The 72,089-nt window shown below is 41.3% G+C and overlaps 1 protein-coding gene across 1 annotated transcript; it reads right to left on the bottom strand.

The window, feature by feature from the left end:
- Positions 1 to 27,028: 27,028 nt before the first annotated feature.
- Positions 27,029 to 70,385, bottom strand: LOC136886572 (hemolymph lipopolysaccharide-binding protein-like). The gene is made up of 6 exons (XM_068230453.1): positions 70,333 to 70,385; positions 62,002 to 62,127; positions 52,026 to 52,161; positions 43,251 to 43,346; positions 38,135 to 38,374; positions 27,029 to 27,219 (listed from the first exon to the last, which is right to left on the bottom strand). The coding sequence occupies exons 1-6, from the start codon at positions 70,372 to 70,374 to the stop codon at positions 27,071 to 27,073; spliced, it is 789 nt and encodes a 262-aa protein (XP_068086554.1). The 5' UTR covers positions 70,375 to 70,385; the 3' UTR covers positions 27,029 to 27,070.
- Positions 70,386 to 72,089: the final 1,704 nt, after the last annotated feature.

The following is a 72,089-nucleotide window of genomic DNA, read 5'->3' as shown; positions in this document are numbered from 1 at the left end:
TGGAGTCTTCAGCTACAGGTCAATGCTTGTTCGCGGTGACGTCACTACAGCTTTTGCTACTATGATGACGTCACTCCACCCAGATCCCCGTTTTTTATGAGGTGAGATGGAGGGGTAGAATTGCATCAATGGTATATTGCCAGTCGCAAGGGTGACTAAAAGGGAGGGCTAACTCAGGAGGGCGCTCTGCTGGGACACAGGGGTAAATAGGCATACACAGAGCCTTATAGAGGCAATTCCCTAAACCCTTCTTCTTCTTCTTCTTTATCTGTTTACCCTCCAGGGTCGGTTTTTCCATTGGACTTACCGAGGGATTATACCTCTACCGCCTCAAGGGCAGTGTCCTGGAGCTACAGACTCTGGGGGTCGTGGAATACAACTGAGGAGGATGACCAGTACATCACCCCGCCTCACCCACGCGTTAACATCTCGAGACCTAATTGCTGACGTGATTATGGTCAAATGTGCTAGGTTAACCCATGCGTTTGACGCCAGGCTTAACTTTACAAGGGCGTTACAGTCTCAAGTTTGAGATTCGACTTTGATCCTGAGATTTGTGGGAGCTGATGGCTACACATAGGACTAGGGATATGGTGTAATACAAATGTTTTACTCATAGGGGACGTAATATTGGGAAGCATGTTGGAAATTCTAGAAACGGTGAACCTAGGATGCACATATCAGCAAAAAAATAATTGCTCGTGCAAGTTGACTAGTTTGAATGTGTTTGCTGACCCATGGAATACAAAGTTCATTTTTTCTACATGTTCACAACTTAGATACAATCACGCAGGAAGACCTAACCTATTTTTACATTGAATACCCAATATAATAGGTAAAAATAATGTAGTGCCGGAATTTAGCTCTGCAGGATTTCGCGTATTATCAGAATTCCCGAATACAGAATAAAATCCCTACCTACACTTCACGTTCGATGCTCCTGCAGGCCTAACGTCGCGTTGGCCACGCATTTAACTCCTAGGACTTGACATGGTACTAGGGAGATGGTGTAGGTCTTAATACACAATGTGCTTTATTCATTGAGGCTTAACGCTGAAAAGCGACCTTAGGTCTTGGGGAGTGGAGCGACCGCGCAAGGTATCAGACAAAGAAGGACAAGAGCTACGAAAGGCGGGGAAATTAAAGACTCCTTAGCCCTCGTAAACGTAATAGCGTGGGGGTTGGAAAAGAACAAGGGTTAACCGAGGAAGGTCGGATAGGATAGATGAAAGTAAGTGGCCTGACACAAGTAAGTAGAAGCACGCGTATACAAGGGCTCTTATGGCACTAACTCGGTGGAGGCTGTGCTAGGGCTTTTTTTCATGTATTACCCCAATTCGAGGTTCTATCCTCCTAACCGGATGCCCTTCCTAACATGTGACTCTCTGTGGAGTGATGTAACATAGGTAGGAGGGTGATGGAATACTGCTCTAAGAAACAACTAAAAAGGGGTGTTATGAGCTCTTAGCTTCCGAGCGTGGTATCAGCGGCTAGAGGACCTCAATCTGAGTCTGGCATTAATTATAGTTGTTTAACTTTCATTGAATAGGGAATCGAGGGTTGCTATTACTTTGAAAGGATGAACTATTCCGTAGACAAACTGAGCTGCCAAAATAAACCTAACACAGAATAACATAATTTTAATTAAAAATATATTAACTTTAAAACTAAAATTAAAAAGTGTAGAATATCAATTTCTCTCACAGTAAAGAAATCTCCAAAAATTCACATCATAGATAATTGACAGGTCGTAACAATCCTAGAAGTAAATATTCAACCGTAAACATTGAGAAATACAGGTAGTTCAATATAAAATGTGTGGCAGGTGAGGGCTCTACATTGCAAATAGATTCAATGTTTAAATCATCCTTTTAGCGTGCAATTTATTCTTTCTTTCTTTGTTGGCAACCTGACTAGAGCGCCACTCAGCTGACGAAGTAAGTTTCTAGAACATTGTAATAGGGTTGCCATGTCTGCAGCACTTCGTAACTTAATCAATTTCCTTTCATGTAATTCTCATGGTGGCCACTTTCATTAACATGATCCCTCGTAAACCGGCTCTAAGGAGGACTATCTGTTAATTTGTGGTGTTATTGTGTGTTCCAGACTCGGTGCGACTGTGTGCGGCACTCTATGGGTTACTGGCGGAACATGTGGAGAGGAGGGAGTTGCAGCCGAAAGATGATACTAGAGTGGTGGAAGAATTGGGGAGAAGCCCTAATGAGACAGAGAACAGCGCTAGTTCATGGGAAGATGTGCTGAAAAGGAGATGGTGATAGAACAGATGGAAGAGGCGTTTGAGAAGAAAGCAAAGGATGTGGAGAAAGCGCGTAAGGAGAGAGAAGAGGAGTTAGAGAGAGTATATAAGAATAGAGAGGAGGAAAAGGAAAGTGCATGTAAGGACGGAGAGAAGGTTGTTGAGAAGAAAGAGCTGGCGTGCGAGATGAGAGAGAAACTTCCTCTCCAGAGAGAGAAGATTTGCGGAAAAGAGAGGAAGGTCCACAGTGGCGGGAACTGGTCTTCCAGTACGAACCGGGTCACGAAATCCTTCAGCAAATTCTATATTGGGCCGCTGATCAGGGATATATCAATGTGGTGAATTTCCTTCTTGCAAGAAATCCCTGTGTGGACTGGAAGCGTACCGATTTGAACCATGCTGCAGAAGGGGACAGCTGCATATTGTGGATGCTCTGGTAGGAAAGGAGAAAATCGAGGTCGAGAGGACTGTCCTTTGGAAGGAGTGACATTGATGTGAACATTGGTCCCCACAGACAAGGAGTGCCTGCACTTTCCTTGTCAGCCATACATGGCCACGTGGAGGTGGTAATGTACCTGCTGGAGGAGGCAGGTATTACTGGGGAGTTGCTGGGTATTACTCGTGTACAAGCTGCTCAGTGGGGTCACCTCGATATAGTGATGAACCTCACCACACCAAACCACACTAGTCTCAATGTTAAGACTAATAGTTGCACAGCACTGACCCTTGCCAAACGGAGGGGGGAAGGCACCATGTGGTGGTACGCTTCCTAGAGCAGTGCTCATTGAATAAGTAAGTTACTTGGACACACAACAGTAATCTAGTGTGTCTCCCTCTATCCGTAGTACGATCGCTACCTGCGCCTTTGAGGTGAGGAGGAGCCCTTCCTCCTCTCAGGAGGTTCAGTGCTACAACAGTGGGGGATCCTACCGGTAACAAAGAACTCTGTGTTGTGCCGTTGCCTGGAAGCGAATGGTATTCTGTGCTAAGGTTTGTACCAATGTAAATAAATTGTTTCAATGTAATAAAACTGTTAAATATGAGTTAGTGTTGGCCCCAGAACCATCTTCCTTGTGATTAAATTAGCAGCTCTCACCCTCCTTTGTTACTAAAGGTTGCAGACCATATGACGCTCTCTAATTGGGAGTTGAGTAGAGCAATATACTTGCACAGTATCGTCGCATTAAGAGGTTGAAGCCGGTCTACAAGCTAAGAACAGTGTGGATAGCCAGCACCATAGAACATCCAGGTATGTGACCTCGAGGAACGTTTCCGTTAAAGACACTGGCATCGAAGTATATAGCTTGATCTCACTTAGGTGTTTAACATTTCAAAGGTTAGCGATGCAAGATGGCGGATGACAGCTGTCAAAAAAGCACGTGGATTTGTTTACCGATTCAAATCTTGCGCTAGTAAGGTTAATTTGGCAGCACTGAGGTTTAGGCCCGTTAAGATGGCAGCACTGAGGTTAGCGATGCGTTGTTGTCGAAGACAGCTATCAAAAAGCACGTGGCTGTCAGAAAAGCACGTGGCTTTGTTTACTAACAATAGCACGTGGTGATGACGTAACAGTCACGTGACCGGAGTCAATGATCTCAGGGTCAATGACCTCGGTGCTGACTCAGCAAAAATAATGCTGACGAGGTGGATTGGGACACCCACAGCTCCCCTACTTCTACTGACTGATAAAATACAATATAAACATAGACTATCAAGCTGGAAACGTGTTGAAATCTTGTTCTAACGCCAGCTTGGAAGATTTCCAGAAGTTTACTATCATTCTGAATGATTATGAACTTTTATAAAATTAATTAATTAATTAACTATCACATTACTAATTCATCTTACATTTGACAATGCCTTAATTGTTATCTCGATCATCATTGATGTAAAGTGCATTACAATAGTTTAATAACCACCATTTAAATCTTTATTACTAACACTTAGTGTCACCAATTATTGCATTATAATAAATTATAATTTTAGATCATGGGTTATTAACTTTTCATTTTCTTGGAACATTCCAATATAGCGGTTCCATTATTGTATCGCGGTTGCAAAGTTGATCACTGAATTTGAAATAATTCTGACAGCTTGGGTTGGAATATTTCGGACTGAGTGACGTGGTTGAGAAATGGCGGCAATACTGAGTGTGCCGTGTTTCACTCTATTAACTGTCGGCCACACATCCAATAAATTTTCTTCCTCCACTATTTACGCTTTATAAATCGGAGTATTATTCCCACAAAATTATCTGTAACTTCTGATTGATAGCCTATAGTGACTAATAAAACAGAGCGCTAACACTGAAATACTTAGAATGGCGAATTTTCATTGGCTGAGGTATTTTGATGATTGTCTGTCTGGACGATTCCACTTCATTTTTAAGGGTTCAGGAAGGTATTTCCAACTTCTCTCTTCGTTGCTCCGTGGTTCCTTGTCTCGCAACCAGCGGAAAATTCCCACACGTCTGGGTGGGTTGTCCTACTTTCTACGCTATCTAGTGCGCACTGGTGAGCTGTTTTTCGCCGAGATAATTGTTTTATTGCCCCAAACAGAACGTGATTTTAAGAAACTTGAGTGGCTTAAGGATATTCTTTGGCGGTCTTTGTCAAAATACTGCTGTAAGAGCACTGAATTTCGCTGTATGAAAAAATTCACATTTCTATATTCAATAAAGTTTTATTATGATCAAATGAGGCTCAATTCGATGGGAGCAGAAGGTTAACATTTACCTAAATTAATCTGTGGTTTCGTATATAATGACAAACTACGATGGTGTGAGAGGATTATATGCTTTATAAAGTCGTTGTCTGGTGTCTGCACAATACGAAAAATCACGTGTAATTTATTTTTTTGGTTACAGTTTCAGTTTCCCGGGTGCTGTAATTATGAATATTGTGCTTTAATTGATTTCAGTTTTCAAGCTAATGAGGCAAGGAAGAATATGGGTAATTGCATTAAGAAGGGAGAATTTCTTGCCTGGCAAGCATTCAACATTATGCTCGAAGCATTTCTCACCGGAATGTTTTCATCACGAAGCTCTTGATGTGGGAATTAAAATGAAGCCAAATTCAGTACCAACAATTCTTAATTTCCCACACCACATTTTACCAGCAGGATGTTTCTTTTCTTCAGCGGTTCCTATTTATAGGCCTATTTCAAATGTGGCATGCGCGTTAGATATAATGAGCTTTACCAAGCCGAAATTCGTAGGTGGAGTGAAATTTCACCTGTGTTGCTTTTTATGTCCCTTTATTATCATGATCATTATTGTTGAAGCAGCATATTATAAAAGACTCATGTACAACTAGTGTATTGTGTATTTTCCGACTGATGATAAGTGAACATTTCTTGTTACCTGTTTACCTTTTGCTCCTGAGAGTTCATCTGTTGGCGCTGTACGCTACTCGTGTCCGCTTCTGTCCGTATTTTGCTGTGTTTGCGCATTGTTTGGTGTAGATATATTTCAGTACACCAAGAATGGTAAATACAGTTTTTACAGCTGTTTGTGAAAGTTATGAAGTGTTTATTTTAGATGTCATTCTCATTAATATTTAAAATTAGGCTACATTTCCTTATGAAGAACTTTCAAATGTTACCCTCAACCATTAATCCGAATAATATGATGCGGTAATTGGAAAAAATAAATGTCCCTTATATTATAATAAATAATTGACATTAAACAACAAATATTTACAAAAATACGATCATAATGAGATTGTAGTCTATGGTAGGTCGCCTTCAGGAAGGACTTCCGCTGTAAATATCCATTTATGTCCACGGTTTTCATTGTAATTTACGCTTAACCAGAGCAGCTAAGTAAGTACCTCCCATGTTCCGAATTCATGACCTTTTCGAATGCCACTGTTTGACAATTAACCATATATCCCCTCAGAACCTATTTCGAATCCCCGATGATCTGATAATGATATTGGCCTCACGCTGCAACATGCACTCTGTGTATTAATGCACTAAAGGTAGCATTGAAGTATAATTCTAGGTGATTCGCCGATGATTGAAGTTTAAGAATAATATCGCCTTGTGCACAAAGTGTAATAATGTTCAATTTACAATATTTTATACAAAAAGTCATGAAATATGAGTACCGGTGGGTACACCTGCCCCGCTCATTTAAATCATGCGCATTGTAGAACATCTTACATTGAAGATGGCAACAATTAGTGCAAGAAATTTGGTCTTCTGCCCATAGATGTCTCTATTAAAAAGGAACTACTAAAATTCTGAAGATATTTGTTTTTCCTACGTTTCCTAAACTGAGTTGATTATGTTTTGTGTTGTTATGTTCAATGGTTTACTACACTTCTGTCTCTGACGGCCGACTTCCAATATTGACCAATAGGAAATTTATATATTTATTTCAACCAGTAGGGATTTTCATGTACCTCTGAAAATTATCCAATAAGAACTGGGGGGGGGGGTGTCGGGCTTTACCCCAGTGTTTTCGGGAACCTTCTCCTCGAGCGTATAAGCTACCCATTTTTCGAGCCACTTTGTCTTGCTAATCACTCTGGTCTAGTGTGTGTGTGTGTGTGTGTGTGTGTACAAAGGCGGCGGGGCCTCGCCCAACATCGAGTCGTCGAGCATCTACAGGTAATGACAGTCCATCCGTATTAAGTGAAAGCTTACTCGAGGAGAAGATAGTAGTATAATTGGATGGTTCTGCGGCACCTCCGCCGCCGCACGCCTCCGCCCGCCTCCTCCTCCGCCGCCGCTGCCGCCGCAGCCGCCCGCGGGAAATTTGAATTTTGGCGGGAAATTTGAATTTTGGCGGGAGATTTGAATTTGTAAACAAAGCCACGTGCTTTTTGACAGCTGTCATCGACAACAACGCAACGCTAACCTCACTGCTGCCATCTTGACGGGCCTAAACCTCACTAGTGCCAACTTAACCTAACTAGCATGAGGTAAACAAAGCCACGTGTTTTTTGACAGCCACGTGCTTTTTGACAGACAACAACGCATCGCTAACCTCAGTACTGCCATCTTGACGGGCCTAAACCTCAGTAGTGCCAACTTAACCTAACTAGCGCGAGGTAAACAAAGCCACGTGCTTTTTGACAGCCACGTGCTTTTTGACAGATTTGTAAACAAAGCCACGTGCTTTTTGACAGACAACAACGCATCGCTAACCTCAGTACTACCATCTTGACGGGCCTAAACCTCAGTAGTGCCAACTTAACCTAACTAGCGCGAGGTAAACAAAGCCACGTGTTTTTTTTTTGACAGCCACGTGCTGTTTTGACAGATTTGTAAACAAAGCCACGTGCTTTTTGACAGACAACAACGCATCGCTAACCTCAGTACTACCATCTTGACGGGCCTAAACCTCAGTAGTGCCAACTTAACCTAACTAGCGCGAGGTAAACAAAGCCACGTGTTTTTTTTTTGACAGCCACGTGCTGTTTTGACAGCTGTCATTCGCCATCTTTAATCCAGAGAGCACCGTGCTGCCCTCTTTATCGTAGTAGATGTAAATTCATCACCTGTCATCGGCAGTGCTGCCATCTTGACGGGTCTAAACCTTAGTGCTACCAACTTAACCTGACTAGCATGAGGTAAACAAAACCACGTGCAGCTGTCATCCGCCATCTTTGAGCACCGTGCTGCCCTCTTTAGCTACTTACCTTTGACAGCTGTCATCCGCCATCTTGCATCGCAAACCTCAGTGCTGCCCTCTATGTGGTGGCGGCAAATTCTAATTGCTTTACAAACCTATGCCCCTTTTGACAGCTGTCATCCGCCATCTTTGAGCACGGTGCTGCCCTCTTTCGTCACCTGTCATCGGCAGTGCTGTCATCTTGGCGGGCCTAAACCTCAGTGCTACCAACTTAACCTCACTAGCTCGAGATAAACAAAGCCACGTGCTTCTGTCATCCGCCATCTTTGAGCATCGTGCTGCCCTCTTTAGCTACTTACCTTTGACAGCTGTCATCCACCATCTTACATCGCAAACCTCAGTGCTGCCCTCTATGTAGACAAATCCACGTGCTTTTTGACAGCCACGTGCAGCTGTCATCCGCCATCTTTGAGCATAGTACTACCCTCTTTAGCCACTTACCTTTGAAATGTGGTACGTCATCCGCCATCTTGCAACCGTGCTGCCTGGTGACGGCAAATTCCACGTGCTCTTGTTTGGAAACAAAGCTACGTGCAGCTGTCATCCGCCATCTTGCATCACAAACCTCAGTGCTACACTCTATGTGGTGGCGGCAAATTCTAAATGCTTTACAAACCTATGTGCTTTTTTGACAGCTGTCATCCGCCATCTTTAATCCAGAGAGAACAGTGCTGCCCTCTATGTAGCGGTGGCAAATTCCACGTGCTTTACAAACCTATATGCTTTTCTGACAGCTGTCATCCGCCATCTTTAATCCAGAGAGAACAGTGCTGCCCTCTATGTAGCGGTGGCAAATTCCACGTGCTTTACAAACCTATATGCTTTTCTGACAGCTGTCATCCGCCATCTTTAATCCAGAGAGAACAGTGCTGCCCTCTATGTAGCGGTGGCAAATTCCACGTGCTCTTGTTTGGAAACAAAGCTATGTGCTTTTTTGACAGCTGTCATCCGCCATCCTTAATCACCGTGCTGCCCTCTATGTGGTGGTGGTAAATTCTACGTGCTTTACAAACCTATATGCTTTTCTGACAGAGCTGTCATCCACCATCTTTAATCACCGTGCTGCCCCGGTGACGGCAAATTCCACGTGCTCTTGTTTGGAAACAAAGCTTTTAATCCAGAGAGAACAGTGCTGCCCCGGTGGCGAGAACAGTGCTGCAATCTTTAGTTTGAAATGTGGTGACAGCAAATTCCACGTGCTCTTGTTTGGAAACAAAGCCATGTGCTTTTTTGACAGCTGTCATCCGCCATCTTTAATCAACAGAGCACCATGCTGCTATCATGCGGGTAATTTCGTCATCTTTAATCCGCAGAACACCGTGCTGCCCTCTTTATGGCTACTACCTTAAGCACGTAGTAGCGGGCAATTTGAAAAGTTCTGTTAGCTATCATCCGCCATCTTTGAGCACCGTGCTACCCTCTTTAGCTAGATACCTTTGAAATGTGGTGGTGAAAAATTTTACGCGCTCTTGTTTGGAAACAAACTCACGTGCTTTTTTGACAGCCATCATCCGCCATCTTTAAGCAACAGAGTACAGCGCTGCCCTCTTTGTTGTGGCGGTAAATTCCACGTGCTCTTGTTTGGAAGCAAAGCCATGTGCTTTTTGACAGGTGTCATCTGCCATCTTTAACCAACAGAGCACTATGCTGCTATCATGCAGGCAATTTCGTTAGCTGTCATCTGCCATCTTTTAATGAACAGAGCACCGTGCTGCCCTATGCGGGGCAATTTCGTCGGCTGTTATCCGCTCGCATACCTGCAGTGACACATGTTTAGACTTGAACACACACATACTACTGTTCAAAACTTATTACAATTTGAACTGCATACTAGTGTTCGATGTTGCAGAACACAGCATTGCGAGACTAGAATCAAGCACTGTTTAGAAAAACAAAAAATTATCTTCTCAACATACTTACTGAGCTGCTCTTCCTGCTCAGTGAAGGTACATCTCTATCGAACGTGCATTGCAAAAGCAAGATTGTAAAACATAACAAGACTAGAATCGAACACCGCACTTGATGTTAACTTCAACATGTGATTAGAACATTAAATCAGGTTCAAACATAGCAGGACTAGAATCGAACTCTTCCTACTCTTTCAAGGTACACCTCTATCGAACATGCATTGCAAAAAACAAGATTGTAAAACATAACAAGACTAGAATCAAACACTGCACTCGATGTTGTTAACTTCAACATGTAATTAGAATATGAAATGAGATTAAAACATAGCAAGACTAGAATCGAACATTGCACTCGATGTTGTTAACCTTAACATGTAATCAGAACATTAATTGATGTGCTCAAAACACTAGATAAGTGATCAAGACTAGAATGGAACACTGCATTCGATGTCGTTAACCTTAACATGTGATCAGAACATTAATTGATGTGTATAACTTCCTTTACCTTTACTTACTCTGTCAAGGTACATCTTTATCGAACATGCATCGCAAAGCGAGAGTGTGCAAGTTTAGACTGGAATACATACCACTGTTCAAAAAACATATATACACATACTATAGTGCGATGTTGTAGTACACTATATTACAAGACTAGAATCAAGCATAGTTTAGGAAAAAAATCTCTTCTCAACATACTTACTGTGCTAGACGATAACATACTTACGAATTTAATCAACATCTTCTTTCTTGCTCTTATTCTTCTTCGAGAGGAAGGAGTAGGAGGAGAAGGTAATACCTAATCTAAAATAAAAGAATATGCCAATTCTACAGTATTTATTCACGTCTTGTATGTACTAGTTTTATCATGAATGATTTTACTTGTAGTGATGTTTGCATACTTTTGCTTTCTCGATGTAATTCTTGTATGTACATGCTTTTACGCATCAGTAAAACTAATAACACAAGATTTGTTCTCTATGCCGTGATATATAATGAAAATAGTACGTTGATTTAGTTCTTCTATTTCTAAATCAGTTAGCACGCTAAATCTATTAGGTAAAAAAACTTGAAAGTCTTCGCAGACACATAAAATCCTTTCTCCAAATTTCGTTTTTAATCTTCGTAGTGAAATTACTTTAAATTGCTCATTTAGCGGTAGACTTGTTAACGGCTTGGTAGTTGGAGTTGAAATATGACCTAGCTGGTTAATCTTCTCCAGGGTTTTTCTAAAACGAATAAATATATAAATGTAGCGTTAGCACTTGCATCACATATAGTAATAGTAGGATATAAAAGGGTAAGTGTGCTAGCCTAGAGTTACGATGTTCGAAAGAAAGCAAGTTTCAACCTATAGAGGTCAGACATGGCTGTGAGTTTGACATTATAAGATTAACCTCTTCTACAGCATGAAAGATTGAAGAGAATAACTATTTATCTATAGACTAAAGTTGCTATGTTCGGAAGAAAGCAAGTTTCAACCTATAGAGGTCAGACATGGCTGTGAGTTTGAAATTATAAGATTAACCTCTTCTACAGCATGAAAGATTGAAGAGAATAACTATTTATCTATAGACTAAAGTTGCTATGTTCGGAAGAAACCAAGTTTGAACCTGTACAGGTCAGACATTGCTGTGAGTTTGAAATTATAAGATTAACCTCATCTACAGCATGAAAGATTGAAAGAGAACAACTATTTATCAATAGACTAAAGTTGCTATGTTCGGAAGAAACCAAGTTTGAACCTGTACAGGTTAGACATTGCTGTGAGTTTGAAACTATAAGATTAACCTCTTCTACAGCATGAAAGATTGAAGAGAACAACTATTTATCATTAGACTAATGTTACGACGTTCAGGAGAAACCAAGTTTCAACCTATAGAGATTAGACATTGCTGTAAGATTGAAATTATAAGATTAACCTCTTCTATGGCATGCAGATTAAAGAAAATAACTATTTATCAATAGACTAAAGTTACGGTGTTCGGAAGAAACCAAGTTCCAACCTATAGAGGTTAGACATTGCTGTAAGTTTGAAATTATAAGATTAACCTCTTCTATGGCGTGAGGATTGAAGAGAATAACTATTTACCAATAGACTAAAGTTACGATGTTCAGAAGAAACCAAGTTTGAACTTGTACAGGTCAGACATTGCTGTGAGTTTGAAATTATAAGATTAACCTCATCTACAGCATGAAAGATTGAAAGAGAACAACTATTTATCAATAGACTAAAGTTGCTATGTTCGAAGAAACCAAGTTTGAACCTGTACAGGTTAGACATTGCTGTGAGTTTGAAACTATAAGATTAACCTCTTCTACAGCATGAAAGATTGAAGAGAACAACTATTTATCATTAGACTAATGTTACGACGTTCGGAAGAAACCAAGTTTCAACCTACAGAGATTAGACATTGCTGTAAGTTTGAAATTATAAGATTAACCTCTTCTATGGCATGAGGATTGAAGAGAATAACTATTTACTGATAGACTAAAGTTACGATGTTCGGAAGAAACCAAGTTTCAACCTGTACAGGTCAGACATTGCTGTAAGTTTGAAATTATAAGATTAACCTCTTCTATGGCGTGAGGATTGAAGAGAATAACTATTTACCAATAGACTTAAGTTACGATGTTCAGAAGAAACCAAGTTTGAACCTGTACAGGTTAGACATTGCTGTGAGTTTAAAATTATAAGATTATCCTCTTCTATGGCATGCAGATTAAAGTAAATAACTATTCTATCAATAGACTAAAGTTACGGTGTTCGGAAGAAACCAAGTTCCAACCTATAGAGGTTAGACATTGCTGTAAGTTTGAAATTATAAGATTAACCTCTTCTATGGCATGAGGATTGAAGAGAATAACTATTTACCAATAGACTAAACTTACGATGTTCAGAAGAAACCAAGTTTGAACCTGTACAGGTCAGACATTGCTGTGAGTTTGAAATTATAAGATTATCTTCTTCTATGGCATGCAGATTAAAGAAAATAACTATTTATCAATAGACTAAAGTTACGATGTTCGGAAGAAACCAAGTTTTAAAGTTACGATGTTTTAGATACTCTAAAGTTACGATGTTTTAGAAGAAACCAAGTTTCAGCCCGTTGAGGACAGACATAGCTATGTGTACGTGTTTGAAATTATACCTCATCTATAGCGTGAGGATTGAAGAAAACAACTATTTATCAATAGACTAAAGTTACGATGTTTTAGAAGAAACCAAGTTTCAGCCCGTTGAGGATAGACATAGCTATGTGTGCGTGTTTGAAATTATACCACGTCTATAGCGTGAGGATTAAAGAGAACAGTTATTTATCAATTGCTTAAAGTTACGATGTTTTAGAAGAAACCAAGTTTCAACCCGTTGAGGACAGACATAGCTATGTGCACGTGTTTGAAATTATACCTCGTCTATGGCGTGAGGATTGAAGAGAACAACTATTTATCAATAGCTTAAAGTTACGATGTTTTAGAAGAAACCGAGTTTCAGCCTGTTGAGGGCAGACATAGCTATGTGCGCACCACGTCTATAGTATGAGGATTGAAGAGAACAACTATTTATCAATAGCTTAAAGTTATGATGTTCGGAAGAAACCAAGTTTCAACCCGTTGAGGACAGACATAGTTATGTGCGCGTGTTTGGAATTATACCACGTCTATAGCGTGAGGATTGAAGAAAACAACTATTTATCAATAGCTTAAAGTTACGATGTTTTAGAAGAAACCAAGTTTCAGCCTGTTGAGGATAGACATAGCTATGTGCGCGTGTTTGAAATTATGCCTCGTCTATAGTATGAGGATTGAAGAGAACAACTATTTATCAATTGCTTAAAGTTACAATGTTTTAGAAGAAACCAACTTTCAGCCTGTTGAGGACAGACATAGCTATGTGTACGTGTTTGAAATTATACCTCGTCTATAGCGTGAGGGTTGAAGAGAACAACTATTTATCAATAGACTAAAGTTACGATGTTTTAGAAGAAACCAATTTTCAGCCAGTTGAGGGCAGACATAGCTATGTGCGCACCACGTCTATAGTATGAGGATTAAAGAGAACGACTATTTATCAATAGCTTAAAGTTATGATGTTTTAGAAGAAACCAATTTTCGGCCTGTTGAGGACAGACATAGCTATGTGTGCACCTCGTCTATAGCGTGAGGATTAAAGAGAACAGTTATTTATCAATCGCTTAAAGTTACGATGTTTTAGAAGAAACCAAGTTTCAACGAATAGAGGTCAGACATACCTTAAAATCTTCGCGCTGTAAACTGTTACTCGGATGTATAAAATGCGTGCGTTCAAGCCTGAAACTCGAATGATAATATTCTGGTCGTACCTAAAAAAAAAAAGAAGAAACATATATGAATGTAGTGTAGGATGCATCATCTAACCTAGTTATCTTTACAACTCAAAGTTCGAAAACATACCTTTAAAAAAAATGCATGTGCTGCAGACTGTTACTCGGATGAATAACATTGCGTACTTTCGAACGGTACCTAAAAAAGAAAAGAACATATATGAATGTAGATGTCTAGCGTAGAAGTTGCTTTGCAAATAAAAAAAGTAACTAACACTTCTACCTTACCTTAAGATAAAGGCTGAAGAATAATATTCACTGCAGACGGGAGATGTGTGTGTACGTAATAAACGCATACAGAGAACTGTGAGCACTTCGCGCAGACTGCAGCGGCTAAATATTCTGCTTGTTACCGAACGGATGTGAAAAAATCGCTGACAACTGCGGTACAGTCGGAATGAAGTGTTTATGCAACAAGAGCTCCCACCTGCAGGCTGACGTATTCGAACCTCCTGTTGATGCCGAGGTGTCAGAATTTAAGAGTTCGAGCCTTGGAAAGTTAGCGTGTGATCCTCGACTTCTCGAGGGTACATACGCGGTATTCCTTACCTGTAGGCACTTAAAGGTATTGAGCTAAAGCTAGATCATGTAATGACGATCGCGCAGGCCCCTCGCCTAGCATTTACGGCTTCTAGTTCGAACCCGCTATCTACCGAAGTAGCGAGAATGATTGGAGAGTGTTGAGGGTGATTCATTCGTCGGATGGAGGCGTTAAGCTATGTGCAGGCTTCTTCTAGTCGGGGTACGCGATTCAAATCCTGGCAACTTATACCGTCGGGAAGGGTATCCGGCTAGATCAAGCAATGACGATCGCGCAAGTCCCTCGCCTAACATTTACGGCTTCCAGTTCGAACCCGCTATCTTCCGAAGTAGCGAGAATGATTGAAGAGTGTTTGAGGGTGATTCATTTGTTGGATGGAGGTGTTAAGCTGGCTTCTTCGGTAGGAGTAGGCTATGTCGGGATATCGATTTAAAATCCTAGTCAGGAGGGGCAACCGGTCGTATAAAACTATGGTGTGAGGCGGGGTGTGTAAAAAAAGCTAGCAATAAGTAAGGGCTGTTGATGGGGACGTTAAACCTTGTGCAGACTCCTTCGAAAATGATTTTTTGAGTACAAGACTTGACGGTGATTCATTTGTCGGATGGAGGCAATAAGCCTTGTGCAGGCTTCTTCAGTGGGAGTAGGCTATGTGTCGGTACCGGGATATCTAGTTATAAAACCCGCTACAACAAATTTATCGCGTATACTGCGATTTAAAATCCTAGTCAGGAAGAGCAGCCGGTCGTAAAACTATGGTGTGAGGCGGGGTGTGCAAAAAAGCCAGCATTAAGTAAGGGCTGTTGATAGGAGGCGTTAAACCATGTGCATGCTCCTTCACCAGGAGAAGCCTACATGCCGGTACCGTGCAGGTTCTTTCGATAGGAGTAGGCACTGTGTGTGTTTTAACCTCTCCGTACAATCATGATAGTTTACGTTAGGAACTTACATAGGCTAAATGCTACACATTCCGTAGCAGAGCCGGGAATCGAACTCGGACCTCCGAGGGTAGCAGCTAATCACACTAACTACTGCACTACAGAGGAGGACTATTTCAGAATATTTTACAACCTTAATTAGTACTGTGTTTTAAGAGCTTCCATGCTACTCAGCTAAGAAGACGTTCGCGAGTTACAAGCCGCTTATCAGCACGCAGTGTCCTCGTTCAAGGTCGAGCCGGAAGATACGTGTACAATTTCAGCTAACACATGCATTCCACACAACTCGCTCAGAATGACTGTGCCGATACTTTCAAGGACTGTAGAACAAATCTATAGCCTACAGTTTAGTTTAGAATGCATGCCTCTCACCCAGTAGTCTCGGGTTCGATTCTCTTGGGAATAAAAATGTGTTTAAATCACATGAATGTGTGGATTTGTCCTTCCTGATGCAAAACTAGCAGTATCTAACCTCATACACTATAGTTTTCAACCGGTTGCCCTTCCTGACAACTCGGATTAAGAATCTGTTTTACAACGTCTAACACGGGAATCGGGGATTTACAGCTAGATGCACTTCTTAGAGTTTAAATCATGAACTATTGTTTTACGGCCGGATGCCCTTCCTAACGCAAAACTAAGATTTTAAATCACAAGAATTTGTTTTAAGACTAGTCGCCCTTCCTGATGCAAAACTGGCAGTATCTAGCCTCTCACATCATACACTATGGTTTTCGACCGGTTGCCCTTCCTGACGTCAAAGAACTCGGATTAAGAATCTGTCGAGAATCGAGGGATTTACAGCTAGATGCTCGCCGGATGCCCTTCCTGACTAAGATTTTTAAATCGCATGAATTTGTTGGGTTACCCTTCCTGACGCAAAACTAGCAGTATCTAGCCTCTCACGTCATACACTATTGTTTTCGACCGGTTGCCCTTCCTGACAACTCGGATTAAGAATCTGTTTTACAACTTCTAACACGAGAATCGGGGATTTACAGCTTAAAGATGGCAGATGACAGCTGTCTGAAAAGCATATAGGTTTGTAAAGCACATAGAATTTACCGCTACCACATAGAGGGCAGCACGGTGATTAAAGATGGTGGATGACAGCTGCACATGGCTTCGTTTCCAAACAAGAGCACGTGGAATTTTCCGTCACCACATAGAGGGCAGCACGGTGATTAAAGATGGCGGATGACAGCTGTCAAAAAAGCACATAGCTTTGTTTCCAAACAAGAGCACGTGGAATTTGCCGTCACCACATAGAGGGCAGCACTGTTCTCTCTGGATTAAAGATGGCGGATGACAGCTGTCAGAAAAGCATATAGGTTTGAAAAGCACGTAGAATTTGCCGCTACCGGGGCAGCACTGTTCTCTCTGGATTAAAAGCTTTGTTTCCAAACAAGAGCACGTGGAATTTGCCGTCACCGGGGCAGCACGGTGATTAAAGATGGTGGATGACAGCTCTGTCAGAAAAGCATATAGGTCTGTAAAGCACGTAGAATTTACCACCACCACATAGAGGGCAGCACGGTGATTAAAGATGGCGGATGACAGCTGTCAAAAAAGCACATAGCTTTGTTTCCAAACAAGAGCACGTGGAATTTGCCGCCGCTACATAGAGGGCAGCACTGTTCTCTCTGGATTAAAGATGGCGGATGACAGCTGTCAGAAAAGCATATAGGTTTGTAAAGCACGTGGAATTTGCCACCGCTACATAGAGGGCAGCACTGTTCTCTCTGGATTAAAGATGGCGGATGACAGCTGTCAAAAAAAGCACATAGGTTTGTAAAGCATTTAGAATTTGCCGCCACCACATAGAGTGTAGCACTGAGGTTTGTGATGCAAGATGGCGGATGACAGCTGCACGTAGCTTTGTTTCCAAACAAGAGCACGTGGAATTTGCCGTCACCAGGCAGCACGGTTGCAAGATGGCGGATGACGTACCACATTTCAAAGGTAAGTGGCTAAAGAGGGTAGCACTATGCTCAAAGATGGCGGATGACAGCTGCACGTGGCTGTCAAAAAGCACGTGGATTTGTCTACATAGAGGGCAGCACTGAGGTTTGCGATGTAAGATGGTGGATGACAGCTGTCAAAGGTAAGTAGCTAAAGAGGGCAGCACGATGCTCAAAGATGGCGGATGACAGAAGCACGTGGCCTTGTTTATCTCGAGCTAGTGAGGTTAAGTTGGTAGCACTGAGGTTTAGGCCCGCCAAGATGACAGCACTGCCGATGACAGGTGACGAAAGAGGGCAGCACCGTGCTCAAAGATGGCGGATGACAGCTGTCAAAAGGGGCATAGGTTTGTAAAGCAATTAGAATTTGCCGCCACCACATAGAGGGCAGCACTGAGGTTTGCGATGCAAGATGGCGGATGACAGCTGTCAAAGGTAAGTAGCAAAAGAGGGCAGCACGGTGCTCAAAGATGGCGGATGACAGCTGCACGTGGCTTTGTTTACCTCATGCTAGTTAGGTTAAGTTGGTAGCACTAAGGTTTAGACCCGTCAAGATGGCAGCACTGCCGATGACAGGTGATGAATTTACATCTACTACGATAAAGAGGGCAGCACGGTGCTCTCTGGATTAAAGATGGCGGATGACAGCTGTCAAAACAGCACGTGGCTGTCAAAAAAAACACGTGGCTTTGTTTACCTCGCGCTAGTTAGGTTAAGTTGGCACTACTGAGGTTTAGGCCCGTCAAGATGGTAGTACTGAGGTTAGCGATGCGTTGTTGTCTGTCAAAAAGCACGTGGCTTTGTTTACAAATCTGTCAAAAAGCACGTGGCTGTCAAAAAACACGTGGCTTTGTTTACCTCATGCTAGTTAGGTTAAGTTGGCACTACTGAGGTTTAGGCCCGTCAAGATGGTAGTACTGAGGTTTGCGATGCGTTGTTGTCGATGACAGCTGTCAAAAAGCACGTGGCTTTGTTTACAAATCTGTCAAAAAGCACGTGGCTGTCAAAAAGCACGTGGCTTTGTTTACCTCGCGCTAGTTAGGTTAAGTTGGCACTACTGAGGTTTAGGCCCGTCAAGATGGCAGTACTGAGGTTAGCGATGCGTTGTTGTCTGTCAAAAAGCACGTGGCTGTCAAAAAACACGTGGCTTTGTTTACCTCATGCTAGTTAGGTTAAGTTGGCACTAGTGAGGTTTAGGCCCGTCAAGATGGCAGCAGTGAGGTTAGCGTTGCGTTGTTGTCGATGACAGCTGTCAAAAAGCACGTGGCTTTGTTTACAAATTCAAATCTCCCGCCAAAATTCAAATTTCCCGCCAAAATTCAAATTTCCCGCGGGCGGCTGCGGCGGCAGCGGCGGCGGAGGAGGAGGCGGGCGGAGGCGTGCGGCGGCGGAGGTGCCGCAGAACCATCCAATTATACTACTGAAGGTCTCCGAATTGAACCATGTAACATAAATTGTTAAGTTCTACTTGTAAAGGAAATTTCTAACAGCTGTATATAACTTAAATTTCATTAGGGAATAGAGAATGAGTTACTCTCTCGACTTCCCTCTCATGTTGATTTTGAGGTGACTAGAATTATGTAACCTTTTCAATCTTTAAATTCTGTGACGTAAAGATTTTCTCCAGCTAGTCACTTCAGTAGTTAGCCTGTGTATCGTCGGGCCACGAGCCCAACTAGTGTTTTCAAGGAGTTCGATTGTTCGCCTCCACTTCACTTTGATTTTGGGCTCATAACGTTAACCTGTTGTGTAACTCAAGCAACTGAACAGGCTGTGATGTGAAGTGTGTATTGAATGCCAGACAAAGTTAGTAGCGAAACGAGCATGCACTGACGTAAGGTATGGATCGATGGCCAGAAAATATTACATTAATTATTAAGCGTGAATGTAGGCATTTTGCTATATCATTCAAATAACATATTTCATTTCAGGTGAATGTTCGAAGGTTATGGGTAGCAATGACTTGATAGTGCCCATTTGATGATTATTTCATTAATGCCGCAAGACCTAACATTCCAGTGGTCGCGTGAATCACAATAGTGATCCAGCCGTTTAGTTTCTTCGCTACTGTTTGTTGGTATCACTGTTGACCTTGAGCATCTGTGTACCTTCCTCACATCTCGACACCTCTCTCACACGCAGGAGTCTGCTAACCCTTGACTGATGGCTGTTGCGTTATAAGACAATTTATTCTTGTGGATCACAACCGTGATCAGTGCGACCACTAGCGTGACTTCTTTTGACTCTGTTCCTTTCTTATTACGGTGTCTAATCTCAGTTCCTGTGCTTATATAAGCACCGTGTCATGAGTTTATTGGTATATAGGAGCAAATTGGATGACTGTGAGAAAATAAATCTATGAACCAGACATTGAGGAAGGTAATGGAGGGAGTGAGTGAGACAAATCACAATGCCAGTAATTTTTCAGGTGTCTCTTATAAATGCACACATAATATTATCACACTGTACAGAAAATAGAGTTCTTTTCACAATGCACAATCATATTCATTGAATAAGTAGCACAGAACAGCCTCATATCACAAAGAAGGTATTGATCGCAATTGTGATCCGCGCGACCACCGGAGAGTTAATTCCAAGTATTAATAATAAAGATGATAATAATAAACATATGTATCGTGTTAGCTCAAGATGGAGTTGTTTACCTTTAAAAATTATATTCGTACTTCCTTTGGACATAAAAGACTTATGGCAGGAGATCATCAGAAATAAGACAACAAATGCGTAACTCTAGCAACTGTACAGGCTGTGATGTGAAGTATTGATGGATGGCGGGAAATGTTTCCAGGAAGCAGTACAGGCTGTAACGTGAAGTACGGATGGATTGCAAGACAATGTTACCTAGCAAACTTGCAGGCTGTGATGTGGGGTATGGATTGATGGCATAAAGTGTTACCTAGTAACCGTGCAGACTGTGATATAAGGTATGGATGGAGGGCCGCAAAATGTCACCTGGCAAACAATAAGGATGTGATTTTAACTATGGGTCGATGGCCAGGCAGAGTTATCAGTAACTACGCAGGCTGTGATATGAAGTATGTTTGGATGGTCAGATGATTTTACCCAGTAACAATTCTGGCTGTGATGTAAGGTATGGATGCATGGCCAGGAAGTATTACCTACAAAATTGAAGGTTGTGATGTGAAGTATGCGTTGATGGCCCGAGCATGTAACGTGGTAACCGTGGAAGCTATGGTATGAAGGTTGGACGAATGTCCAGAAATTGTTACCTACAAGACATGAAAGCTGTGATATGAAGTATGGATGGATGCTCAGACAATTTTACCTAGGAACAGCGCAGACTGTAATGTGAAGTGTGGATGGATGACCATCCGATATTACATGGCAAACTTGCAGGCTGCGATGCAAGGTATGGATGGATGGCCAGACAATATGCAGGAGTAACTGTGCAGGCTGCGTTGTGAAGTATGAATGCATGACCAGACAATGTTACCCAGAAACTGTACAGGCTGTGTTGGAAAGTATGAATGAATGGACAGACGAGGTAACCTACAAATTGTTCAGGCTGTGTTGTGAAGTATGAATGAATGGACAGACAATGTTACCCAGAAATTGTTCACCACAGGGAGTGCGACCCAATCAGGCCGTTAATTCTGCCATTTGACTATTGCTATGCCAATGAATGGGCAGACAATGTTACTGAGAAACTGTGCAGGCTGTGTTGTGAAGTATGAATGAATGGACAGACAATGTTACCCAGAAATTGTACGGGCTGTGATGTGGAGTATGGTGGATGACCGGACAATGTTTCCAAACAACCGTGCACGCTGTGGTATTACGATGAATGGATGGCCAGAAAATGTTACGTTGCAAATATTAAGGCCGTGATGTGAAGTATTGGAGATGGCCAGACAATAATACCTAGCCACCATGCTGGATGTGATGTGAAGTATGGGTGGTTGGCCAGACAATGTTGTCTACTAACGGTGCACGCTGTGATGTTAGTTATAGAAGTATGGCCAGAAAATATTACCTACCAACGTGAAGGTTGTGATGTGGAGTATCGATGGATGGCCAGAAAATATTACCTACCAAACTCGAAGGCTATAATGTGAATTATGGTTGGTTTGCCAGACAGTGTTACATAGTACCTTTGCAGGCTGCGATGTGAACTATGGATAGATGGTCAGGAAATGTTACATAGTAACAGTAGAGGCTGTGAGGTAAACTACGGATAGACGGCCAGAAAATGTTACCTAGTGTAATACAGGCTGTGTTTTGAAGTATGGATGAATGGCTAGACAATGTCACCTAGCAACCATGCAGGATTTGATGTGAAGTATGGATGGATGGCCAGATAATGTTACCAAGAAATTGTACAGCCTGTGATGTGGAGTATGGATGGATGGCCTGAAAATGTTACCTGGCAACAGTGCAGTCTGTGATATAAGGTATGGATTGATGGTCACAAAATGTTACCTAGCCACCGTACAGGCTGTGATGTGAAGTATGGTTTGATGGCAGGAATATGCTACCAAGGAACTGTACAAGCTCTGATATGAAGTTTGAATGGACGGCCACACATTGTTACCCCGCTAGAACATTGATCTGTCAGTCACGAGACCGATGATGGGCGGCCGTGATTGAGAGACGTACAGAGCGAAACTTTGATTTTCCTACAGAGAAACGTGACACCAGTTTTAAACAATTTATAGGCGGAAAGCTCAAGACATGTGTACTTCAATACAAACTGAGCTGTTATTAGTTCTGAGGAAATGTGTTGCTTGCAGAGGAATCTCGCAGAAAATTCCCTTTGCTATTTAGCGAAAAAGCAACTTTCAAAGTATTTAGGACCTGTCTGCTGTGTAGACATTCTCTGTTACTGCAGCGGACAAGGTTGGATTCATAAAAATAATTGTTTCCCTTTAAATAGAAATATGTAACAATTAATCTCAGCGACACAAAGGCCCCAGATATCAGAGATTATCTTGTGAAAAACGAAAATGAATTCTAAAGATCGAGACCGCAGCCCTGAGGAGCTGCTCCGTTATCCGGCTCTCCAGACCGCCACCAAGTGTGGCACAGTAGATCCATGCAATTTTCCTCTCTTCAGAATATCGCAGTTGTTTCTGGGGTCGCTGTTTGCTCTTGGCCGGAAGATGATCCTGTTGCTCCGCAAAGCAATATCATCTTCGTGTCTTCAACTAGGAGGTGTATTATAGACGATCCCGCTAGAAAACAGCTGTGTTCCACTGAGAGTAATAAAATCCTTGGTTTCCAAGAGACTAATGGTTCAGGGCGTAGCGCTAATATCACCCTCTGTGTCATGTGGTGTGTCGTCTTTGCTGGGAATACTGAAAACTGCACACTCGGACAAAATCGGACATTCCAGAAACTGAAAAGGCACGACGTGACTGTAAATACATTAGGAACTGCTTCCGAAAACAATGATGTGCTTCAGATAGAAGTCACTGCCTTCGGACACGTTAAGCAGAAGTTAAAGTGAAATATCCGTCAGATACCGAGTTTTGTGGCTGGTTAAACCTCTGTCCGAAATGTGTTTCTGATCACAGTTCCCCGCAAAACCACTGTAAAGCTCTACTTCGGCATCTGCTCAAGATGAATCATTTTCAGAAGAGGAAAGTAACATTTGGCTGTAAATTCAGGTTCACTAATTCTTCAGTGACAATCCGACGGAAAGTCAGTGCTGAAGTAGAAGTCGCTGGTCTTACTTTTGTTACAATAACGACACACAACAATCCTCCATCTGTACTAAGCGTGGAATCTCTGCTTCATGGGGTGGTGGTGGTGGTGGTGGTGGTGGTGGTGGTGGAGGTGGTGGTGTTGGTGGAAGTGGTTATAATTTAACCACCCTCTATTAACACTAAACAGAAGTTAAACTGATAATGTCGAAAAATGAAGGTATCAGCGAAAAAATACACTGGCCCCGAAGGCCTTGAAAATGAAAGACACCGCAGGCTCCGATACCTAATACCTAAAGGGTCAGAAATGAATTAGAGTTGTCCAAGGAAGGTCGGTTAAGACAGATGAAAGTGAGGAGCGTTCTTCAAGTAAGTTGAAGCAGTGCCAGAACTCAGCTAAGTGTGCAATGGTCGTCAACCAGCGATCCCAAATCAAGAACCTCTAGGGCTCCTTTTAGTCGTCTCCTACGAAAGGTAGGATTAACTTGGTTGTTATCAATCGCCCCCACCCACAGGGGGTGTGAGCCTACCAGGCCGTTAATTCTGCCATTTGACTATTGCTATGCCAATAAAAATTAAGAGTGTCCTTTTAGTGTCAGACGTACATTGCCCCGCAGAAGCTCAAGAGGCTGTAGGAAAGCTGCAGAGTGGAAGTCTGTTAGCTTACTGATAGAGAATCATCCTAAACGTAGCAATGTTCAATGTCAAAAAGACGGTACAATATTCCTCTAACGAGAACATTGCGAGAGTTCGGTCAGCGGAACTGTGAATCTCAGCACCGGCTTACTCAAGCCTAACACCATCAATACAAAGAGGAAACATAATTCTCCCGCATGACCACTGTCAACCTGAAGGTCAAGGAAAGGCTTCCTCGGGTTCCTCATGGCTCCATGGAACCAACTGAGTCAGTGAGTTTTAAGTACAAAAGTAGAATTATTTCATCTTTTTCATCATTGAACAGCGCCAGCCCTCACTTTGGGAGTCCTGCAGATTTCAGTGATGCAAGCAAATGATTAGGCAATTTTCTGAATTTAGGTTGTGCTACTTTAGACTTGAAACCTGAAGTACGTAAGTCTTCTTGAATCCCCCGTAGTTACACTGGAGTACTTTCCAGTTGCCTTCCTTCCCTAGCTCTTCAATGTAACGCAAACTCGGATAACATCACCATAGCAAATGCATCGTTACCATTTGGTGATAACAAAGACAGTCCGAAGCGCCGAAACACTGCCCAACTCATGGGAAAACTGGCCGTAATTTTCCAAACGCCAAGTGATTGCGGGTCTGTTGAAAACTACGCTGGTTTTATTACAATGGGAATTGCGACTGCAGCAGAACAAACAAGTGTTTCCTCCTCCGGCATCTCTCGCAATTAGTCATGTGACCAAACATATAGCAATTAAACACCTACTGCCTAAAGCCCATTTATGGATTTGAGATGGCAGGTATAGTATGTGTCTTCCGTGACGGCACATACTCCATCATCGCAAGTGTGGGCAGAACTCCCGCGTATCGTCGGAGTACACAATTCACCACCTCATCTCCATCTCCCGTCACTTTCGGCAGGTATGTTCAGTTTTGGCTATAAAGCGCGAGGTTGTGGCACACCATCTCAGGCGCCCTTCATGGAGATGGACTTGAGGAGTGCAGCAAAGCGTCTCCTGGGCCGTACAAAATCCATAACCATTTGAGTGACTGATCAACAGCATATGGCGTAAGGGCACTGGGATTCCAATTCCCAAGCCAGGTAAAGATTATGCTCAACAAATGGCCTCTGAAAGCTGCCTGTAGGGATGGATAATGGAGGACTTTTGCGGGCCTTCGATGAGCGAGGCTTCTTGACGTGTGTGACGGTCTGCCGTGGATCACAATTCAGGAGGCTGCTCCTGGACAGTAGCACTTAGTCGCCGTGTTTCATTTTTACCTGGAAATGTCTTAGAACGGTACCTGGTGGTATTTTCACCATAAAACAGAGGGGATTGAGGGGACTCCATGTCCCTCATGCGTTTTCCGGTTCGTGTATTACATTCAAAATCATGGTGATCTTTACTGAATGCCGCTCTGTTCGCAGTCGTTCCATCGCTGTACGTAGACTATCAGCTCTACATTTGAGCTCCAGAATGACGACGGTCCCTGAGTAAAGTGTCGAACGAGTCGAGAGACAGTAGAGAAAACCACAGTTGCACACTTCTATCAACAATGGCGTGAAACCTCAATGCCCACTACATATGCCAGATGGCCTTGCACTTTATAAAAGAAGGTAACCCATAACATGTCTCATAACTTTGTTGTTCTTAAGCGAAAGCTGAACTTTACGTGTCTGATGACCTTGCTGATTTTCAGGGAAGGTAGAACATCATGTGTCTGGTGACCATGTTGTTTTTAAAGGTTGGTAGAGCATTACATTTCTGATGACCTTGTTGTTTTTAAGGGAAGGTAGAACATTACATGTCTGGTGACCTTGTTGTTTTTAAGGGAAGGCGGAACCTTACATTTCTGATGACCTTGCTGATTTTCAGGGAAGGTAGAACATCATGTGTCTGGTGACCTTGTTGTTTTTAAAGGAAGGTCGAATATTACATGTCTGATGACCTTGCTGTTTTTAAAGGAAGGAAGAACATTATGTGTGTGATGACCTTGTTGTTTTTAAAGGACGTAGATAATTGCGTGCCTGATGACATTGTTGTATTTAAGGGATGGTAGAACTTTAGATGTCCCATGACCTTGTTGTTTCTAACAGAATATAGAATATCACATGTCCGATGACGTTGTTGTTTTTAGAGGAAGGCACAACATTACATGTCTGATGACGTTGCTGTTTCTGGGGGAAGGTAGAACATTACATGTCTGATGTCCTTATTGTTTTTATAGAAAGGTAGAACATTACATATCTGGATGACCTTGTTGTTTTTAAGGGAAGGTAGAACATTACATGTCTCATGACATTGTTGTTTCTAATGGAATATAGAACATTACATATCTGATGACCTTGTTGTTTTTAAGGGAAGGTAGAACATAACATGTCTCATAACTTTGTTGTTTTTAAGGGAAGGCGGAACTTTACGTGTCTGATGACCTTGCTGATTTGCAGGGAAGGTAGAACATCATGTGTCTGGTGACCTTGTTGTTTTTAAAGGAAGGCAGAATATTACATGTCTGATGACCTTGCTGTTTTTAAAGGAAGGTAGAACATTACATATCTGGTGACCTTGACGTTTTTGAAAGGTAGAATATTAGATGTCTGATGACCTTGTTGTTTCTGAGGGAGGGTTGAACATTACATGTCTGATGACCTTGTTGTTTCTGAGGGAGGGTTGAACATGACATGTCTGGTGACCTTGTTGTTTATGAGGGAAGGTAAAACATTACATGTCTGATGACCTTGTTGTTTTTAAAGGAAGGCAGAACATTATATGTCTGGTGAACTTGTTACTTTTGGGGGAATGTAGAACATTACATGTCCGATGACCTTGTTGTTTTTGAGGGAATGTAAAACATTACATGTATGATGACATTGTTGTTTTTAAAGGAAGGCAGAACATTATATGTCTGGTGACCTTGTTACTCTTGAGGGAATGTAGAACATTACATGTCCGATGACCTTGATGTTTTAAAAAAGGTAGAATATTAGATGTCTAATTACCTTGTTGTTTTTAAGGGAACGTAGAACATACACGACTGATGACCTCGCTGTTCTGTAAAGTTTCCCTGTAGTTAGTGTTGAAACAGGGGAAAGAACTTCACGACTTATTAACAAGTATCTTTATTATATATCAACACTGTACATGTTCACAGCGGGATCTCGCAGATGAAGGGCTTGAGTTGTTCACAATCGGGGTTCGCCATCAGAGCTGTCTCGTAAGCAATGGCGCACTTCCTACCAGCACTGATTTCCGGGAAAGTAGGCAGCCACATTATTCTGCTGAGAACACGCTCGCCTGGAAACACAGGACACAAGTGTCGTACAGTAAATCCATAACACTTTATCTTTCTTCAGATTATCCCAGTTATTTCCGAGGTCACTGCAGCCACCAACTGCTGAGTGCAGGCTCACCTGGAAACACAGGACATAAGTGTCGTACCAAACCAAAAACCAAACCCCATGGCACTACAGCCCTTGAAGGGCCTTGGCCTAACAAGCGACCGCTGCTCAGCCCGAAGGCCTGCAGATTACGAGGTGCCGTGTGGTCAGCACGACGAATCCTCTCGGCCGTTATTCTTGGCTTTCTAGACCGGGGCCGCTATCTCACCGCCAGATAGCTCCTCAATTCTAATCACGTAGGCTGAGTGGACCTCGAACCAGCCCTCAGGTCCAGGCAAAAGTCCCTGACCTGGCCGGGAATCGAACCCCGGGCCTCCGGGTAAGAGGCAGGCACGCTACCCCTACAACACGGGGCCGCCTACGTGTCGTACAGTAGATCCATAACACTTCATCTTTCTTCAGATTATCCCAGTTATTTCCGAGGTCACTGGAACACCCCAGGCTCATTTTGGTTTTCGCCTCAGATTTACGGCCAGATGGACTTCCTGACAACACGCGCATTTCTGGATGAAAATATCAACCCAGTATAGAGCGGGATTCGAACCTCAGCCTTCAGGACCCCCAGTAGATATGGGAGTTAGAAGAGCATCCACGTTATCCCCTGTTTGTCGTAAGAGGACACTAAAAGGTCAACCACTGGATCTCACTTGAGACCGTGGTTTGACGACCACGGTTCCTCTAGCTGAGCCTGAAATTTTCCCCACTAAATTCTTGTCAGGCTCCTCTCTCTTATCTTTCTTGTGCGACCTCTCTGGGTCAACACTTGTTCTAGTCCGACACCGACGGCCTTGGGAGTCTTTCATAATCACGACCGTCGTGGGGCTTCTCTATCTTTCCGGTACCTTCAATTTTTAGAAGTGCCGGACCGCTTCTGATTGGTGTTAATAGAGGATGGTCTCCCAGTGGTATTCCTATTAAAACAATATTCACTGATGTTCTACTTGACTGCACTGTTAAGCCACCAGTAATCTTATTCTAATAATAATTTCTATTGATGGCAACAACTTACCACGTGAGCGGTTCGTCAAACTGGTATTACATATTGCTATCATGAAGTCAACCAGGTCCGTGTAAATGAGATCGGAATATGTTCACAGAACCACGAATTGGAGCGATGTCAATTTTGTCTACGCTTTTCACAGGCAGCTGAAGCACTTTGTGGAAATTTATAAAGAAGTCTTGGATGTTATCCCGTGCTCCAGTCTTCAATCCGATAACTTTGATGTTACGAAGCTGGTACTTCATGTCGATACGCCGTGTGCTTCCTGCACCTGTACTCTATTACGTGCATTTCCACATTCATTTCCGCTCTTCTGTATTGAATTGTATTCCCTATCATTACGCACCGCGGTATTTCTATTCTTACAATTCTATTAATAAATTGTCTGTCCCTTATAAGACACAGTCATCGCTTTCGGTATATTTTCAACATTTTCAAGTTTCGTAATTCTTATCCGTGTGTTTTGAGGTTGCGACAACATTGTTGTTTTAGTTTCCCGATAATTACGACCCCGTGGGTAGGGACCATAGAATACATCCATGGTATTCCCTGCCAATCGTAAGAGGATAACAAAATGCGCCCCAGGAGCTCTTCATTTTGGAGCGTGAGTTAGTGACCGTGGGGAAGTTAGCTGAGTCCTGGCATTACTTCCACATAATTTTGTCAGGCTCCTCACTTTCATCTGTCCTTGGTTAACTCTCGTTCTTGTCCGACCACGGCGATATTACATTTTAGATACCTGAGGAGACTTTCATCTCCCCCTTCCCTTTCTTTAGCCGATACCTTCATCTCTCGAAGTGTCGACCCTTTTCATTGTTTTGCTCCATTACTTGATGGCTGCCCAATTTTAGTTCCTCATAAAATACAAATACCACCATACCACCACCCAATAATTGAAAATAGTAATAAGTAACAAATGCCGACATGAAATATTGACCGAGCTGCCTCAGAGACGATGAAGTCTTGTCGCTATAACGTACCACAGTGGTTCGAGTGATTGAATAGGCCAGAGAAGAAGTTGAAGTACATGCTGATGCTCCTCAAACCAAGATCAAATCCACTATGCCTGGAGCACTGTAGTCTGAAGAAGTTGTGGCACTGCCTTGTTATACATCTGTTGACCTAAAATGTCCACTTAGTAAGAATCGCGCCGTGCTGTCAGAAACCCACAACATTATAAGCGACTAGTGCTGTATGACAAGTAATTGGAAATAAGAACCACACATGTCAATGTATTTATGAAACAAAAGACAGATAGTCGTTACCCCTGGAAGTACTGAACGCTGAAAGGCATAACAGTCCATAATGATAATGTATGTATGTATGTTAATAGTCTTTAATACAGACTATGGAGATAACATGGTTTTCATAGTGCAAATGATCCATTCACTGTGAGATAGTATTTAACACTTAACAGTTCGAGATCTTGTAATGTGAAACTGGTGCTAATGATTCCCGTTTCCTCAGTAACTTTGTGTAAGGCAACAGAAGTGCCGTTGTAGCTATGTACATCATCACACGAGGCAATCACTTCGCAGAAATGAGCGTCTGTCTGTAACTGTGGAAACATTCTCATTATTTCAATATCGTCCTGAATGACAAACAAAATAAGGATTTAATACATGAAAGATATGGCCAAAGTATCCTCACAGCCACCGATCTCTAGCACCCGGCGTGCTGGTAGCACCTGGATATCGTAACGTGCCATCCTGTGTTCCACTGAGTAACATCAGAGATAAACAAGACTCCTTCAGGCGATGGTCTTCTAAGAGGTTCCTTGCCATCTGCAATTTTTCTTCTTTCATTGAGCACGCCCACTGAAGAAACTATGCCTATCCCGATCTGTCACCCGTAGTGTACATTTTATAACAGACACAAACATATCTAAAGTGAATACAAACCAGTGAAACACCCAAAAGTCAGCCTAAGTGCAGCGATGAGAATCATAATTGCGATGAACGAAATACACAAAGGCACAGTGCAAATATCACCCCCAGTGGAGTGATAGTGTCAGACTGTACTTGTTGGTGGCTGCAGGGAATAAAGTGATGCGAAACGTGCAAGTCGCAGACTCCAAGAGCAACGGAGATTGTACTAGCTGCAATAAGGAAGCTGAAAAGAGAACACAGTGAGATTCACAACAAATTCTAGCACTTTCTTTTATTATAAGTGAGAAGAAGTGGGAAGGAGATGGCTTCAAATATCACAAAAAATATGAAAATTCAAGCGCACCAGAAAGTAGAAACTGCTTCGCTAGGCGATGATGTGAAAGTGAAGAGAGCAAGTACATATATATCGATTAGTTAACCTGAGGTCAAGTGAAGACACCGCGGTTCACGTCTAGACGTCATCTGTTCAGAAGAAAACATTTCCGGGATCAAATCACAGAGACTATTAGAACAGCGAAGTTGGCTTTGGTCGTCTTACTATCGACGATGTCACTACTTGGTCTGAGGTTCAGGAGGTTCCGTAGTCGTTAACAAGGATATGGATGACATTGCCACACAACTTTCATTCTATGTCTCTGAAGTGTTAGCATCTCAATTTGTAAATTACTGTTCACGATCGAGTACAGAGAGACACCATTGAGGGAAGTGTGGGTGTTTATTCTCTGGTATAATGTAGTAGTGTTCTCTTGCGATTCTTGCAACAGGAGGAGTATTATTTGTCACACAAACTACATGAAGAGTCCTTGTTGGGTTCATGGTATTTCGTATTCTTGCATATTCTGTGCTGGTATCCACGTATCGCCAGGCTTGTGAGTGCAGAACGCACGTCGTGGTTTCCTTTTTTCCATCCTCTATCAATCATGGCATCTGTAGAGTAGAAATTCTCTTCTACATTCGTCCGCTTGTCTCGTCGGAGGGTCAATAATTATATTTTGGCTGGTTGATGGCATCTCAAGTCCTCATTGAAGGAGGTTTCTCTTGCAGGTTCATACGCAAGCCTTGAGGGCGCTTTTTATGCAATTCCGAGGGCTCGTTTTAGGAAGCGGACTTTTACTTTTTCTATTGTCTCTAGAAATTCCCAGATCAGTTCCTAGTCGTACGTGATAATTGGTACTATTTTAGCGCTGAACAGAGTCATAGCTCTTATCGCTCTTTCCCTGATGTGGATCCTGTATGACGTTCCTGATGTCTCTAGAGTTAGTCCTAAGTACTTGTTCCTAGTAACATCTTGTCTTCGGTCGGTAACCTGCCCCTCTTCGAAAAACCATATGTAGACTTTTTCCTGGTTTATGACGAATTTGTTGTTTTCAGTTCAAATGTTCAGTTTGTTTAAGGCTTCTTTAAGGTCATTATCGGTCTGCGAACCTAGGACCATGTCATGAGGATACGTATAGAGCGACACCGATTTCAGATTTTCAATGGATTTTCTGCGTCAGATGCAGCAATGTTAAACAGGAGGGGACTAACTGGGTCACCTTGAATTACTCAATTTGTTTGAAGGATTTCTTTTGATATACTTATCCCGTCGTTTATCGCTACATTGCTTTGTGATAGGAGTTTCCTATTAGTTTTACAATTGCCTTGTCTTCTGTCATGGGGTCCATACTGTTCCTGTCTAACATGTCGAATGTGAAGACTGTACAGTATTTGCCTTTCGGGTGTCTTAAGCCGCCCAGATGTCTTCTTGTAGACATTTTATAGCCTGTGAAGGCGATCGTTTCCTTCTTAATCTGAACTGATACTCCTATATTTGGTGGTCAGTGAAGTTCGTTTGTCTTTCTGATATTATACTCCAGAGCAATCCCTCGTTATGAGATTGGTTTGTCGGCTTGTCCTTTCCTTTATACCATGTCTTTATTCTAAATTTCCTCCAGTCCTCGGAGATTTTTCCGCTTTGTAGACATTTGCTGAACAAAAAGATCTATATATTAGCAAGTTGTTGTGCACTTCTTGAGACCGTGGAATCCTAATTCCGATGGTCTGAAGATATGAATACCTTATTTAAATCAATAATTTAAAAAACTCAAGTACAAAACACACCAAGGAGTTTCTCAGCGGAGGTTTACGAACACTTGGTCTTTGTCCACTGTGAGATGCATTCGGTACTACTCAAAATCTGGTTTCCGTTTTGTCCTCACAATAAAGTTTTCAGCTTACACAATAGAGGACACCTCTCCCACATCAGGGAGGCCATCCGGCTGTAAAATTGTGTGGCCCCACCAGAGAGTAGAGATGACCTCCATTGTGTCTCAGGAGGATGTGATGAACAAACAGTGCTGTTTTATCCCCACCGCAATTGTTCGTCGTCTCTGAGTGCAAACGGTAAGGACAAGGCCACACATTCTACCAATCAGAAATGAGAAAATCTGCGACAAAACACGGGACTGCGTTTCTGCATTTGAGACTGAGATAAATCAGCATCTTGGAGGATCATAAAGTTCTGGCTATGATGTAAATGAGACATGGTAATCTGGCAATCTAGAAGTTGTAGCTTGCTGCTTGTGAGAACTGTTAAAATCTGCGAAGGCTCCTCAAATATTTTCACGTGTCAAAGTAAAGACATTCCTGCTCTGGCTCGGCTCAGTAATATCAATAGTAGTATAATACAGGGATTCGGCGGCCACCACCACCGCAGGCTCCCAGAGGCCACCTCCACCACCACCACAGCCAGAGGCCTCCTAGAGGCCTCCTCCACCACCACCACAGCCAGAGGCCTCCCAGAGGTCTCCTCCACCACCCGCGAGAAATTGGAATTTGTAAACAAAGCCACGTGCTTTTTGACAGCTATCATCGACAACAACGCATCGCTAACCTCAGTACTGCCATCTTGACGGGCCTAAACCTCAGTGGTACCAACTTAACCTAACTAGCGCGAGATAAACAAATCCACGTGTTTTTTGACAGCCACGTGCTTTTTGACAGACAACAACGCATCGCTAACCTCAGTACTGCCATCTTGACAGTCCTAAACCTCAGTAGTACCAGCTTAACCTAACTAGCGTGAGATAAACAATTCCACGTGCTTTTTTGACAGCTGTCATCCGCCATCGTGCTGCCCTCTTTATCGCAGTAGCTGCAAATTCGTCACCTGTCATCGGCAGTGCTGCCATCTTGGCGGGCCTAAACCTTAGTGCTACCAACTTAACCTCACTAGCGTGAGATAAACAAATCCAAGTGCTGTCAGAAAAGCACATGGGTTTGTTTCCAAACAAGAGCATGTAGAATTTGCCGCCACCACATTTGAAAGGTAAGTAGCTAAAGAGGGCAGCACGGTGCTCTCTGGATTAAAGATGGCGGATAATAGCTGTCAAAAAAGCGCATAGGTTTGTTTCCAAACAAGAGCATGTAGAATTTGCCGCCACCACATTTCAAAGGTATCTAGCTAAAGAGTGTAGCACTGAGGTTTGTGATGCAAGATGGCGGATGACAGCTGTCAGAAAATAGCACGTGAGTTTGTTTCCAAACAAGAGCACGTGGAATTTCCCGCCGCCACAAAGAGGGCAGCACTGTGCTCAAAGATGGCTGCTGTCACGTAGAATTGTCTGCCACCACAGGTATCTAGCTAAAGAGGGCAGCACGGTGCTCAAAGATGGCTGCTATCAAAAAGCATTTTTCAAATTATCCGCCACCACATTTCAAAGGTAAGTAGCTAAAGAGGGCAGCACTGTGCTCTATAGATTAAATATGGCGGATGACAGCTGTCAAAAAGCACGTGGATTTGTTTATCTCACGCTAGTGAGGTTGAGTTGGTAGCACTAAGGTTTAGGCCCGCCAAGATGGCAGCACTGCCGATGACAGGTGACGAATTTGCAGCTACTGCGATAAAGAGGGCAGCACGGTGCTCTGTAGTTTAAAGATGGCGGATGACAGCTGTCAAAAAAGCACGTGGATTTGTTTATCTCACGCTAGTTAGGTTAAGTTGGTACTGCTGAGGTTTAGGCCTGTCAAGATGGCAGTACTGAGGTTAGCGATGCGTTGTTGTCTGTCAAAAAGCACGTGGCTGTCAAAAACACGTGGATTTGTTTATCTCGCGCTAGTTAGGTTAAGTTGGTACCACTGAGATTTAGGCCCGTCAAGATGGCAGTACTGAGGTTAGCGATGCGTTGTTGTCGACGATAGCTGTCAAAAAGCACGTGGCTTTGTTTACAAATTCAAATTTCTCGCGGGTGGTGGAGGAGACCTCTGGGAGGCCTCTGGCTGTGGTGGTGGTGGAGGAGGCCTCTAGGAGGCCTCTGGCTGTGGTGGTGGTGGAGGTGGCCTCTGGGAGCCTGCGGTGGTGGTGGCCGCCGAATCCCTGTATTATACTACTATCAATCACGGTGATACGCGTATCCTTCTAAGTAATTCACGGCGATATATATCCTGAAACAGAGACAGCATTTACGTACGGTCGTCATCTTTCAAAACCGTTCGTTATAATTATATAAAAATATTGTTTTCGAGACCATCTGAGCGAGTACCGAAAAGCACATTTTAGTCGTGCAAATAGAGATATGGATATTGTAAGCCCTGCCTCACGAATTACTTCAAGTGATTCGCAGAAAATAAGGAAATGTTTAGTAAGTAATCGGTAAAACACGACGTCAGCTATAAAAAGAGATAGGAGTAACTGAAAGCTGCTGGTGATTGGTAGTGTGTGTGAAAGGAATGGTAATAAAGAGAATAATAAAATATTACGACAGGCAGTACATTTATACAGGAAGCGACACGTTTTTATTTACTCGGGCTGTTTGTCTGCGAAATTTACCTTTAATACATATTGTCGCACATGTGGGTCCTCTTCTCGCCATGAGGGTTTTGCTGATCAAGAAACATCCTGTACCTGCTAGTTGGTAGTAACATTTCTCAAAACGAGAACTCCATGACGAGGATTTTTTATTAAATAGGATACGCATCATTAAATGCAATTCATTTCCCTACGCGATGCAGGAGCATTCGCACCTGATTCCCAGGTGATCGACCGTCTGATGGTGAGAAATATTTCCAAGGCGTTTTTGACGGCTGCTTTGTTGTTGAACCTGTTTCGTGTCCAACCATGACCCCAGGGTACTGTTGTCGTGTGAGTGACTGCAGTCACGTCCTAGTACTTGAACTATGGGCAACGACTGAGGGGACGAGTAAGTGGTACTGAGAGTCGGGAGTAGTATTGGCACCTCGGACATATTCTGAGTCATGGCCCTCCATGAGTCGTGAGTAGTATTGGGCACCTCGGACATATTCTGAGTCATGGCTCTCCTTGAGTCGGGAGTAGTAATGGGCACCTTGGATATATTCTGAGTCATGGCCCTCCCTGAGTCGGGAGTAGTATTGGGCACCTCGGACATATTCTGAGTCATGGCCCTCCTTGTGCTCAGGAGGCGAGGACTTTACAATAAACCATAGGTCGCTAACCTGTCAGAGGAGAGACTTTCACTTGGACTATGTATAAGTAGGATAGCAGCCTGCTTCACTTAATTTACCGAGCTGAGAATATTTTAAGCAAGCCTATTGGAGTGAGGGATTTCTACTTCGTCTGGAGAGCGCAGCGCTCTTTGGAAGCAAAGAGTTGGAGGAAAAGGTATTCGATATACATCTATCCATCCACAGTAATGGGGAAATAGAACAAATAAGGTAGGAATGGGCTAGTTAGGAAGAGTTTGGTAATAATGATCTTTCGGTTAGAGGAGATAATGAGGGATAGGAGAAAATCAAATGCTTTTAACAAGTGCTGGAAAGGGTTGGACAGTGTGTGGGGTACGGAGGGAAAACGGAAATAAATAATGTTTTGGTTTAATCTGGTGAACTCATAGTACTTCCGAGCAAATCATGGTACAGTCGGAAGGAATGGAAGAGGAAATACGTATCTTGACGTCGTGAACAACCGAGCTCACACAGTAATAAGATGAGCCTGGAAAGTTAGTAAAGATCCTTCTGATTTGACGGAAGCAGTAATTGCAGCTATCTGTAAGATAGGGACCATCAAAGTATTTCAACGATACTGATGACGGTGATTCTTTTGAGCACTGAGCAAGGTATTCACAAGTATTTTTGAAGGGAGAAACCGATAAGTTGGATAAACCAGTGTGGTTTCAGACCTCCGAGGGGTTTTCATGGCCAAATCTTCAGTATTCGTCAGATAAGTTAAAAGTGCTATGATATGAATAGAAAGTTGTGTTTATGTTTCGTAGATCTAGAGAAGGCATATGACAGAGTACTTCAGGGAAGGATGTCAGCCACACTGGGAGAATATAATATTAAGCGTAGATGAATAAAAGCAATCAAACTCACTTATGTTGACACTGAAAGTTGATGGTAGAACGAGTTCTTGGTTCGAGGTTACAGGGGTGGGATATGGCTGCAATCTTCAATGTTGTTGTTCATTGTTTACAAGGATCATCTACTAGAAGGTATAAAGCGCCAGGGATGCTGAAATGTCGTAAGCATTTTGGTGTTAATGGCAGACAGAGCTGAAAGCCTGCAGTCAAATTTCTTGGAACTTAAAATAGGTGCAGTGAGTACCACATTAATATTGGCATTACCAAGAATAAAGGGGCTCCCTGGCCAAGGCGGTAAAGGCGTACTCGGTTCGCCCAGAAGGACGTGGGTTCTAATCCCCGTCAGAAAGTCGTAAAATTTAGGAAATGAGATTTCCACTTCCGGAGGTGCATATGACCCTGAGGTTCACTCATCCTACACCAAAAATGAGTACCAGGTTAATTCTTGGGGGAAAAGGTGGCCGGGCGTAGAGCTAACAACTCTACCCCATCAAGTGCCGAGGTTACGAATAGTGGAAGCCTTTACCTTCCACCACTCCCAGGGCCTTCATGGCCTGTACGGAGATGTCTTTCCTTTTCTAATTACCAAGAATAAAGTCATGTCAGTGGGGAAGAAAGTTCCGAGAACTGAATATCAGGTCGGAGATACAAAACTGGAACTTCTCCCAGGAAGCAAGGTGCAGTAAAGTTAATGCAGTGAGTTCTGGGATGAAACGGTCTGTTTTCAGAAAACTTCGCTGTGTTGGAGTGCAAGCTGGGAGGACTCTGGATATCTCGTCCATACGTTAGTTGTAATATACTTTGAAATAACGAGAATGAAGTCTAGAAACACCGGGTGGTAACAATGACAGGAAGATACCCAGAATGAGAAGATAAATGCTAAGTGATGCATAAGCTCCATTGATGAAGCGGTACTCCGGTGTTGGGGTCGCGTGAGGTGAATGGAGGATAATGGGTTACCTGCGAGAATAATGGAGTCGGTCATCGAGGGTAAGAGCAGTAGAGGAGATCAGGATTCAGTTTCTAATTATTTAAAGACAAGAAGTGTGGAACTAAACGAGGGCTCAACAGTCTATAATGATGATGTCCCTACCACGACCCCAGTGTGTCCTACTCTCTAGTTGACGTCCGTGATAAACCTGCACGTCTTGGTGCGGCACATAGCCTACTCCTCTCAAAGAACACCGAGAGGTCTGCTCAAGGATTTACGTCACCATCCGACAGATGAATGTCCTCATACCCTCACATAACTAATATTATTCATGTTATGTTCCAGTAACTACATTCGCATGGTTTGGGAGACGCCGACGTGCGGGATTTTATCCATAAAATGTGCCAGTAAATCTACCGACACGAGACTGACATACCACCGAACTGAGCGAGGATCGAACCAGCCAACTTAGACTCAGAAAGCCAGCGGTCTACCGCCTGGGCTACTGAGAGCAGGACTTTTTCATTCCTCTCCTGATTATAGGCAATACGGTGTGGTCATCAGCCACTGACATCGCTAACTACAGCTAAATGTCGGCTTCTGTTGTTTAATATGAAAAATGTCTTCCGTCCGACATTCGGTAATTCATGAGGAGAAGAGAGCTAGGGAGAACTCACCTTTCACAGACACCCAACGATCTTCACCTTCGGGCTGGTAAACTCCCATCCAGGGGATGAAGCTCTGACACTTGCACATCACACTCTTGTACAATGTATGGAACACCTCGCTTCTCTCCCGTTCACTCTCCGCCACCATGAGATCACCTCCGTCTCTCTTGCACTGCTCCCTGGCGTCACTCCAGCTCTTTTCTTCAAAGTACGTCTTATAACAGTTGAAACCTTCAAACAGCTGGTAACCTGTGGGCAGATAGAACATCACACGTTCATATTTTAGACCATCCTACGAGTGAAAATGACGATGCTTCATTACTTGTCCTACTCATTGATGCATGACATGGGCAGGAGACACCGTAGCGTACAGAAGAGGAGATAATGAGTTGAAGTGAAGGACGTGAGGTACGATAGCGGAAAAGGAGAGGGTGAAACGCGGTGCCGACATGCAGCCTACTTCGGTCATAAAGCAGCAAGCGATTTGCTCAAGGCTCAACTTCGCCCTCACTCTAAATGAGCTATGTGGTGAGGTTTGTAATGAATCCAACTTTTCTACGCAATCTACCAGCACCTCTCCCACCCGGCTGGCCAACATTGTGATGGTGAAAATTGTTGCGTCTTGCCCAGCAGGTTGGGCCGTTTGGAGTATTTTCGAGATGATTTAATTGTCTTGGAAACAGCCAGCTCTCTTCGTATTCCGGAGATGTGAAAAATGAATAACCAACAAGATCACCATCGTATTTCCTGTACTTGGTCATGGATACTTAAATATGTGTGGCGCGTCTGAAAGTGCCCAGTTTTCAGCTGAGTAACTTGGATTGGAAATTGGGCATATTAGATTCTATATGTTGCCGGATATTCCTAACGATTTCCATAACGTTTTATTCTACTGGCTACCATGTGACTTGAAACCAATGATTCCTACACCCGCCTGCTCTAATTGTATGATGATATGAATTAAAATGTTTGCAATTATATCACCAGGGGTGACGTTCAGTCCAGCATGCATTGCTTTGGGCTGGATCCAGCTGAACACACAGGGAACAAACATGAAGCCAGACCATGATATGCCAACTGATCTTCTTTTTTCTGAGGTAAATGCTTCCTAATAAGAGAACGTTCACTTGTAACGATTCACAGCTAAACATACTTCCTTCTGTAACCTTTAGCTTGTGTAATATCAACGTCCATGCTCCTTCTTCCACTCAAACATTGCACTATGGCAGCAGTAGCACGATCATTTAAGGCCCTTCACTCAAATGAGAGGCAAAGTGGCGGTAAGTCGTGATGATTAAGCGGTGCCGAAAACCACTGGGAGATTTGGTTTAAAAAGAAGGGAATCCAAGGCAATGCATTCCATTCTTAACTTTCAGTTGATATTTCTTTAACATTGTATAGAATATAATTATTTCCTATTCTTGTTGACTTATGTTCAGATTCGGGATGTTTATAGAGACATCTGTCCGCGTGGATTGTCCCTTCTCTGGAGAAATGTCATCGATCTCCGTAACTTACTTTACTTTTATCAAGAAGTAATGCTGAAGATTGATACCACACATAAAAACAAATTATGAGTCGGATTTGTGTCCTTTCCTCGGACAGCCTTCTCCCACTGCTCTAAGTGGCTACCTGAAGATGATCGTTTATGTGTACGAAACATGCGGCACTGTCTTCAAGCGCAGTAAGACATAACGCAAGACGCACTATGTATTAATGACTTCCTCTTGAATTCAGTTGCATTTCCCCTGTTCTGTTGCCACCTCCATTTATAACTCTGGAGCCACCTAAATCTACATTAATCATTCATTAGAGGGGGCTTTTTTCCAACTGCAAAGTTTCTACTATGTACAGTATTTCCAATAGTTGCGAGCAATAGAACCACTGGAATGTGGTCCACATTGGATTTCTTAAAAGTAAACGACATATACTAACTTCATCATTTGTACAACTTTTGGTTAAATTACACGAGACATTATTTAGCAATATTTTAAAAGTTAAATCTCAGCGGTTAGCAACACTGCATTTATGAGTATTTCTACCTCATTACGCCTTGATTAGTCACAAAATGCAGTTGTTTTGTGTTGGCCTGCGAGGCCCATGTTATACATTAGTGTAGAATAAACGAGCTTTTACACAAAACAGGAGCACATATGACAGTCAGTAAAACTGAGAACATCAGCACTGATCAACGGCATCCACACTTTGGAAGAACCGCCGTTCTCAGGACGAATTATGAGAATACTGTGAAAGAAAACAAAGGCCAAGTCATGTCGTCTTAGAATGCCCTAAACCCGCACATATTGTGCCACTCATCGGAAAGGCATCCGCAGTTGTACCAAGTAAAGTAATGAGAGTTACCGAGCGCAAGAGATAAATGGAGAACTTCTGCTTCAAGGTCTATGAAGAGCTTCCACACGTTCTTCACGTGCCCAAGGAACCGCGAGGGAAGAATGGAATGACTGACTGAGAGATGACCTATAATTCGAACTTCAGCAAGTTTCCTATATATATAATAAACTTCACAAGGTTCACGTGCCTCTTGATTGAATACTTCAGAAAAATATCTTGATAATTATTCTTTTCATACGTAATATTGATCATCATTTTGTTTGTGTAATTCAAATTGGAACATTGCGGGAAATGCTTCACTGGTGTGTAACCATTCTGTGAGAGGGTGCATGTGACTTAAGGGTCTTCACAAAGAGTAACTCTCTTTAGGGGGATGTAAACAGTTATCCGCGTTAACGTTATGTTCACTGAAAAAGGAGATGTAAGAGAAGTTGTAGCAATTACAAGTTTCGTTCCATTCGTTCACATACGACTTAAGTCAGAAAATGAATTTCTGAGAAAAACACGATCAAAGTTTCAGAATCTCTCTCAACCGAACATGCATATATATCGGCTATTATTTTGAAGTTATATTACTAGTGTAATTCTTTCCTGGGGTTAGTAGGTGTTTACTTTAACTCGAAATATTGTTTATTTAGTACATATATTTAATAAGCAAAGACTCGTCTTACAGTAAGTCGTTAGTCCAAGAATATATTTCAAATCTAAGTTCCGAGTTAATGAGTATTTGCTGTAACTCTTAACTGCATATTTTATCTGAAAGAACTTTAAAGCATAACAAAATACACTTCTGCAGTAGGACATTCACGAAAATTCTAAATTTACTTCCTTTTTCAGTGCATGAAATAACGAACCACTAAAATAGATTTTTAAACGTTATAGAGAAATTGGTTGGTAAATGATATATCATACAGATTCAGTGATTCATTTCCTCCACTGTCACTTACATATTCCTCCAAGTCATTAAAGTCATCGGAAGGCACACCATCTACAACTTTCCTCAACCACTCTTATTTTTCAGGAGTCATAAATTTGAGCAGGGACAAAATGTCATTCTTTTTTACCAACTTCAGTCCAGGAGGCAACACTTTAAGTTTAAATACTCTTTACGTTCAATAAGAGTTATTTTATTTGAGAAAACGTTAGACGACTGTGATTATAAGCCACTGTAAGTTTCACATGATAAACAGCTGAATGTCACCTGCAAGGAACATCATGGTTGGCCATGAAAAAGGGCTTTGATACCACACGCCACGTTCTCTAGAGTAACAACTTAAACACCATATTGGAATACTTGCCTCTAGTTCCATCTAGGATCGTCGGGGATAATCTAATTTTTATGGATATTAAAACAGACATCGGGGATTCGCAATTCATAATGGGTGGACTAACAACTTACAAAGGATAATAGTGGAAGTGATTGTTAGTTGCAGTCCTGAGAGATGCTATGTCCATATCATATCGCGGAGACGTTACAGGAGGAACAAAGCAGTCATTTTACTTTTCTGATAGCGCAGCAAGAAGGCAGACATCATTAACAACGGGTTTCGTTATTTTTCAGTCACAGTGTTTTACTGTACCGTAGTTCACATTCTGTCCGGGTTAAGCTCCGTAGTGTAGCGTTAACGCAATTACTTGCAATTCAAGTGTGCCTATGCTTTGAGAAATGTAATGCTGGCAGGACTGCGGATATCTAGTTAAATATGGTCACCTCCATTAGGAGTGCTTCTGGAAAGAACTGCAAGGACACGAGTTCTCATTACTTACCACTTTCAGCACCGTTATGTGAACTGAGTCTTGGAGTATTCCATTGCAATCTGCTGTTCGAGTGCTAGTAAATAAATACGTGGAGTTAGCAGCTCCCTCACATCATCTAGAAGCTGAGGAGGGAGACGAGCCTACATCCAGAGTTCAGCACATCATGGGGGCTGTTTGCTAGGTTGTGGATGTATTGCATTTCACTTGGAAACTAAAAGTAAGGAAGTATGGATCCCTGGTGGTTCCAGTGGAGTAGAGTCTTGATTGTTTTCCTCCCACACAACATGACAGAAACTCAGGTAACGTCACCTTAGGAAAGTGCCATAAACGTGTAAAGGTACTAAATGTACACACACAGATATTTGTCTCGTGCAAAACCGAGGAGCCACGGAATCACCTTGACGGATGTCGAACCCACGACCTCTCTAATAAAAGCCTACAGTTGTGATAGTGGGGCTACGATACGTCGCTCAGCTATGGAACACTCACCGGGTCTCGCCTTCACTTCGGACACTCTCGTTTCTCTTCCTACAACAAGTTTATCACATTCTCTTTACTCGTGCACTCGTTCTGCAGACTGCTGCACCAAGCAAACACCTACACAGTAACTACAAGGTGAGCACTTTATCTGTGGAACGTTTGTGTTGTGGGAAGTTCGTAGGTCGTGGAGTGTAAAGTTCTCGCCTGGTTAGGAAAAAAAAAAACTATTTACTTATATATCATGTCAATGAATGGCGAATTGAAAATCTCTACGTTTATTTTCTACTTATGTTTGATCCCTCCATAAATAGTGCGTCGAAAATGGTCGAAGAGATTTGTTTTTAAGATTTTTCTGTGATTACACTTATCTTTGTTTATTCTTCCCATCGAAGGAAATGTATTCATATGTAAGAATTAGATCATCTCTTGAGAGAATGAGTGGTTTCTGTTCAAATAGTGTGAGAGCCATTAATGAATACTCTCCAAGAGAGACATGTCCCTCTTACACCATTGACGGATGATCTCCTTAACTCACCTGAATGAGGGCATGTAATTGGCTTTGTAGTAGTAGTTGTAGGTGGCGTAGTAGTGGACGTTGTGACTGGCTCCATAATTTGAGTCGTGGAATTACCTAGAAAGAAACCGCACAAATTAATTAATTTCTGGTAAACAATAATCCTGAAAAATCTATCAGAGTCTGTTTAAATAAAATCGAGACAAAATTATTTCACGGTCACAGCAGTGTCTGCTTCAAAATACGGTTATGTATAAAAACAGATCTGTACCAAGGTTTGGTAAAAGTATGTGCTTCTCTCATGGTGTAAAGGTTTGTTGTTATCGTGTGGAACATTACTCTTTATGACAATTCTGCTCCAGATCGGTGTATTTGGTTTGTTTTATCATTCTTGAAGGTGAAAGAAAGTTACATTTTAACTTAGATCCTTCTACAAAGAATGACAAGCTTAAAACCTATAAGGTTTGTTTTGATGACTACTGAAGGTAATTTCAGTTGATATCACTACATATTGCTGTATTTTCCAGTGGTGTGCGGTGGTTTTGAAAAGTGGGTATGCTGTCCAAAGTAGGACGTACTAATTACCGGACGTAGGAAGTATAATTTAACGTACATTAAGCTGTAACCATATAGACTTACCTATGTGTAATCTCATGAAAATTGAAGAACTTCTAACCAGAGCGTACGGTATCATGTCAAATCCTTGGCTTTTCAGGAAACAAAAAATATCTAGTGACATCACATCTATAGATTTAAAAAATCGATATAATGTTTAAAGCTGCAATTGAGATGTATATAAATAGTTTATTTATTCCCAATGACAGTGCATAATCCGTCAAAAAAAGAAGACAAACGTGTCATTGTTTCCTTTTTTGTCTAATTTTTTTTTATTTTAATCAGTTTCCTACATCAAAGTGCATAGATTAGTAGAAATCACGTCATTTTCATGTATCACCAGTCACTATTCAGTTTTAAAACTCTTTGATCTCTTATGTATGTATCCGAAAACTCTCTGTCCTGTTACACTTTTCACCCTTCAGCATAGAATCCAAATTGAAATGCCTCTGACACTATTGCAACAGTATCATGCATATTACATTGTACACAAAGGCCTATAAAAATGATAGTAACTTATTTGCTACGTGTTTGTGAGAAGTTCTTCTATTGTCCACTGCATGCTCTACTACTAACAAAACTATGCATTATGTCCCTCCACAAGATTTTTGGTTGCTTTGAGTCTACTTGAAGGTGAAATCTAGTCGTCTCTCTTGTTTTGTGAATGTTGTGATGACATTATCATAAAATGTGTCTGTGCTTTTCAGTTGGTGCAGAACTTCCTTTTCTATGGACAGAACTGCCAAGCCTGAAAGCCGCTCTTGACTCTGTGTTGACCTCTGATAAGTCTTAATCCTTCTGAGAGCTGAAGATGATCTTTCAACTGACGCTGTTGTGCTTGGAACAGTTACTACAAGTACACCCAATTTATACACTTCAGGCAGGGCTGTATCTCTTACTGATGAGGGTATTGACCAGAATACAGCACGGTAAGTTCATTCTTCAATCGGACAAAATCAAACAAGTCTTTGTAGGACAGTTTAAGATTTTCAAAAGCGGAATGAGGAAAAGTAGCTTTGTACACTTCATACTTCAGAGGATCCAACAAGGAAGTAAACTGTAATTGGTTTAATGACCCAAATCGTTCGTATAATTGTACAATAATGTTGTGAAAAATAGAGTGGTAAAGGCATTTCCTTGATATTATTGTATCTTTTTCCCGACATTGTCGTTTAGTAGGTAGAGAGTCTTCGACACCATGATAGACCAGAGTCTCTGCCCAAATTACGTCGCACTTATTCCTGAGGTTTAGTATCCCTCTTTTGATTTCCTGAACTTTCTGGGAGCAATATAGGACGTCTGAATGTTTGGATTGAAGGATATTGAAAAGGATATCAGTGAAGGTAAAAATGTCGCTAAAAATCTGTAACAAAAAGGAAGTTTCAGTGCTGGTTAGAAATTTCATGAAACAGTGTGCCGCTACTACTGTTTCACTGTCCCAGTTTGAGCTTTCATCTAAAACATTCCGAAATTATTCAAGGAATGAAGTGCGATGTTCTTTCACTGTGTGAACAAGACGAGATAAAAAATTCCACCGTGTTGGAGCATTTCTAGTTGTCCTTTTTGCGGTAAATTATTTCAGTCCATGAGATCGTTTAGAGGACTTGTTAAAAATAATCCTATCCGGGAGATAGTAAGTTCGAATCCCACTATCGGCAGCCCTGAAGATGGTTTTCCGTGGTTTCCCATTTTCACACCAGGCAAATGCTGGGGCTGTACCTTAATTAAGCCGCTTCCTTCCAACTCCTAGGCCTTTCCTATCCCATCGTCGCCATAACTCCTATCTCTGTCGGTGCGACGTAAAGCCCCTAGCAAAGAAAAATGATCCTAACCCCGTTAAGGTCTGAAAAAATATTCTACATTCCTTGATGCAGGAAACTGACTGTGGCAAAATCACATTAAGCTTGTGACTAAAGCAATGGATAAATATGGCCTTCGGAAAGAGTTCTTATACTTTGGTTCTTAGTCAACTTTTGTGGCCGGCCATCACAGCTGCTCCGTCGAACGTTTGTGCAACCAACCTGTAGTTTAAGTCAAACTCAGTAACGATGTTTTTCACATGTTCAAGCAAAACCACTGGCTGTTCGATCTGCGCTAACATCAATGAAAAGAATTGAGACTTTCGTGAACTTTACCACTTTCAGAATCAACGTATATCAGAGTGGTTGATAGTTGAGACAAATTCATAATGTCTGAAGTCTCGTCAAGAAGAAAGTCAACAAAAATAGCATGTTTTATTTCTGACTTCACTTTTTCCAAAACTACACCACTGACTGCCCTTATTAAGTCATTTTGTATCCTGTTTGAAGTTCCGCGAAACACGGTCGATGTTTCTAGGTGTGTACTTAACGTCGCATCGTAAGTGGCGAGTAAGTTCAATGCACCGAAATAAGCACCCCTATTCAAAGAATCTTTACCCTCAGAATGTCCTTTGAATGGTAATTCGTGAGTAGCTAGAAAACACACAACATCAATTAATCGCTTGAGCACCTCTTTGCTTATTCGAACGGTCTCATTATATTGTACAGCGCTTGCAAGCAATCGAGCATCAAGCTGAATATCAGTTCTAGATTTTCCAAACGTTCTCAGCTGTAATAGTGCAGAAATGTGTGACAGCGATTTCTCATGCTTTTGAATGGCATTGTGCGAGTTACTCAGATTATCATAACCAGTGTCAGACCAAACAATTCGATCTCTTGCAAAGAGTAAACATCGCCAGCAAAACAGTTTATTAAATTCGGAACTTCCAGCAATCCATTCTGTTTTACTGTACTGTGAAGTTTGGAAATGACGAACGTACTCTTGACTTTTATTTTTATGCGTCCCTTTAAGGTTGGGCATATCTGGAGAAGGTTTTCCAGACTGAATAATTTCTAGTTTCTCACATAAGCTCCGAAAACGAAACGGTTTGTCCAACAGTTGTTCAATCACACAAATAGTCAGCCATCGCAAATATTACGATAGTTGAAACTAATAAGAAATTACCGTATATTTCACTAAATACTTCTACGTAAATACACAATTACGCACTCACGACACAGCACTGTCCACGTTGCATGTTATTATTATGAAAATCATTAGAACGTTCGCCCCTGCAAACACGCCACATGGTCCACAACGACGCTGGTATCTACTAGTAGACAAGTTTTCTCACACCGTCACTTTTAAGGAAAGCTAATTTTCAATTCTAAAATGAACTGGATATCCGTACTTTTAAAACGTTCTTCGCTGCTGTCAGTTATCACTCGCAAGAGCTGTTTCAGCAATAAGCCAAATCACAATAAATAAATAAACGTATCATAAACCCGAACAAAGTTGCTTCACACTGCTACACCATGCCATGCGATCAAGCCGGGCAGCGTTGAGTTGTCGGCTTACCAAGCTCAATTACTGGCGCGGTTACTACGCATGCGTCACCTTGAGCTCAACCGTGGGCAAGCCAAGTGGTAGGTGTGTCGCGTAACCTCGCTAATGCAGAAATTCGTTCTGCAGAATACACTTACTGCATACTGCAGTAAACCGTGCCGCACAAACTGCTATCATTTAAAAAATAGTATTGCCAACTGACACGATAAAACAAATTGTTGCATTTTACAATTGCATTACTGCTTACTTTGCTTCTCAAGTCCAACGGAAAAGTCCGGCTTAGCCTGCATACCCACAATGCACGCCACTGGTATTTTCAAAGCTGGGTTATACAGCAACGGGCATATTGTATCTTAGTTCTCTTTCACTCAGGGCATTCATTCCAGATGTCAGCTTTACCGGCAGTAACCTTGGTTTTACAGCAAGATCTGGATCGTCCCACTAAATAATGTACAAGTATAACATCGAAAACTTCATATTCGGTCTAACCTGAAAGAAAATGGGAACATGAATTTCCGATTTCTGAGCTGAGGAAATGTCTGTAACTAATAGGACATGGTTCGCTGGTGGTGACGTGTATTAGAAGTCTTCCGTAGGAGAGTCACGTGTGAACCGTTCTGTTTGGAACACAGCTAACAGTGGTCTGCTCCTCCTGTCCTGCAGTAATGAGCAGAAAACCGTATGAACTGTCACTTGGTGAGGGAACTCTTACAAATAGGTACCATCCCAGCATTCACCGAGCAGTGAGATTTAAGGCTCTCCCACAACTTAGTGCTGATTATGGATACCCAGAATGCTAAAAACAAGAAACATTCTTAGATTTTCATCCTTCAAAGGAATTTATAATTTTCGATACAGCCCGGGTACCATATTAAAATCTTCCTCGTTGTTTGAAAGTCAGGGACAGCTTAAAGTGAGAGGAAATGATAAATCTTACTCAACACGTTTAATTCCGGTAGAGTGGTCTTACAGGAGACGAGAAGAAGGTCTCTGCTCATTTCAAACTTCTGGGTAGAGAAGTTCAGGGACGAAGGGATAAAAATATGCCAGGAAGATTCCTCGCTCATCTTTATCCACAAAAGGAAAAGAAATCGAAACTGTCACCAAAAGAAAAGCAAGAGCCACAACGAACAGGAAAATGAAGGACTCCCTGCGCCAAGAGACCAATGCAGGTTCACCTCTCTCTGTCAATTACCGTTAATCTACATACTAACTTTTTCGCTTCAATCACATTATTCTGTCTGTCGTTACCCACATCGCTGATTATCTGATCAAATATTTCCTCGTCTGCATTAATCTATGCATGTCAGTACATCCCGAAAATATCACTTCTTGAACACGTTTTTCAACTTTAACTTTTTGATAGATAACAAATTCTTCTTTCATCCATATAAAACAATAAACACTCCAGTTCCGGAAGAAATTTCCGCAGCATTATGTCACTTCTTAGACACGATCCAACTCTTTATATAACATCTAATAAATAAATATCAACTGCGTTTCTTACAACCTTACAACTGCCTTGTCCCTGTACACTCACGTCCTCGCCATATCTCGTATAAACAAACCCCTGACTTACACACCCGAACTACAAATCTCACTCTCAGTCTCACACATACCTACTCCTTAGTTTCATTTAAAGTACCCCTTCACTCAACATCCCTCCTACAAATGTATCCCACTAACAATAATCCTATCCCCCTTCAGCTTCATAACAAGATCCCACCCTATGTCGGTAGTTATTCCTGCTTGTCGTACGTTGTTCGTGCCAACATAGAACCTACCACATAATCCTTGCCCTCCCCTTTCGTCAACCTCTGACTTAACCTAATTCCACTACCTCGGTTCCCTTTCCTCCACGCACTTCTCCCGAGCCTAACTATAGAGCCCTCAATGACCAGAACCTCGACCACATCCACGTCATTCGATCCCCTCCCCTACTAGTCTCCCTAATCTTCTTCGATGCTCGCAGATCCTACTTCATCCTCAATTTTCTCCTTCTCGTGATCCTGTTTCACGCCCTCTACTCTACGTTTCCCTTTTCTCTGATCTCCCTACTTCCTGTAACACTTTCAATTCCACCTCTTTCCCTCTGTGTTGTGCCAGCGGTGCCTCACGGATGCGCTAGTGAAAACTTCCCTTGACTTGATCTATTTTCCCTCAGTTTCCTTCCCCTGAAAAAGTTAGCGTACCTGTCTTTCGGAACATCCCCTCCCACCGCACCCTGCACATTGTTCCTGTTCTCTGTCAAAACCCTAAGCTTATTCCATATCGCCCTCCAGTCGCCTACTCTTCGTTTATGCTATGATCGTCCAATCTCACCTTAAGCTCCGTAGTGTAACTGTTAACGCAATTACTTGCAATTCAAGCGTGCCATTGCTTTGAGAAACATAATGTTGGCAGGACAGCAGGTATGTAGTTAAATATGCTCACCTCTACTAGGAGTGCTGCTGGAATAAACTGCACGCCCTCAAGGCAAGAACACGAGTTTCCATTACTCACCTTAAGCATTCTTCTGTAACACCACATTTCGAAGGCCTCTACTCTATTTCTGTGCTTATCATGTTTATATCCAATGCAGTCTCTCGTTTCAGACAAATACTTCCACAAACGACGGCCTGAATTGTATATTCATTGTGAGTGGAACGTTTCGTTTGCAAGAAGGCTTCCCTTAGCAAATCCTATCCTTCGATGTACGTCCTGCTAGATTCTTTTGTCATTGGTTATGCTACTTCCTAGTTCCACAAATTCCTCCACCTCCTTAATCGGTACAATTCCTAGCCAAATATCACCTGCTTCACCTGACTTTATCTACTACGTTCCACTGCTCTTATTTAGGATTTCTTCGATTTCCTCCAGAACAATGACTACTTTGCTATATCCCATATTGCCTGCGCTATATACAAATTAAACTGTAGGAGAGGCAGAGTACACACCTGCCTTGCTCACTGGCGGATTGTTGCCTCCATTTTTCTGACAACTACAGTTTCTATTGTTCTTCGTTCCCTATATTAAGGCAATGCATCTGTGAAAATCCTAAAATCTACAGTTTTCATCCCTATCACCTTAGCATTTTGATCATTTAATATCAGTATCAGCATGATACAACATACAAAGTTTCAAGTTTCTCTCAGTAACAGTTTTTGAGATATTCATAAATTTATCAATATTTTTAACAATTTTCGATGTATTTATAAAATGCTCCTCATGCCAAACGGCTCAACAGATCTGGCTTAAAATTTGATCTTGGTTTTAAAAGACCAATATAAAAGAAGTGATGTGTGGGTTTTGACAAATTTTAATTACACTGAAAGGAACAAATTATTTCACATAGGCTTAACTTTTAAAATATATTTTATGATGATCATGATGAGAAAAAACTAGATTGCCACTGAACTATTGCATGTATTTTAAAATTTGCACATCAGTTTGTTATTATGTTGTATCTGAAACTATCCTAAAAGTTTCAAGTTGATTGATTGAAAACTGTGGCATGAGGAGCATTTTGAATCTTGAAAAGTGCTGGAATATAAATTCTGAGGAAAAAGATGTTGAAATTTTGGAGATGAACAATAGTCCAATGCCTGAAACTAGTTGACTTAAAACTCCCCAGCACCATGTGTTGGACCTTCTGCTGCCTTCTTCCTGGCCTCATTAGCAGTTTAGAGAGTTTTAGTTTCCTTCGGGCTGTTTTTAACCCTTGTCACTCAGACACTCCACTGTGGTCAATTCTACGCTTGTCCCTCATTACACTAATTTTCTGTCCTGAGTTGCTAACTTTAACACCCCTAACACTAGCTTTTAGTTTCTCACTTGCTTCACAACCCATGTTGAATTCAGCAATTGCTGATGTTACAGCAATCTCCAGTTCTTCATTTGACATAAGCACTTCCTTCGGATACTTATCCCAAATTACATTATGCATTCCCCGGGCACAATATTTGGTGTGGGGATTTTAACTTCCCCTACTTGATCTAGTAAAATAGTACTTACATTCTTATTCCTGTTAGAAATGTAATTGTTTCAATTTATCCAACACTTTACTAGGTCGTTTCTTCCGGCGACTACAATTCTCAAATCTTCTGCCCATTATGTACACTGATAATAACACAACCTCACAAATTCAAACCTCAAAAACTAAGCTGCTTGCACTAAGTAGATACTGTTATTGTTTATGGATCATTTATAATACACTTATTACAAATGTAACATTTAAGAAATTACAGAAAAGCAGAGTAGGCCTAAAACACGAATGATAAACACAAAACGTAAGATCACAACTCTTTGTTTACATTCAACACACGGACAAGCTCCATCCTTGAAATAAGCGCCAATTCCACTCTATATATCGTTAGTCCATCAGAACAGCCAACATAAAGACCCACAGCAACAAAATTTCTTACATTCAACCCGCACGCTCAATTCAAAATCTACGAAAAACGAAAGATATTCATGAGAATAGTGTCGATGGGAGGCAACGCCCACTTGCACCGGGTCATTTAAATGGCCACTAAGGGCTTTAAATGGCTTATATTTAAATAAAACAAAGCTCAAAAATAAAGTACAAGGTATAAACTTTATGAGAACATAAAAAACTAAAAACTGGATTTTTTTTCACAATTTGCACCAAATTTCACCGATACATTGCCCTAATTCCAATCCTCTCAGGAATATCATAACGCGTAATCCAGTCTACATAATCGAACAGGTAGGAGACTAACACGAGCACGCTCCCTAGCCGATAACCGCCCACAAACACTGGGCTCCTACTGCTTTGAGTTAAGGGATACCGAGTGTGTATGAGAGTTTCATTACCGTGTACTGGTCGATGTACAGAAGTCACCGAAACAAGCTGCTCAACTTCACTGCTATCACATGATCTTCTTTCTTGGTGGACATTCACAGCTAATTCCCATTGGTTCTCCGTCGATGTCAATCGCCGCGTGTCAACCTGTAACGAAGACAGCAAACCTTAGACATAGAAAATTATGGACCTACATTTAGTTGACAATCCACTGTAGTTCCAAGGTGAATATGGAGCACGCATTTCAAACAATCCTGCCTCATCACACTCGTGTTCATTTTCTCGAACGTCACAAGAGATTCCATTATGCCCATCTGCCACATCACACAACGATGATTGATGTTTTATTCGACGTTTCGCCGTAGCATAGAGTGGATAACCAACAATGTACTCCCAGATATGCTATTTGTTCCTTGTTCTTAGATATTACTCTGAAAATCGCAGTTCCATTTTATTCAGTATATTGTTCGTGTGTTTAAATCTGATTTTATAAAAACCGGATTTTCGTTTTTTTGGACATCATTCTCCTGCTGTGAAATTGGACAACATGTCCAACAAGCTATTTGTTTATTAAACGACGCTTCTGATGTCTCATGTCCAGCTTCAATAACCAGTGTTGCTAGGTAACTCGTAACTATTTCGAGAATTAACTCTTAAATATTAAAGAGCATTTTGTGTTCGGTTGATCTGCATAGCTGTGAAAAATTCAAGCTCACCAAGAAGATTGACGACGTGCTCCAAGTCTTCGACATCTGCTTACCACAGATAAAATCAATGTTAGAAGTTTGGAGTGGAGGAAATCAACAGCCAATCACAGATAACACGGAGGGAGTACTTGTTATGATTCCAGGCAGTTTAGCAGTAGATAACGTCTGGATGGACTACTTGATACCAGTACGGCTCCAGGCTGTGTACAAATAGATAAGACTTGGCTGGACTACTTCTTATGGACCCAGGCAGTTTTAGTGGAAATATATATTTATACAAAGAATGAAGAGCAGATAAAACTTCTTGGCAGATATGTAAGATATGTCCAGACAAAATCATGCGTTCTTCCATGATAACGCTCAGGTTGTTCATTTGTGGTACAAAAGGAATTGCAACATTCTGAAGGATTACTCTCGGCAATGGACGTTTATTAATACTTGCAATTTGATTTTGATGGCCAAGAAGGATTACTTGTGACTTTGTAGGGTTTACTTGAAGGCCGTGGGCAGCAGACCATTTACTAACAGTCTGTAAGCCAATGTTTAGTAAGTCTATATTTTCCTGAAGGTCTTGTGCTGTAGAGTCTGTGTAGAGTTGAATGTCGTCAGCGTACTGCAGTATTTGCAATGTCTTAAAATCGATGATACGCCATTCACAAAAAGTGCGATAAGAGAAGGTCCGAGTACAGAGCTTTGAGGGACTCCTCTATTCACGTTACGCCACGAGGGAACGATTACATTATTAGCTTTCACACATTGTTGACGTTCATGAAGATATAAATGTATGTATGTATGTATGTATGTATGTATGTATGTATGTATGTATGTACACGCATCACGAGAAAACGGCTGAATAGAATTTAATGAAAATCGGTATGTAAAGTCCGTGGATGGGCCACTACAATCTAGGCTATAAATAATTTAATTCACGCTGAATGAAATGATAGTTTAGGGGTTGGCCTAAAATTTAATTCTCCAATATTTATATTATTATTGGTCCTATCGATAAATACTACATAACTAAAGTTTTATTGAATTGAATTTCCGATCATTTCTGTCATACATTTTTACCGTACCAGCTGTGATAACAGAAATATTCATACTTTTTTTTTTGTTTCTGAGTCCATATCAACGCCGAGCCACGAGAAATTGGGTTAACATAATTTAATGAAAATCGGTATAGAGAATTGGGAATAAAACTACAGGCTAAGCTGGATGAAAATGTATTTTACGGGGAGGTGCCCAAAATTTAATTTTTAAATACCTATGTTACTGGCCCTATCGAAAAGTACTACGTAAGAAATGTTATAGAGAATACAATTTCCGATCATTTTATATATCATTCAGTTTTACCTACCGACTGTGATAACAGTGGTATTTCAGAGTCAGAAGAAAACTAAATGTGAAGGCCTAAAATGTCGAAAGCGTATAACATTGATCAGCAATATCATTACATTGACCATTGTTTGTTGTGATGTTCTTCGTCCCTTATGCCGCCACTCATATCCGATAGATGGGATTACTACTGTGTACCGAGTATAACAGACTGACTGAATATTGGCGGAAAAGAGCTGGGGAGTTTGAAATCTTTCTCCTTTAGCATTTCATTCCTCTGGTTCATACATTTTCTGATACTGCTGATACGTAACACACTGGTTCATCATAGTATTCCACCTGTTCGGTTCCTGCTATGACGCGCTGTTTTGAATGAGCAGTTGCACACTTAGGCCTAAGGCAGAGGCTTACTTATTAGTAGTAGTAGTATTATGGCCTGGACTAGAATGATAATTAGGCATATTCCAAATTATAGCACCACAATTCACTAAATAACACAAACTTCAACCCTGAAAAGAGCCGTTTCTTAAGAAAAGCTTCTCCCTCTTCACTTTTATTAGATTCTATATTCACTTTATTCCAAATTAGCAGTGAAAATTGTTCTCCTGTGGCTTGGAGAAGAAATTTTCCTCCAAGTCAGATAGATTTTTCCGCCACCAGTGTAGTGAATTGAGATTTCCCGACTCATCGACTACTCCTAGGAAACAGATTAGTAAAAGGGAATAATTTTCGCCCTGGGACTCTCCCACTATTCGACCACCATCGCACCCACCGAGAAAACGAAGAGTGTTCACGGACCACGGCTGTCTGCGGCTTGGCCATTCCAGCTCAGGAATTTTGGACTGTTAGATCAGTGGCGTAGAACTTTTCGTTGAAGGTCAGAAAATGTTCGGTTTTTCATTTGCTCGAGTATTTCATATAATAGCATTGCTTTTAATGGCGCCGTTCCTACCGACATCATTGTAATGACGTATGTTAATTTCAGTTGGGAAAAACCACTAAGACAATCTTTCTGAGGATGTAAAAAGGCAGGTAGAAGTGAGTGTCTGCCATTATAATGAAAGCTTCCCAACCTGATTGTGACTGATGGTAGGTAAACGGGCCTAACATTACAATGAAAGTTCCCTAACCCAGTCTTCATATGAGAAGACTTTGGTGACCTCCCCGTCGCATTTCTAGGGTAACGTTAAGAGCTATGCAATACAATCTTGCTTACAACGTGTACACTACTTAACCTAGAATGATGTGTGCAATGTAGAATTTTGTAGCGAAGCACGGGTACATCAGCTAGTATTAAATAAATACGTTGATCGGGGACAACCTTGTCTAACTCCTTTTCTAATACTGGCATTTTCTTCTACCTGCTTGATGATTATTTTCGTGCTTTAGTTCAGATACAGTTGATTAAACATTCTTATATCCTTTCATTCCAGTAACTTAAACGTTGAAAATCATACTGGAAAATGTACGATGCTTGAATACTAACAAAACATGGCTACCGTTCCTTAGTCGGTGTAAAGGACACCTAGGTGGTGTTAACTAACACAGTATACCTTTCAAGGAGAAATTTTACAATCAACGACAAACAAGAAACTATAACAAGATGGCTGTCGTCTTGTTGACAGCTAAACGTAAGAATTCAGTGAAAACATTGTCATAAAAATCTCAGCCACGGAGGACAACACAATCACATATGTAAAACACACCAACAAACTTCGCAATCAGTAGGCGAACCCAAAAGAAGCATAATTTAGTTGATTTCAGTACAGAGATTTCTCGACTGAAGTCAATGGTCAAATCCACATCCCCCTTAGAGTAGAGTCTGTGAGTATTAATTCTGCTAACTCCTAAGTCCTAGCGCATCCGGCGACCATGTCGCGAACAAGCAGACTGCATGTCTTGGGGCAAGCCGATTAGGAAAAAAAGCAGATATAATTTAAATTGCTTGCCTAAGTCCCAGCGATAACACTACACATGTAAGTAATTACTTCTGCTATGGGATACTTCACTGCTATTCCTTGTCTCTTCTTAAATCCGTTAGTGGTTAGCAAATGTAAATCAGGTTTGGGTTTGATCAGTGCCTTCATAATATACAGGTCGTACTGTGGAAAGCGCGCCAACCCATCAGCTGATCAATTGAGATGAGCTAAGCGAATGTTACAAGTTGTATTTGCGATTGTAATTCATAAGGATTGGGAGGATTCTGTGGATAATTGTGACTGTTGAAAGGCATAACTTAACATTAATTTAAGTATAGTGAATATTTCTTCTTCAAACTTATCATATCAGAATTTACGTAAACTGCTGTTATTAAGATAATGAGACAGTAGAGGAGCAAAGACAGTTCAAATCGCGGAAATGACTCAGTACTTTTTTAGCTGAGTCAGCACACGAGGTCTATTAGTGTAGCAATGCACGTTCTAATGCAAGGTGATTTACCCCTAGTATAGTAGGTGAGAAATGCCGATTTGCGGATTTTGCATAAGAGAGCGAATCTAACCTTACTTTCGCTATCTTGAAGGGACTGCCCGTAGTTTTACAGCAAGATGCCCTTCCCGACGCCAATTGAACAAGATGGTGGCTATACACGGCATAGCGTCGCTTGCGCAGGATGGCTGCAGCTGTTATGAGACGGCCTAGGGGGCGTTTGTGCAGGATGCCGGCTATACACGGACTTTTATGGAGAAGGGTGACGGCTATGGGCGATTGCACAAGATGGCGGCTATACATAGGCTCGGCTATACATGGGCTCTTATAAGACCCTCTAGTGCAATAAGGAATACTTTGATTAAATTTAATCACCTAGCAGTCGAATTAATTATCGGATAAACCTGTAACTTGAAATTTCGATTCGTAAATATACTATTTGAATCTGTTGGCATGGGTTATAATCATGTAGCTCATGTGAAAAGTGAAATAAGAAATACATAGCTTACATTTAAGCCCCTAGCAGTCGAAAAAATTATTACATAAACATGTTACATGAAATATCGTCTCAGAAACATATAATTTCAATCTGTCGGCATGGGTTATAAGCTTGTAGCTTATGCAGGAGCTAAATAGCCGAAACAAATTCGTGTTACACACATGATAGGGAACGGAACTCAGGTGTCATATCTTATTAGATGGGAAAAAGGGTAAAATTACTCTTCCTCCTCCTCCTCCTCCCATTTTTCCTAGGGATAAAGGGCGAAAGGGCTAAAGACATTTTATTAGAAGTGCAAAAGGGTGAAATGACTCTTCGTCCTACTAGGGTTAAAGGGCTAAATAGCTAATGGGCTAGTGGATAAAGGGAAAACGGGCAAACGTTCTAAAGAGCGAAAGGGCTTATATTTTTGTAGGATTTAGGATGCCTCTTCTCTCCTTATCCGGGCTTGAGACCGGCTGTACAGCTAGAGGCGGAGTTAACACCCTAAGGAAGTCAGAATATTGAAGAAAGTGTCTGTACTAATATAGGTAATCGATCTACTATGTGCTACAGAGGGATGACTTATGTGAGAGCTGGAAATGTAGGAAGATGTTTAGGCTGTTGTGCTGCCGAGAGAGAGCTTACAGGAAAGGTCTTTACTTTGAATAGCTATTACTAAATGATATTTGTGCAACGTAGTTCTTGTTGTACTTGAAAAATATTGTTTATACTCTATGTAACCAGCATTTGATAAGCTCTTAGAAGTTGCAAACGTTTTACGATTATGTTGGGGTCTTTACAGTATCTTACGTCTACATGGGATAACAGAGGCTTGTTGTGAACTTTAAACCAAATGCAGACATTTGATGTGTAGGGACTTGTTTTAATGTAATACGTGCTTCAGCAGTAGCGTTTCCAGGTATAAACTTAACTTGTTTGATAGCAATGAAGCGTTGATATTTTCTTCTACGTCTTTATCTTGCATCTCTGTTTGAGGTGTTTGCACGGTGACAGAACGTGCAGTAGACTTAGAAAATAAGGTAAAATCATAGAACTCTAATGTCAATGAAATATTGAGATCTTTTTCTTCTTCTCCTTTTCCATTATTATCAGCTTCGTTATCCTTATTATTATAATCGTGATCTTCTCTCTCTTTATCTCGAAATGTGTGCGTAGTAAAAGAACTTGTAGCGTTTGAGGTGCTCATGGATAGGACATGCTAAGATAGCAGCTGTCATCTTAACGACGAAGGCATACGAAATTTAAAATTCACGTGTTTTTGACAAGTTCTAACCACATCGGCGTGGATTATGAACTTCGGGTGCTGGCGCAGCATACCATGTGTCCGTAACGTCACGACCACATGCTCTTCTTTGTAAACAATGCCACGAGCTTCGCAACGTGCTTTTGTAATAACTGTCACGGTGATACATGTCATCTTGACGGACCCAAACATCACTTTTAAGGACAATAGAACTTCGCTAACATCACTGCTGGCATATTTTCAACGCCAAAACCCATTGCTGCCACCTTACGTACGTCGTGGCGCGGAATTCATCATACACGTGCTTTCTGACACCTGTCAAGATAACAGCTGCCATCTTTAACCACGTGAGCGTGGAATTTTAAACAACAGAATATCGCTAACCTCACTGCCGCCATCTTGAAGGGGCTGAAACTCACTGTTACTACCTTGGTTATACGCTTTTGTGTTAGTTTACTGTTAATCGTTAAGCTGTTCGCATCACCGAAGTAGAGAGTAACAAGTGTTTAGTAGATTTAACTTGTATCTTTTAAAGAAAAATCTGTTAGCAGAAGGTAAATTCCTTCATCTAAAATCCTATTTCTAGCTATATTAGCAAAGAGTGTGGAAAAACATTTTCCCTAGACTATCACAAGAAACGTCATGAGATATCAAGTAGGACAATTTTTCAATGCAAACATTGTAGAAGAGAGTTCAGGAACGCATACAACGCTCAACGTCAAGAAGCCGCTTGTAATGTAGCATTGTCGGGAAGAAAATACAAAGAGCTAAACCGCAGTCAATCAAACACTGACTTATTTTTTTAAAAGTACACCTCTGCGAGAGATGTTTAATTCTCCCTTGTAGTCTTGGCCTGCTAGAAGTTCTGTTACTAAGCGCACATTTCGAGGCAATGTCATGATTATGATAATAAGGATAACGATGCTGATAATAATAGTGATAATAAAGGAAAAGAAGAAGAAGAAGATTTCAAGGTTTCATTGACATTACAGCTCTATGATTTTACTTCATTTTCTAAGTCTACTACACGTTCTGTCGCAGTGCAAACATCTCGAAAAGAGATACAAGGTAATGTAGAAGAACATTTCAACGCCCATTGCTACCGAAACAAGTTAAGTTTGTACCTGGAAACGCTACTGCTGAAGCTCGTATTAAATTAAAACAAGTCCCTGCACATCAAATGCCTGCATTTGGTTTAAAGTTCACAACATGTAGACGTAAGATACTGTAACGACCCCAACCTACTCGTAAAACGTTTGCAACTTCTAAGAGCCTATCAAGATGCTGGTTACATAAAGTATAAGAAATATTTTCGAAATTCAACAAGAAGTACGTTGTGCAGGTATCATTGAGTAATAGCTCTTCCAAGTAAAGACCTTACCTGTAAACGCTCTCTCGACAGCCTAAACACCTTCCTACATTCCAAGACCTCTCCTTCACTCTCACCTGAATCATCTTCCTGTAGCATATAGTAGATCGATTACCTATATTGGTACAGACTCTTTTCCAAACTTTTCACTTCCTTAGGGTGTTAACTTAGCCTCTAGCTGTAGAGCCGGTCTCAAGCCCAGATAAAGAGAGGAGAGGCACCCTAAATCCTACAAAAATTTAAGCCCTTTCGCACTTTATAACGTTTGCCCGTTTTCCCTTTATCCACTAGACCATTAGCTATTTATCCCTTTAACCCTAGGAGGACGAAGAGTCATTTTACCCTTTTGCACTTCTAATAAGTTGTCTTTAGCCCTTTAGCCCTTTATCCCTAGGAAAAATGGGAGGAGAAGGAAGAGTCATTTTATCCTTCGCCTTTCTAATACGATGTAACCCATGAGTTCCATTCCCTATCATGTGTGTAGCACGAATTCTTTCGGCTATTTCTCGCTCCTGCGTAAGCTACAAGCTTATAACCCATGCCAACAGATTTAAATTATATGCTTCCGAACCGATAGTTCATGTTACATGTTTATGCAAAAAAATCCGACTGGTAGGGGCTTAATTGTAAGTTATGTATTTCGTATTTCACTTCCCGCATGAGTTACAAGCTTATAATCCATGTCAACAGATTCAAATAGTACATTTCCGAAACGAAATTTCAAGTTACATGCTTACATTTCACTTTCCGCGTGAGCTGCATGGTTATAACCCATGCCAGCAGATTCAAATAGTATATTTCCGAGCCGGAATTTCAAGTTACATGTGTATCCGATAATTTGTTCGATTGCTAGGGGTTTAAATGTAATCAACGTATTACTTATAGCACTAGGCTTGCTTATAATAGCCCATATATAGCCAAGCCTATGTATAGCCGCCATCTTGCGCAATCGAACATAGCCGTCATCTTTCTCCATAAGAACCCATGTAGAGACGCCATCTTGTGCAATTGCGCATAGCCGGCATCTTTCTTCTTAAAATACCGCGTATGGCTGGCATTTTTTGCAATCGTCCCTAGGCTGTCTTATAAGACCCTCTATATATCCGCCTTTTTGCGCAAGCGTCCCTAAGCCGTCCCACAAGAGCAGCCGCCATCCTGCGCAAGGACCCCTAGGCCCTCTCACGAGGAGCTGTTTATAGCTGCCATCTTGTACAATTGGCGTCTTAACAGATTGAACGGATGCCCCGTCCCAACACCACATTTGAGATCCACTTTCCGATCCTTACATATTTTGTGATATCCGCCCCTTCCAGTCGCCATCTTGTGCAAGTCTTTACGTCTCCATCCGACGCGTGACCTCCCCTCCTCAACAAGATAAAACATGTCGACAATCAATCCTGTTACAGAGGAGAATTGTGCTGTGCCCTCTACCAAGAGCAACATACACAGTCTGTTGCTACCTTACATTACTTGTACATTTCAGATATACATGTATTTTTGTAAAGATCTGAATAGTCAGCATACATTCGCCCGTGTTCTGAACAGAGAAACTTAGCTCGGTTTTAAATATATCTTAGGAGGATGAAAACAATAGAGATTGACACGCAGGCAGACGGTGATTGCACGGAATAAAACTCAACTGGAAACTACCTCTCTCCCCTTATTTCTCGAATATAACATCAACTCTATTGCGCAAACACAATAGTCTCCATAACAGAAAAAATTAATCATGAATTCGTACCCTGATATCTCTCTTCAGTCTAGAATAAAAAATCTCGAATACATGCAACACATGGATTCGAACCCTGATATCTCTGATTAATGGTGGAATAAAACATAATCAAATAATCAAACTACCTCACTTATTTCGTGTCCTCCCTGAACCATTTGTGCGTTTATTGTCTCCGTATTCCTGTTAATGCATAATAATTATTTGTTGGGTACACTGAAGAGAAAACTCTCAAGCTTCGACCGTGTAAATCACACTTCAAACCTACTTAGATAAAATTGCATAGACCTGACTTACGAGTTGTCATGCGATTAGAGTTGGTAATGATCTCACCTGTTGTATTAAATCAACATTTGTGAATATTTCATAATTAAAAAGTAGAGACATGTTATGTCCTTTTATTGCATGGTCGGACGGAGTAAATAGTTCGCCTCTTTGCGTGACGTCATCAGAGACACAGAACGGCCTGTATATCACGAAGACAGTGGTTTGATACACTATGATATCAAGTACCTATCAGATTATTTCCACAAACTGTGGTTTGAAAGTTGGGTTAAATTCGAATGGCGCATGCAAACATTTTGAATACAAAGCACTAAGAAACACGTATTGATAACATAAAATATTATCCATCCAACACAGAAGCACAACTCTGCAATTGAGAACACACGGTACCGTTATCATCCAATGTCCACTGGCGTTCTTGCGGCCATGCACGGACACGTCCAACTTAGAGCCCACAGACGATGCACAGTGATCTGCGCTCGCCAGTGAAACTGCCAGCATCAGGGGCAAGAGAACCTGGAACAGGTACAGAGTTCAACAGTTATCTATGACTGAAGGGACATTCCAAAGGAGGTTGTGACAGAAAATTTGGTACTTCAAGGCAGAAAACTGATTTCGGTTTCATCTGTCCAACCTCAGTCAAATAAACACATGACCTTAGATGTTCAGCCCCGTTTGAAACCTTTGATGGTCAGTTAAGAAAACAGCGTGCAATATTTACCTGTGTAATGTAATCGTCTGTTTCCCGGTGCAGTTTTATGTATTCTGACAGGATTTATGAACTTGATCCTAACTATTTGTTAGTTACCATCATCATGAGAGCTTCATTAGTCAAGAGACACTTCCCGATCTTGATATATTGACATTTTATTACGGTTAATATTCATGTTTAGTATAGTTTTTCTGGTCTTGATGATATTTTGAAATATGTTTTATAGTTTACATTGTGTATTATGTCGTTTTCTGCGTTTATAGTTGTTTTGTCGTATTCTTATAGGTGAGCACGCGTATTGTTTGTTTACGTTCATCGAATGGTTGCTATGTTATTCTATATCTCGAATATTTTGAAGATTAACTAAGAAAATCTCCATTTAGGACAATTGGCAGTCTTTAGGCCCTTATGAGTAAGAATTTTATCATCTCGTGACCATATTGTTTGTGGCTAAAGAGTCTAATCTGCTTACATACGATACCAACAATCTAGGTTAGGTGCTGCATTTGGACATTTGATTGGATATATATTGAATTTATATAACAAATCTTACAATATAATTAACTGTATGGAAGTACTGCGGTAGAACCTTTATGATATAGTATAGATTCTTTTAAAGGTCTGCATCTGATTTTCCTCTGTTACATTACCAATGTACAACCTCCGTGATAACATTGTGAGGTACCTTCTATGACGGCTTCGTTGGTTGTTTTCAGTACCACTGTCGTTGAGCATATGACGATATATAAGCATTATTATTATTATTCTGACACTTCATATCAGCTATTTACCTTTGTGTTAGCAGTGGAGAGAACCATCTGACTCGGTAAGATCTATCATTCAAAAACAGCATTATTACAGATTAGCCAAACACTCCAGAGCATGGTCGAATCTCAGAAAGCATCAAGCACTTCAAGTGCTGCGCCTAAATTTATTGAATGCAAGATATGTCACAGAAAGTTTACAAAGAGGGGCATTAACATACACATAGCAAGAGCTCACGAGCTACTATCTCAGGACTCATCATTGGTAGATAGTGAACAATTGCACGTCAATTCAGGAATTCCTCAGGCATCTCAAACTCTTCATACAAATTTATCAGCTAGACACAGTGCGAATTCTTCAAATCAGGCATTTGACAACATAAATTGTCAGTGTCCACACTGCGGATGTCATTACTCCAGTTCCCGTGGGGTCAAAATACACATCAGCAGAGCTCATCCTGATATTTACCGTCAAATTTTAGTCTCTAGAAATCTACAGAGGGTTGATCCCTCTCAAAATGTCGAAACAATCGTTCAAGAAAGTGACCCTAATGCTAACACAGAAACTAAAGATGTCAACACACTACCGTATGAATTTAAGCAGAAAATGATGCAGTGGCGAAGTAGTTTTGTAAACAGTTTGACAGACGAGCAATTTGACCATGAGATTAACATTTGGTGTGAGTTCTTGGCCTCTGCGATTGATCTACTTCCTGGCCCCAAACATCCGTCACGGAAATACTACCAGTATAAGAAAAATATACAAACCACAGACAACCAAAGGAAATATAAACAGACAACCAACCCTGAACGGGCAACAAAACGGGACCGAATAAAACGCCGCGAAAAATACAAATATCAGCTTACCCAGTACCACTTTTACAATCAGCGTAGAAAGGTCTGTTTTAAATTCCAATGCCGAAAACTGTAAAATTCCTTCGGATGAAATATTTCATTATTTCTCTGAAATTCTCGGGCAACCTAATGACATGATTTGATCCGAATACCCATCTCATACAAGTGATATTGATAGGGAACAAATTGACATTTTATTTAATGACACTATAAGCCCAGATGATATCAGCTTTGCTGTTAATCATATAGCCGTAGACACATCACCCGGTCCAGACCACGTCCTCGTCAGAGTTATCAAAGACAATATTGCAGTCGACATAATATCTCACATTGCCACACGTATGTTGAAAACTGGGGTTGTACCTTCTATCTTCAAAAAGGCCAGGACTGTTCTAATTCATAAAGGTGGAGATACACTCAATATTAAGAAATGGAGACCTATCACAATCTGTTCAGTAGTATTGAGCGGGTCCCTGACAGGCGTCTTCGTGAACATGTTGTCTTAAACCCCAATCAACGAGGATTTACTAACTCCTCTGGAACGCATGTCCACACTGCGATACTCGACTCTCTTCTCTGTGAAGCCAAAAACAAACAAGCTAATCTGACTGCTATATTCTTAGATATCCAGAAAGCCTTTGACAACGTTGGTCATGCCCATTTAAATGAGACACTAAAGTCGTTACCAGTTCCAACCAAACTTACGAATTTCATCATGAATCTGCAAACAGGAAATGTCACACAATTTCAGACGCAGGGAAGCAAAACAAGACCTCTCTTGATAAGCAGGGGAGTTATGCAAGATTCTTCTCTGTCGCCAATCCTGTCCAATCTCGCCATCAATCATATTCTGGATGACCTCAGCGAAACGTCGATATCTACCCAGTATGGCTTTCAGTTGAGTCCAGATTGTGAAGCTATAACAGTATTAAGTTTTGCTGATGATGTAGTTATTGTCGGAAAAGATTCTGAGTCAGCTTTAGTACTTGCTCATGCGGCCATACATCAACTACAAGAAATTGGACTTAGTATCAATATTGGAAAATGTAAAGGAATATGCATCAAACATGGTCACCTATCAGAAGAAAACTATTCACGGAAGATGAAAAACAGATACCATGTCTGAAGAAAGGAGGATCTATCAAATATTTAGGTGTAAATTTTTCCAATGAAATTACTTTCCAGCCCGTCGAGGTCCTAAATAAGCTCAAAAACACCCTAGAGCTCCTCATTTCTTCACCACTTTTGCATTGCGATCAAAAATTTTTAATCATAAACACTTCAATCTGTCCCAGTTTGGTATATAAATTTCAGACAGTACCACCACAAAAGATTCCAGTCAAATTTACAAATGACGCCGATATTATGGTTATGGGGGGCATTAAAGGAAATGTTGCAACTTCTCATGGATGTCCCGAATGATATGATATACGCTGAAATGAAATTTAAAGGTCTGGGTTTATTTTGTGTATCATGGGAAATATATCTACAACATATTAATGTATTCAAAATTTTGAAATCTTCCAATAATAATTTTCTACACTCAACGAGAGACCTATGTCAAGAAATCAGCAGAAGCCTCGCCGCATTGAATGTTGCAGAAACAGAATCTATTCGAGACAAAAGACATGGTTTTGTAGATACAAAGAAAGTCCGACTCGAATTGAGAAGAAGAGCTTTCGACAACTGGAGCAAGAAAGAGCATAAAGGCAAAGGTGTAGTCCTATTTAAACAGTATACTCCAGCGAATACATGGATTCGTGACCATAAAGGATTGTCTTGCAGTGAATGGCGTGATGCAATAAAAATGAACGCCAATGTTTCTGCTGTGCGTACTGTACCTGGCAGATCCCAGGGCAACAGCCTCTGTCGGCGTTGCCACAGAGAGTTCGAAACTCTTTCACGTGTCCTGAGAGCCTGTCCACATGGTGAATTACTACGCACCTCACGTCATAATGTAGCCAGATCAATGATAGCTAACGCTCTGAGAGGACAAGGTTATAATGTCTCTGAAGAAGTACACGGTCTCTCCAACAGAGGAAGCAACCGACGCATTGACAATATTGCTTTTAAGTCATCCTGTTCTGAAGGTTTCATCATTGATCCAACAATTAGATTTGATACCAACGAAAACCAGCCGGAAGAGGTCGATGCAGAAAAAAAGAAGAATTTATGAAGGAACAGTGGACTTCTACAAGCGAAAATATAAGCTCTCATCCATTTCTGTAATCGGTTTGATGTTAGGTGCTCGAGGGACCATACCTACATTTCTTGTCAACTTCTGCAATACCTTTGGGCTAAATAGAGATTTTATCTATAACATCGCCATTACCACACTCAATAAGTCCATCATGATCTTCAAGAACCATGCTTGCGGACCTGTAATAAATGTTTGACATGCCTCACTCGACTGCCTACATTTATCATACGATCACATTATCTATTGTATCCACATCCATTATTGTTGTGAAGGTACTCTTTGTCTTTGGGCAACCTGCAGCTGTTGCAGGAAGATTGCATAATAAATAACAAATAACTAGGTATATCTTAAATTATCTGACCATTCCACGTCCCTTGCTGCATTTTCTCCCTGTCGTGGCCTATATTTCTATAACGGAGCAAGACTACAGCCCCATCTAATCCAAGTAACTATTGCGCGGGGAACTCGTCCTGTGGTAATTTCTCACTGAACACTGATTGGAGTTACTTGCATGGGGCAGAGAACGTAAGGCGCACAGGTGATATTTACCAATACAATATATTCGGAATTGTATTTTCTTTCCTTTCTAACTCTTTGAACGTGAACCAAGAAATGGAATTTCGACACTCGAGAAATGTACAATGAGGAGCTCGAAAGCTCTGATATTTAGCAACATATCTGGGGAAAGGACTCATATCTGTCACAGTCTGATGACTCGTGCTAGTCTTTACAAATGGAAAACTCATACTTCACGTAGAGAAGCCACCCAGAGCACATTACATAGGTCGGGGCTTGAACCCTGACATCCAATTCGTAAATGGTTTTGCAAACGATACACAGAATCGAAAGAAGCCGTACCTTCTAGTTTTACATTAGACTGGGCTCGAACCCTCGATTCTAGTTCACAATGATTTTACAATACGCCTGTTTTCGGGGCAGTATAATACATTATTCACAATTGTCTGACATCACAGACCCTTAATGCAGAAGGGATATTTTACCCACGGGGTTGGTATTACCTGGTTACCCTCTCTATATTAAGGAAACCGAACACCAGAGTATAAGCCCTACATGTATTTTACAGAAATTCCGACACCCTAATAGACGCATGCTTGCTATAAACATCGAAATCCTCCCGAGATTCACATATTTATGCTCTGCCATACCTTGTTAATTAGCTCATGTTCAGGCTACTGCCTCACCACACACAAGTCAATCAGTACAAGAAACCTTAGCTCAAAAATTCACTCTTTAAATAGAGTAACAGCCGCTGTTTCTGGAAGGATAAATTTTTATACATTTCGATTGGATAATCTATTTGATATCACATAATTTGATAGGCTGATGAAATTATTGACAGATTTGATAACTTCTGAATGATTGAAAGTAAAACTGACTGGCGATAGCTTACCCAAGTTCCAAATACCAACTTCCATTCGGGTTGTTAATGTGCTTTCAACAACAACGAGCAGAACAAAATCGATGATAGGGACATCTTGTCCCAGAAAGACAAACTACTAGAATATCTGACGGTTCAAGGTATTTCACACAGGTGACAGCATATACAACTTAACGAGGCCACAATATCGATACAGTGAACATAAATGCCAGTAATACCTACAACTTTTCCTCTAGTATTCTACCATACATCTTCTCTAAATGTGCCGAAGTTGGATGTAACTACCTATTTATCTCGGAGCACTTCACCAGTTACTTGGCTGCTTGCATGTAGGAGCTGTACTAAATTAATTCAGAGTCTCTATAGTATCCCCAGCTTTACATGCGGTGCGCGGAAGCTAAGGAAAGTATTTTTTATCTTTACACTGGACCCATGTTCAAAATGTCAAACTCTTCTGATAGAAGAAAATTTGTGTTTAGGAAAAGTCATTTCCGTGAGGATCAACTAGCAGGGATCAAGCAAGATAGAGCAGATATTTTCTATCCGGGAGGTCGAATGGACTGCGTCGCTATTACCTTTGCAAGGCGTATTAACAGGGCGGTACAGGTAAGAGAGGGCTGTTGGACTAGAATTGTTGCCTACATTTCAAGAAAGCAAAACCAGTGCAGTAGAGCAGGTGGAGCATTATCTGGTCATATTATGAGTAAAAGCGGATACCGAAAGGCAATTTTACTGGACGGCGGTGTTTTCTTGTATGTTAATTACTGTGTCGATGCTGTGAAAGTAGATCAAGTACCCAGCTGAACTTTACACATCTCTTCATATGGTTATGGGTCTATTTAGGGGTCGCAGTAAGGATGTAAGCCAGAGGCGTATGAGTTGTTCGTAAGACCCGTTCAGCGTGTGAATGACTCACCAGGATTACTTGACTCAAGAACAACATGAAAATATACACAGGAGAGCAGCGCGATTTGCTCTGGTTGGCTTCCGACAAAGAGGAGTGTAATGAAAATATTGGAAACTTCGAGCTGGGAAGACTTGGGAGTAAGGGAACAAACAGCTGAGCTGTAATACGTCAACTCACGGACACCCATATTACACACACATAACTCTATACATGGACATTGTCAGGGATAGGGATAGCGCCATCATAGTCCTGATTCTGTGGCCTCTTAGCACACTTTACACGCACATTCTTTGAGGAAGGAATGCTGTAGAATAGACTGACGACATGCAGCAGATCTTGTCGAAGGTGGTGTGAGGAAAGCCATCGTCAGAAGATTAGAAGCATTTAAAATGCGGGTCTACTCCATTGACCAGGATGAATAGAAATGTGCAGCTCCCCTACCCTGGTCGTATCATTAGGGAAGATCAAGAAAAGAGGGGTCCTGCGAGATCCCGCACGTGTTGGCTGGGGAATCTTCGACTGTAGTTCAGCCAACAGCAAAACTAAGATCCAAAGTCCAATGACGGATACTATCCAGTGTGGTACTAATAATTCCGGCAGACAGAGCGTCCAAAGAGACGGGAGGATAAACGTGGAACTGATATTACTACATGCATTGAGTAATGTACTATTAATAAAGATTGTCCCTCTATAGCTCGTGTGGAGAGACCGCACTTAACTGTATAGCTTGCTGCCTGCTGCAAATGAGCTCCTGAAAGCCTCTCTATAGCTCGTGTGGAGAGACCGCACTTAACTTGCTCTCCTTCGACTTATCTCCACCACTGACAGCTCAACCTTGTGTTACATCACGTTTCCTTGTTTGAACATTCATCAATCACAAAATATCCCACTCAAATTCTGTGAAAATTCCACTACTCTATAGAGATATTTCGTCCTTAAATTGCCCAGCTCCATGGCGAAATGGTTTTGTACAATAGGTACCTGGTCAGATTAGCTGCCGTGTCGAGATTTTAACCTAAATTGGTTAATCGGGGCCCGTGTGTTTGTGATGTCTTCTTAAGTAGGAGCCGCATCCCGGAGACATTCAGGTCACCTATAAGACCTGCACTAGGCCTGCTCGGAGGATATTCGCCATTATTATTATTATTATTATTATTATTATTATTATTATTATTATTATTATTATTATTATTATTATTATTATTATTATTATTATTATTATTATTATTATTATTATTATTATTATTATTATTATTATTATTATTTGTCCAACCCATGTACCGTTTTCTCTACGGGGTCGTGTATGAGGTGAGATGAATCTGTCATGGCGTTTTTATGACCGAATGTCCTTTCTTATCAGAAAAGTTAATGAGATGAAATATGATGGTAAGAGAGGAGAGGGTGAGACCCAGTGCCGGCACATAGCCTACGCCTACTCCTGTCGAATAGCAGCAAGGGGACTGCTCATGGCTTAACGTCGCCATCCGACGGTTGAATCACCAGCAGCAGCGTCATATGCCCTCACTCCGTATGAGCACTGCAGAGACGTTTAGAATTTAATCAAGGCTTATCCAGTGCTTAGAAATAGGATACCAGCAATTCCCCTACCCTGCCGGCCAATATTCTGATTGTGAACTTTTTTTTCCACTAACGGGACTCGAACCGGGTAACCACGTTGTCAGAGCGTTTAGACTTCAACGCCCTAACGATCATGGCTACGAGGTGGTCTATTATTATTATTATTATTATTATTATTATTATTATTATTATTATTATTATTATTATTATTATTATTATTATTATTGTAAATTTCCACTCCAAGCCTGACATCAACTCTCCCTTGACCCCTTGTTATCAGCTACAGAGAAATAAACAAACACTCACCAAGAGAAGCGACATCCTTACGAGTTCTGACAGTGATATCATTCGCTCTGGCTTGCTATTTATTTCATTGACTTGTGTGTTAAGAAAGTCCCGCATGCTGAATCCAGCCAGCTCGCTGGCCGACTGGATGACCTCTCCAACCTTCGACGTCATATTCCGATAACCGAGCTGAGATTTATCGCGCAAAAAAACTATCTGTGCGAGCCTGTAACAAAAAACTATGAATAAAGACCAGATTTTAACAAATCTCTTGTATTTTGTGGCCAGAAATTCAATAATAAGGTAACAATTAGTTTATGTTTGGTTCGATAACTGTCTGGGCCTCCAGTGAGCTGAAGAGGAGATAGAAAATTATTCAATTCCGACATTCTTTCCCAAATTTACAGTTTTGTGGCCTTGTTAATGAGTTTTATAGTGCGGCTCAAAACAACATTTGTGCCCTAAACCAACGGCGTCTTTGTCTGTGAAATAAGTTTTCGGTACGAGGGCGACCAAGTGCCATTGTTTGTAAGGTTGTCGACCACGAAAAGTTGGAGACTTGATTTCCAGTTTATGGAACATTGACTGGAAGAGGCATTAGTGGAATTTAATAGCGAATATTACACGTTAAACGGAAGGGCCCGTGATGACAGTCTTCAGTCGCATAAAACGGGAAGACCTAGGGCTGTAATAATGATATCAGTTGCTACGACAGACGTGAATACTTTCTTAAGCTTTCTGTACGTGTGTAAATCTTGACAGCAATTTCATATGTTTCAGTTAGACCGTTGTACTCGTGTTGCGGTTTAAATTCATTTTGTTCACATAAAAAATCACCCATGTGCCCGACGATGTCATTTCCGAGATTCTCGGCAAGGTTTTTGAGATACGACTGCCGCGTTTAAATGACAACAACCACAGCAACAGGGGAGGGTTCTGTTTATTATTATTATTATTATTGATACGAGGATACCCGTGGAGCAGAAAGAGGTTAAAGAAGGTGCTGGGGTGAATGGGTCTAACTACAATGTCAAGAATTGAATTTAGAACTTAACTGAAGGTTATATTTTCAGAACTCAAAATTTAACAATCTTTATAGGTACAAGTAGCAAACATAAAACAAAATTGTGAAAAAATCCAAGATTCAGAACCTTGACAACTTGGGCGCTAGTTTTGAATACGCGCCGTTGAAGTGTACCTCGCGGTGCAGACTTTACATTTCCTGAGCTACGAGCTCAAATTTACAAGAGCACAATTTTACTCAAGGGCAGAAATCCCCCAAAATTCATGGAGCACTTGCTCCCAAAATACAATGTCTAGCCTTCCAGAGGCACTCGTTACAATCACAAAATTGAACAAGAGCTAACAGGCTCTCAGTTTCTTCTAGCCTATTCAAGGCAATATCCGAAAATTACAATCACTCGCCATCAAGGTACACCTTACAGATTTGAAACAGGGTTATTTTGTACCCAACCTATTGGGCCTTTGTGGAAAAGAACAGGTTAAGTAAATGGCCCGAAACACAAAATGAATGGAGGCGTGTACTTGCACTCCTAGATATGAACTCTTAAAACCTAAAGGGCACTAGGCCGATGAAACAGGGGCTACTCCCAAACTACTGAGGTGACTCGTATAAGGATACATTAATGTCTTACGTAAAGGAAGAAAAACAGTTACAAAACGTAGTCACCTCAAACCAGGATGAAGGGGAGCTCGAGACGGTACATCGCTCTCTATCCCCGATTTACAGTCGAAGATTTTATGAAGTTTTTACGTTA

The sequence above is a fragment of the Anabrus simplex genome, chromosome X (genome assembly GCF_040414725.1).
Source record: "Anabrus simplex isolate iqAnaSimp1 chromosome X, ASM4041472v1, whole genome shotgun sequence".
Lineage (NCBI taxonomy): Eukaryota > Metazoa > Arthropoda > Insecta > Orthoptera > Tettigoniidae > Anabrus > Anabrus simplex.
This window is presented reverse-complemented; position numbering and strand designations above follow the sequence as displayed.

Bases quoted from the DNA above. Each gene is read 5' to 3' on its own strand.
- LOC136886572 (XM_068230453.1), bottom strand. From the start codon at position 70,374: ATGATATCACTGTCAGAACTCGTAAGGATGTCGCTTCTCTTG. The intron at 62,128-70,332 runs GTGAGTGTTTGT...TACCTGTTCCAG, and splicing joins TAAGGATGTCGCTTCTCTTG to GTTCTCTTGCCCCTGATGCT. The intron at 38,375-43,250 runs GTGAGTTAAGGA...ATCTGCCCACAG, and splicing joins AATTACATGCCCTCATTCAG to GTTACCAGCTGTTTGAAGGT.